Source organism: Trachypithecus francoisi, unplaced genomic scaffold (assembly GCF_009764315.1).
Source record: "Trachypithecus francoisi isolate TF-2019V2 unplaced genomic scaffold, Tfra_2.0 Lachesis_group0, whole genome shotgun sequence".
Classification (NCBI taxonomy): Eukaryota; Metazoa; Chordata; class Mammalia; order Primates; family Cercopithecidae; genus Trachypithecus; species Trachypithecus francoisi.
Genome location: NW_022681453.1, coordinates 12,966,818 through 13,032,881, shown reverse-complemented (window position 1 = coordinate 13,032,881; position 66,064 = coordinate 12,966,818). Strand labels below are relative to the sequence as shown.

The following is a 66,064-nucleotide window of genomic DNA, read 5'->3' as shown; positions in this document are numbered from 1 at the left end:
GGCCCTGGGAGGTAAAATATGGGGTTGGATAACACTAGATAATCTCTGGATAACTCCTTCGTGGCTTACCGTCTCTGACATTGGCTTAATTTGTCAATTCTACCTAACTCCACCCAGAATCTCTTGACTCTTAGAAGAGGCCAATGAGACCTCTTCTATTTATAGGCTGTTTGTGGTTTTCTAATGCTTTGTGTTCCCTCTCTGAACTTCAAATCATCCAATTTTCTATGGAACCAAGAAATTGCCTTAAGGGGCAGCAGAGTTCATTCTCGGGAATATAACCCTAGGAGTCAGAAGCATAGTCGTACTGACAAAGTCAAAAAGGGAGGCCAAATTAACAGATGCTCCGAGTGGAGTAATGAACAAGGTGCAGAAAGGTTTCTCATAATGACTGCCTCCATAGAGTATAAATAGGAATGCATGCCTTTCTTCCCTGTTTCCCCTCACACCATCTGTTATTTGTGTCAGGCAGTCAGTAATTGCTATATGTGACCCTTGTTGTTAGTAACAGGGACAACACTGTACATTGCAGCTTTCTTTGCTTTCTCCCATCTCCTGGCAGCTGTGGCTCTAGGGTCTGCGAGTATGCTAAGATGGCAGATTAGGATTTCCCTGGCTCTTGTAACTAAATATAATCAAATCACTCACCCTCCCTATTGGGAAATAAGTTATAAATAACAAGTCAGAGCAATCTTTCATCAGAGAGGCTGTGGTTACTAGGAAACGAACACTGCAGTCAGGCTCTCTATTGTCGTGATATGTCCATATGGCTTGGGGTTTAAGCTCAGGTTCTCTGTCTTTGGCCTTTCAAATGGTTCATGACTATATTGTTCTTGCTATTAAAGTATTCCTTTGTAAATTTTAAGGGATGAAGACTTGGGTTCTAACTTTGGCCTTGCTCATCAACTTGCTGTGTGACTTTGGGTGAATTAATTCACCTCTCTGGTCCTCAGTTTAATTCTCAGCAGCAGATGAGAAGGTTGGGTTACATCAAGGCAAATTGTGGCCCATAGGCTAAATTCGTTCTACTATCTATTTATGTATAGCTTGCAAGTTAAGAGTGGATTTTACATTTTTAAATAGTTGGAAATAAAATCAAAAGAATTCATAACATAAAATATTCTATTTTATAATATAACATATAATTATGTACTATATTTCATGAAACTTATATAAAATTCAAATTTGTGTCCATAAACAAAGATTTGTGAAAACACAGCCACACTCATTTATGTGTGGTCTGTGATTGCTTTCACACTCAACAGCGGAGCTGAATAGCTGGGACAGAGACTGTACAGCCTGCCAGGCCTAGAATATTTACTTTCTGGCCCTTTACAAAAAGTTTGCTGATCCCTGAGTTAGATCATCTCTTAGGTCCCTGTAACTTTATTTTAAAAATTGACTAATTCTCAGTACAGCTGCTTCTCAACCTGAGAAATTCCAGGCTGTAGGTGGACCAGGCCTGGGCTGCTCCTAGAGGGAATCTGGTAGCTCTGCCAAGTCTTGAAAAGGACTGGGAACTGTGTTGGCCAGAGACAGGATTGGATGTTGAACTCCAGCCCTCCTGTTCTTGCTCTGGGTCAACCTCATGAGCCATGAGCTTACCCTGAGAGCTGGAGGCTGTAGTGTTTGTGGGCTTAGGATGTTGCTGTTGTGACAGAGATATCCCAAGGAACAGTGACTTAAACAAGCTAGAAGCATATTTATCTTTCCAACAAAAGTCCTGGTGACTTACACACTAAAAAAGACATATCAATTGATTGCAATGTATGGAATTTATTTGGATCCTGCAAAAAAAAAAAAAAAAAAAAAAAAAAACTATGAGATAATTGGGGAAGCTTAAACACTGCATTTTGATAATAAATAATTATTTATTTATTTTTAGGTGTGATAATGTTATTGTCATCATGTTTTCAAAAGAGAGTCCTGAGAGACATACTACAATTTTATGGATGAAATGATGTGATGTCTGAGATTTGCCTCATGATAATCCAGATGAGATGGGTTGGAAGTTGGTGAGGCCACATGGATGAAACAAAATTGTCCAGGAGTTGGTAGTTGAATACGTGTAATGGGTACCTAGGATTCATTATACTACTTTAAATAATTGTGTATATATTTGAAATTTCCCATAGTAAAAAGTTTAAAATATTTAATGTTCATAACCAGTGATTAAAAATTTATACTTTAAAGAAATTTAGTCTATGAAAAAGCTCACATAAGTGCCAAAAATATACCATTACAATCATCATAGCTGGATTTACAAAATACCTGAGAACAAGTTTCCATATGAGAAAAATTTTCCTGAAGAAGAACAGTTGTATCAAAAGTTTCAAGCATTTAAAAATTTTAATTGATGGAATATACATTATTAATAATTATATTATTGATATATAGTCATTTATAGTTTTTACATAAAGAGCAGATAATTTGTTTTTTTTTTTGCTTGTTGACTTTTTTTTATTATTATACTTTAAGTTCTAGGGTACATGTGCACAACGTGCAAGTTTGTTACACATGTATACATGTGCCATGTTGGTATGCTGCACCCATTAACTCGTCATTTACATTAGGTATATCTTCTAATACTATCCCCCCGCCCACAATAGGACCCAATGTGTGATGTTCCCCTTCCTGTGTCCAAGTGATCTCATTGTTCAGTTCCTACCTATGAGTGAGAACACGCGGTATTTGGTTTTCTGTTCTTGCGATAGTTTGCTGAGAATGATGGTTTCCAGCTGCATCCATGTCCCTACAAAGGACACGAACTCATCCTTTTTTATGGCTGCATAGTATTCCATGGTATATATGTGCCACATTTTCTTAATGCAGTCTGTCACTGATGGACATTTGGGTTGATTCCAAGTCTTTGCTATTGTGAATAGTGCCGCAATAAACATACGTGTGCATGTGTCTTTATAGCAGCATGACTTATAATCCTTTGGGTGTATCCCCAGTAGTGGGATGGCTGGGCCAAATGGTATTTCTAGTTCTAGATCCTTGAGGAATCGCCACACTGTTTTCCACAATGGTTGAACTAGTTTACAGTCCCACCAACAGTGTAAAAGTGTTCCTATTTCTCCACATCCTCTCCAGCACCTATTGTTTCCTGATTTTTTAATGATTGCCATTCTAACTGGTGTGAGATGGTATCTCATTGAGGTTTTGATTTGCATTTCTCTGATGGTGAGTAATGAGCATTTTTTCATGTGTCTGTTGGCTGTATGAATGTCTTCTTTTGAGAAGTGTCTGTGCATATCCTTTGCCCACTTTTTGATGGGGTTGTTTGTTTTTTCTTGTAAATTTGTTTGAGTTCTTTATGGGTTCTGGATATTAGCCCTTTGTCAGATGAGTAGATTGCAAAAATTTTCTCCCATTCTGTAGGTTGCCTGTTCGCTCTGATGGTAGTTTCTTTTGCTGTGCAGAAGCTCTTTAGTTTAATGAGATCCCATTTGTCAATTTTGGCTTTTGTTGCCGTTGCTTTTGGAGTTTTAGACATGAAGTCCTTGCCCATGCCTATGTCCTGAATGGTATTCCCTAGGTTTTCTTCTAGGGTTTTTATGGTTTTGGGTCTAAATTTAAGTCTCTAATCCGTCTACATTAATTTTCATGTAAGGAGTAAGAAAAGGATCCAGTTTCAGCTTTCTACTTATGGCTAGCCAATTTTCCCAGCACCATTTATTAAATAGGGAATCCTTTCCCTATTTCTTGTTTTTGTCAGGTTTGTCAAAGATCAGATGGCTGTAAATGTGTGGTATTATTTCTGAGGGCTCTGTTCTGTTCCATTGGTCTGTATCTCTGTTTTGGTACCAGTACCATGCTGTTTTGGTTACTGTAGCCTTGTAGTATAGTTTGAAGTCAGGTAGCGTGATGCCTCCAGCTTTGTTCTTTTGGCTTAGGATTGTCTTGGCAATGTGGGGTCTTTATTGGTTCCATATGAACTTTAAAGCAGTTTTTCCTATTCTGTGAAGAAAGTCATTGGTAGCTTAATGGAGATGGCCTTGAATCTGTAAATTACCTTGGGCACTATGGCCATTTTCATGATATTGATTCTTCCTATCCATGAGCATGGTATGTTCTTCCATTTGTTTGTGTCCTCTTTGATTTCACTGAGCAGTGGTTTGTAGTTCTCCTTGAAGAGGTCCTTTACATCCCTTGTAAGTTGGATTCCTAGGTATTTTATTCTCTTTGAAGCTATTGTGAATGGGAGTTCATTCATGATTTGGCTCTCTGCTTGTCTGTTACTGGTGTATAAGAATGCTTGTGATTTTTGCACATTAATTTTGTATCCTGAGACTTTGCTGAAGTTGCTTATCAGCTTAAGATTTTGGGCTGAGACAATGGGGTTTTCTAATTATACAATCATGTCATCTGCAAACAGGGACAATTTGACTTCTTCTTCTCCTCACTGAATACCCTTGATTTCTTTCTCTTGCCTGATTGCCCTAGCCAGAACTTCCAACACTATGTTGAATAGGAGTGGTGAGAGAGGACATCCATGTCTTGTGCCAGTTTTCAAGGGGAGTGCTTCCAGTTTTTGCCCATTCAGTATGATATTGGCTGTGGGTTTGTCATAAATAGCTCTTATTATTTTGAGATACGTTCCATCAATACCAAATTTATTGAGAGTTTTTAGCATGAAGGGCTGTTGAATTTTGTCAAAGGCCTTTTCTGCATCTATTGAGATTATCATGTGGTTTTTTTGTCTTTGGTTCTGTTTGGTTCTGTTTATATGCTGGATTACGTTTATTGATTTGCATATGTTGTACCAGCCTTGTGTCCCAGGGATGAAGCCCACTTGATCATGGTGGATAAGCTTTTTGATGTGCTGCTGGATTCAATTTGCCAGTATTTTATTGAGGATCTTTCCATCGATGTTCATCAGGGATATTGGTCTAAAAATCTCTTTTTTTGTGTGGTATCTCTGTCAGGCTTTGGTATCAGGATGATGTTGGCCTCGTAAAATGAGTTAGGGAGGACTCCCTCTTTTTCTATTGATTGGAATAGTTTCAGAAGGAATGGTACTAGCTCCTCCTTGTACCTCTGGTAGAACTTGTCTGTGAATCCGTCTGGTCCTGGACTTTTTTTGGTTGGTAGGCTATTATTGCCTCAATTTCAGAGCCTGCTATTGGTCTATTCAGGGATTCAACTTCTTCCTGGTTTAGTCTTGGAAGAGGGTAAGTGTCCATTTCTTCTAGGTTTTCTAGCTTATTTGCGTAGAGGTGTTTATAGTATTCTCTGATGGTAGTTTGTATTTCTGTGGGGTCGGTGGTGAAATCCCCTTTATCATTTTTTATTGCATCTATTTGATTCTTCTCTCTTTTCTTCTTTATTAATCTTGCTAGCGGTCTATCAATTTTGTTGATCTTCTCAAAAAACCAGCTCCTGGATTCACTGATGTTTTTGGAGGGTTTTTCGTGACTCTATCTCCTTCAGTTCTGCTCTGATCTTAGTTATTTCTTGCCTTCTGCTAGATTTTGAATGTGTTTGCTCTTGCTTCTCTAGTTCTTTTAATTGTGATGTTAGGGTGTCAATTTTAGATCTTTCCTGCTTTCTCTTGTGGGCATTTAGTGCTATAAATTTCCCTCTACACACTGCTTTAAATGTGTCCCAGGGATTCTGGTATGTTGTATCTTTGTTCTCATTGGTTTCAAAGAACATCTTTATTTCTGCCTTCATTTCGTTATGTACCCAGTAGTCATTCAGGAGCAGGTTGTTCAGTTTCCATGTAGTTGAACGGTTTTGATTGAGTTTCTCAGTCCTGAGTTCTAGTTTGATTGCACTGTGGTCTGAGAGACAGTCTGTTATAATTTCTGCTCTTGTACATTTGCTGAGGAGTGCCTTACTTCCAACTATGTGGTCAATTTTGGAATAAGTGTGATGTGGTGCTGAGAAGAATGTATATTCTGTTGATTTGGGGTGGAGAGTTCTGTAGATGTCTCTTAGGTTTGCTTGGTGCAGAGTTGAGTTCAATTCCTGGATATCCTTGTTAACTTTCTGTCTCATTGATCTGTCTAATGTTGACAGTGGGGTGTTAAACTCTCCCATTATTATTGTATGGGGGTCTAGGTCTCTTTGTAAGTCTCTAAGGACTTGCTTTATGAATCTGGGTGCTCCTGTATTGGGTGCATATATATTTAGGAGAGTTAGCTCTTCCTGTTGAATTGATCCCTTTACCATTATGTAATGGCCTTTTTTGTCTCTTTTGATCTTTGATGGTTGAAAGTCTGTTTTATCAGAGACTAGGATTGCAACCTCTGTTTTTTTTTTTGTTTTCCATTTGCTTGGCAGATCTTCCTCCATCCCTTTATTTTGAGCCTATGTGTGTCTCTGTATGTGAGATGGGTTTCCTGAATACAGCAAACTGAGGGGTCTTGACTCTTGATCCAATTTGCCAGTCTGTGTCTTTTAATTGGACCATTTAGTCCATTTATATTTAAGGTTAGTATTGTTATGTGTGAACTTGATCCTGTCATTATGATCTTAGCTGGTTATTTTGCTCGCTAGTTGATGCAGTTTCGTCCTAGCATCGATGGGCTTTACATTTTGACATGTTTTTGCAGTGGCTGGTACCTGTTGTTCCTTTCCATGTTTAGTGCTTCCTTCAGGATCTCTTGTAGGGCTGGCCTGGTGGTGACAAAATCTCTAAGCATTTGCTTGTCTGTAAAGGCTTTTATTTCTCCTTCACTGATGAAACTTAGTTTGGCTGGATATGAAATTCTGGGTTGAAAATTCTTTTCTTTAAGAATGTTGAATATTGGCCCCCACTCTCTTCTGGCTTGGAGAGTTTCTGCTGAGAGATCTACTGTTCGTCTGATGGGCTTCCCTTTGTGTGTAACCCGACCTTTCTCTCTGGCTGCCCTTAACATTTTTTCCTTCATTTCAACTTTGGTGAATCTGACAATTATGTGTCTTGGAGTTGCTCTTCTCGAGGAGTATCTTTGTGGCATTCTCTGTATTTCCTGAATTTGAATGTTGGCCTGCCTTACTAGGTTGGGGAAGTTCTCCTGGATGATATCCTGCAGAGTGTTTTCCAACTTGGTTCCGTTTTCCCTGTCACTTTCAGGCACACCAATCAGACGTAGATTTGGTCTTTTCACATAATCCCATATTTTTGGAGGCTTTGTTCATTTATTTTTACTCTTTTTTCTCTACACTTCTCTTCTCACTTCATTTCATTCATTTGATCTTCAGTCGCTGATACTCTTTCTTCCAGTTGATCGAGTCAGTTCCTGAAGCTTGTGCATTTGTCACATAGTTCTCATGTTATGGTTTTCATCTCTATCAGTTCTTTTAAGGTCTTCTCTGCATTGATTATTCTAGTTATCCATTCATCCATTCTTTTTTCAGGGTTTTTAGTTTCTTTGCGCTGGTTACGTAGTTCCTCCTTTAGCTCTGAGAAGTTTGATCAACTGAAGCCTTCTCTCAACTCGTCAAAGTCATTCTCCATCCAGCTTTGTTCCATTGCTGGTGATGAGCTGCATTCATCTGGGGGGGAGATGTGCTCTGATTTTTTGAATTTCCAGCTTTTCTGCACTGCTTTTTCCCCATCTTTGTGGTATTATCTGCCTGTGGTCTTTGATGATGGTGACGTACTGATGGGGTTTTGGTGTGGGTGTCCTTTCTGTTTGTTAGTTTTCCTTCTAACAGTCAGGACCCTCAGCTGTAGGTCTGTTGGAGTTTGCTTGAGGTCCACTCCAGACCCTGTTTGCCTGGGTATCAGCAGCGGAGGCTGCAGAAGATAGAATATTGCTGAACAGCAAGTGTTGCTGTCTGATTCTTGCTCTGGAAGCTTCATCTCAGGGGTGTACCCCGCCGTGTGAGGTGCCAGTCTGCACCTAGTAGGGGATGTCTCCCAGTTAGGCTACTCAGGGGTCAGGGACCCACTTGAGCAGGCAGTCTGTCCATTCTCAGATCTCAACCTCCTTGCTGGGAGATCCACTGCTCTCTTCAAAGCTGTCAGACAGGGGCATTTACCTTTGGTGAGTTTTCTGCTGCTTTTTGTTTAGCTGTGCCCTGTCCCCAGAGGAGAAGTCTACAGAGGCAGGCAGGCCTCCTTGAGCTGTGGTGGGCTCCACCCAATTCGAGCTTCTGGGTGGCTTTGTTTACCTACTTAAGCCTCAGCAATGGCAGGCGCCCCTCCCCCAGCCTCGCTGTCACCTTGCAGTTAGATCTCAGACTGCTGTGCTGGCAATGAGGGAAGCTCCATGGGCATGGGACCCTCTGGGCCAGGTGTGGGATATAATCTCCTGGTGTGCCGTTTGCTAAGGCCCTTGGTAAAGCGCAGTATTAGGGTGAGAGTTACCCTATTTTCCAGGTGTTGTGTGTCTCAATTTCCTTTGGCTAGGAAAAGGAATTCCCTTCCCCCTTGTGCTTCCCAGGTGAGGTGATGCCTCGCTCTGCTTCAGCTCTGGCTGGTCGGGTTGCACCCACAGACCAGCGCCAACTGTCCAACACGCCCCAGTGAGATGAACCCGGTACTTCAGTTGAAAATGCAGAAATCACCCATCTTCTGTGTCGCTCACGCTGGGAGCTGGAGGCTGGAGCTGTTCCTGTTCGGCTATCTTGAAGAGCAGATACATTCTTATTCCCTAATCAATTACACCTACTTTTTTTTTTTTTTTTTTTTGAGATGGAGTCTCACTCTGTTGCCCAGGCTGGAGTGCAGTGGTGTGATCTCGGCTCACTGCAACCTCCGCCTCCTGGGTTTAAGCAATTCTCCTGCCTCAGCCTCCTGAGTAGCTGGGACTACAGGTGCATGCTGCCATGCCCGGCTAATGTTTGTATTTTTAGTAAGGACAGGGTTTCACCATGTTGGCCAGGATGGTCTCTATCTCTTGACATTGTGATCCACCTGCCTCGACCTCCGAAAGTGCTGGGATTACAGGCATAAGCCACCACACCCGGCCAATTATACCTATTTTTATTTTGTATTTCTAGCTGGTATATTAATCATATAAGCATTTAGCAATTATGGGATGTTTACTATGACAGCATGCTTGATTATTATTTCTTTACTATGACTGCTATGAAATTTCTTAGACTTGAAAGTAAGTCTGGGTTGACAGGATTGCTGTGATGGTTTCTCAGTTATGAGGCGTCCAGGCTCCTTACATTCTGTGGCCCTGCCATCCTCATACTTGGCTTGCATCTCGTGGTCCAGTATGGCTGCTTTGTTTCCTGCCATTAACTCTGCATTCCAGAATATAGAAAGGGGAAAGGGAGAAAGGACATGACCTATAAGGGCATGACACAGAATTTGTACTTGTTACTTTTGCTCATATCCCTTAGGCCAGAATCATGTGACTGCTGGTTGCAAGGGAGGTTGGAAATGTAGCCTTAGGTTGGACAGCCATCCATTCTACTAAGAACACTGTTACTGCATAGGAAAGGGAAGATAACCGGTGGGGGGCTATGAATAGTCTCTGCCTTGGATGCCTTACAGAAGTGCTTATGTGTGGACTCCAGAAACCTTCCTCTTGATCTGAGCCTATTTCTTGCCTTTCCCTTTCTTCCATCTGTATTCTTGTCCTTCCTCCCCTTCTCCCTGCCTTCTCGTCCACAGCTTGGTTTGGGGGCCCAAGTAAGCACATTCATTCACTCCTGGTGTTTCTGATACAGACACCCATTCACCTATTGCTCATGTATTTCTACTGGTTCAGTCACCACTTGTCCCCCATACCCACATTCACATAATTGGTTTTGCAGCCTAGGAGATGTGGATGAGTCCTACCTCCCTTATTTAGTCTACCTGCGACCTTGGGTAAGTTGACTAACCTTTGTAAGCCTCATCTTCCTCCCTCTGAAGAAGGCATCATTACATCACAGCAGAGTCCCTCCTTAGCCTACCTTATGTGACCATTGTGAGGATTCAAAGAGAGTCATGGAGACTTGGGGTTTGCAAAGGGTGAGGCGCCACGTGGCTGGGAAATAGGGTGGGGAGGGTGCTCCAGTGTGCTGTGTACTTTTCCCCAATCTGACCAGCTCCTTTCTCACAGAGGGAGCAGATTCTCACAGGAATCTGCACAGGACCCCAACCCTGACCACAGTTCATTGGTTCAGGCATGGAATCTTATTCTTCACAAGCTTGATTATTTCTTTTGGAGATATAGCATTTTGACTCACGGGTCATATAATGATGACAGAGTCCTACTAGTGGCTGAGGTCTGTAGAGAAACCACTGACATACCTGGGGTACTAGAGTCTTCCTTCCCGACTCCTGGAGGCCAAAAGTCCTCATACTCTGAGAAATGCCTTATTCCTTCAGTACATTCATTTCTTTGCTTAAATTTGTTAGAGTAATTTCTCTTTCTTACAAGAGCCTTAAGTAAGCAATTTTATTATTGGCAACATTGACAAAGTTTAATATTTGGTGCTTTAGTCTTATAAATCTGTGCCCTTTTCACCCCCTCAGGGTGAAAGGTAAATTGGTTTCTTCCTCATTTCCATTCTCTTTCTCCAATCAAAATTAGTCATCCAAAAAGATTCCAACAGCAATCATTGACACTGTAAAAAAAAATTGTGAATTTGTAGATCTCTACCTCTCCCAGAGTGACTGTGTAGCCTTAATTCTATTACATAATAAAATATATGTTTCCCTGATAAAGAAATTATATATATTGGGAAAGAGAGGAGGAAGTGAAGTTTCTGAAGAAAGTGAAGAGCTTTCAACCCCCTATACCTCTGCTTAACATCGTGTGATGCAGGGGGCTACCTAGTTTGCTTGTGTGCTTGTCCACATAGGGGCATCCTCACAAGTGTAAGTAACCACATCACACTGCAGTACCAAGCAAGCTTAGCTACACTGGGTGTGAAGGCAGAAGACCTGGCTCCTTGACCCCACTCTACTGCATTGCTCCTAGCCCTTTGAGGCACCACCCAAGCATTTTGAACTCTTGCATGAAATCTCCGATTGCCTCACTTAACTTTGGGTCCCACTTCTGATGCTTCAGTTCTACCTTTGGTATTCTCACCCATCATCCACTTGTAACATTTGGGGGGCTTGTCTGTGTGTAATAGAATTTTTTTTTTCATTGAACACTCATTAAAAACAGCAAGACAGATTTTATTAGGTTGCTGCAAAAGTAATTGCAGGTTTTGGCATTGAATGTAATAGCAGAAAACACAATTAACTTTTGCACCAACTTAATATTTGAGCTACTGCAGTAGGAGAGACTTCAATTTAGAACAGAGCTTGACTTCAAATAGAGAATCTGTTCCTCACTCTTTACATTTGCTCCATCAGCAAATCTCGACTGCACATTTCCATGATACACATTTCTGTGTCCATCTACTGTCTGAGTCCGACTCTCGTAATCTTTTGGGTGAGTTTCTGTAAAATGTTCTCATTGGTTGATCGGGTTCTCTTCCTATCCCTCCTTGACAGGCCCCAGCATGTTGTTCTGTAACGCAAATCGGACTATGTCATTTCACTTCAGTGATCTGCTGGATAAACTCTGACACACAGAAGGCCCCCCTTTCCAGGATGTGTGCTTGCATCCTCTGTGCTGCTGCCAGAGAGTTGGCCTCCATCAGAACACCGAGCACCTCTCCATGGTTGGATAGATTTAAATCAGCATTGCCTGTGCCTTCCTCGTCTCTATCAGCTTGCTAAATCAACACGGTCCTCTCTAGGTGTCAGGATGATACTTCAGCTGAAGGCAGTGATTAATTTGACTTAGAATCTGGAGTATTTGCAACTCATGAGGTACTGAAGATATAGCTTTGAACTTCTGAGCAGGGAGCAGATTTGGAAAGCCCTCAAGATGCCCTACAGAGAAACTTCCAATTTCTCAAGCAAGACGTTTTAAAAATATGATATAAACCTTTTACTGCTTAAAGAAAAAAAGGGAAGTCATGCTAATATAAAAGAAGAAGAAAAAAGGGAGAAAGAAAGCTTAACAATGAGTAGGACATAATGAGGCTTAAAATACTGACTGCTCATCTTCTTGTCTTCTTGGTCTGCATAGTGGGACCATGTACAAAACGGAGTTGCAAATGTCCACCTGGTTATGGTGGGCCCTGGACCCCTCTGCTCACCACAGCACAGCAGAAATAAATGCTCCTATGATGCGCTGTACTGTCTGGTGGTTCAGTGCTCCCAAGGAAGCACAGGATTCCTTGGAATCATTGGCCCTGTAGAGATCTTTTGGGTGGATCCTCTTTCATGTAGTGGATAATCCAATTGTGGACTGAATCTTGACTCTACACAATGTGGGCTGGTAAGATTGATAAGATATTAAAGAGAGCTGATGGTCATGAGGCTTCTCCTTTTTGGTCACACAAGGAAAAGTTGTAGCTAGGTACCTGGAGAGGAGAAAAGAGGGACTTGTGACAAGAGAGAATGCAAGCAGACATGTAGCATCTCAGACAGAAACAAGCTGGTTAGGGACACAGAAGACTGGGAGTGCCACAACTGTGGGAGGAGCTGTTCTCTACCATGACCCCACTCTACCGCAGGCCCCAGCATATTCTAGAACCCTGGGTTGCAGAGCATCCCTCAGTGAACAAATCCTTTGCTTCTGACAAGCAATCTTCTCACAGGAACCTCAGGAGCAGGTCAGCTGTGAGCTGCCTTGGTGTGGAAACTGGGATGACAGACTTGTTCCTGGGGACACAGGAGGATTTAGAAACTCCCAGAATGGAAGGGGAGGCACTTGGGGAGTGGACAGGGCTGGGGAGCAATGCTTTGGTTCTCTACTTGGAGGGGCTTGTAAGAGCCATCAAAAATTGGAAATTAAGGCTAGTGTGATGGCTATTTATGTGCATATATGGGGGCATCTTGGACACATTTAAATTAGTTTCTGATAGGTAAACAAAGTTTAGGAAAAGTTCAGTGACACTCCAGACTCAGAACTGCTGAGAGGAAGAGTTTGGGCTTAAACCTAGTGGCCTTTCCACTTCATCAAGCTGGTTTAACTTGAATTTGCTTACTGAGAAAACAATCTGTACTTTAGTAGCAGTATAGTTTCTGTGATTTTTGGAAACTGATTTGATTTCTAAGAGCAGGGTCTGTGCCCTGTATTTTTCTTTCATGCAGGACACATGGTTGAAGCTTAATCAATATCTTATGAGTCATTTGATTCATTCATTAGAACAAGCATCAGCATCTTCTCTTGAGTGCTGTGGGCAGTTACTGGCAAAGGATCAGGAAGATATGGCAGGACAATAGATCTTATGACTCAAAATAGTTGCCTGCTTCAAAATGAAGGTGTGAAAGCTTCATCAGATTTAGAGTTAGATGGAAATTAAGGAAAATGGCAATGGCAGGAAGCTGACTGTGTATGGGAACCTCAGCTGCGGTTGGAAACAGTCAGTTCTCTGCAACAGAAAGGAGGATTGAAATTGACCCATAGTCATTCAGGTTTGTAAGTGCTCAGCACATGTGAGGCATTGTTCAAGGGAAGAGGATTTAGCAGTGGACAAAACAATTTATGTGATGTAAAAGCATTTTGAGAAATGGGTTATAATTTACTTACATTTCTTCTTATTCTCATGTAGCTTTAGTACTGTATGATGGTAAGATTTGGATTTGTAAAATTTGTATCCCTTGCTCTAAAAAACTTAAAGCAACTTACAAAGGTGTATGTGATTCTTGGAAAGATTATAAATTAGGAGTTGAAAAGATAGATGAGTAAGAAAAAAAAAAAAAACGGAATAAAAAGCAGCAGAACCCAACTGAGCCAGGAATAAAGCTAGTTCCCAGTACACAAAATACACCCGTGAAATTCTAGATACTGCCACAGGTGAGCCACAGACGTCACCTCAGGCTTTGCAGTGACTAATCCACAGTGAGTGATGCTATGATCCATTAAGACAAACACATAACAACAAAAACAAAACCTTTCTTTGGCAGAAGAACAGCTAATACCTGATACTGAGACCAGAAGGCAGTATTTCTAAGTATCCTTCAGAATCAGGATGCTCTGTGGCGGTGCTACAGGACTACGTCATGAGAAAAATGCCACTCATGAGGCTGGAAGAGGTGTCACTTTGAGTTCAGCAATTGAATCTCTGTGAATTGATATTGAGTCTCCAGAAAATAATGAGGGACAAGTATGCCATGGTATAAGTGAGTCTCTAGATTTCTGTGGCAAAGACATTGCACATGTCTCCTGAGCAAAAGAATGTATTGTGATTCACAGAACAGCTGGGGGTAAGGTGAGAGGGGAGAAGGTGGCTTGATGTCTGTGTCTTACAGAGAAATGTGAGTTGTAAATTTGATCAGAATAATCTCAGCTCAGCCTAATTTGTTTGCCTGTTCCTTACATATGTGGGGTTTGGCCATAGGTCTGCTCTAATGTGGGTGAGGGAAGACCAGGGAAAGGATGAAAACCCCTGTTAGAATAGAAGAGACATCTAGAAATATTAATAAAACTGCTTTGTCTACTCACTAGAAACCATCTAGAGGGTTTTTGTTTTAAATTAAGGAAGTATCAGTCACTCAACTGATATGTGGAAGAATGAGATACACAGAAAAAATTTAAACCCTATGGAAAAATCTCAATGTCTTTCTCTGATTTTATAAAACAATAAATTGGGTTAGAAATTGGGAAGACAACTTGGTCAGTCATGATAAGGCGTGAAACTGTTATGTCAAGACTCCTATAAATGTTAATGTATAGTATGCAGAATCACATTTTTATTTTACCAATCATGGACAGTTTTGGGGTATCTGCCAAGCTTCACATCCTCTTCTGTGAGACCCCCCCCCAACAAACACACACATGCACACACGTGCACACACACCTGCATGTGCTCGCACACACATACTGTGCACCGAGGCCCTGCAGACATGACTCATCCCCCCTTCACTTCAGTTGTGTGGAGCAAGGGTGGGCACCTGATCAAGGAGAACCGATCTAGAGCTGGGCAGGACCATTCTGATTCTCCCTCCCCACCCGGAATTTGGAAATGGGCAACAGAGAGATTGAAGGATTGGAAGCTGGTGCTGAATCTAGGGGATTAATGTAGGCCTCAAGCTGAAGAGGTTTTTTTCCCCTTATGCTTTGAAAACGCACAGAAATCTGGTATGCAGAGAGAAAAGTGAATTGTTCAGAGGCACAAAGAAAAACGGGCCAGAACCATGTGGTCTTACACACACACACACACACACTCGTACATTCACACCCGCATGCATACCATGCCAACACAGTGGTAAGGGGAGGAGTGGGAGGGAAGGGAAATTACTTTCTACTGACTTTCCAGCTCCTGGATCTACCCCTTCGTGAGGCCTGAACGCACTTACTCCCCTAGTATCCTAGTGCCAAGGGAGATGCTGCTGTATCTTTCCATTGGATCTCTAATTCTCATTCTCTTGCTCTTTGCTTAGGATGGTTTAGGTGGATATTTTCTCTCAAGTTAAATGCTTCCTGACCGAAACGTTAAGTAAAATAGGAAGACTTTTCGTTGTGGTAAAGGATAGAGAGGTAATTGACAGGACATGCGTGCATTTTCTATTTTTTTTATATTTACGTATTTTTCAAAGGACATAAGCATATTGTGTGGGGTGGAGGACATCTATGAAGTTTGCTAACTGCTTACAAAAGAATCAGAAGGAGTTTCCAGTTGAGAGTTACTGCGCACGGTGGAAGGATATTTCACTGGTTCTTTTGGATATACTCTCATGCTGCCCTGTGTTTGTTTTGCTTCCTTATACTCCAGAAACCTCCGCTCAGTCCAGGTAACTGCTCATCAGCTTTGTGGAGAAGTGAGTGACTCTGGATCCAGGGAACAAAAGTGATTTTTAAGTTCAATAGTCATGAGTTTAGGTTTAAAACTGTGACATTCTTGCAGGATAAGTTTGTTTTTGTCTCCAGACTAGCTAGAAAATACCAAGGGCTGGAGATGGGCAGAAATTTAAGAGGAGGTACCCCTAGAATAAACCTAGAATCTCTGCTAGAACAAGTACCATTGTTTTCCAGCAGGAGAGGACGTTGGGGAAACTGAGTCAGCGACCAATGCCTCCTCATTTCTGCCCAGGAGAGGACCAAGTTGACAGCACAGAGTAGGTCTTCTGTCCACCAACCTGCAGGAGAAGCGTTTCTCTGGGCCTCAACGTGTAGCCTGACGCAGGACTGCGGCAAATTCCTCATCTGAATGCCCCGCCCCTTCGGGAGGAGGGAGCAGCCACGCCTCCTAGAGGGAACCCTCCAAGATTCAGATGGTGATGGAAGCCTCCCTATCTCCCAGCTGCTCTTCTTGATATATTCTTTTTAAGTTTTTTTCCCCCCGTATTATTTAATTAAGTAACAGAGTTCTTTCAGCATTTTGTGAAAATTGAAACTCTAGGATAATTTTTATTTTTTTTTAATGATTTCCTTTGTTACAAAATTTCATCAGATTTTCCTGTTATGGGTAAACTTAAAAAGCCTTTTCTTAATACTATACTGAAGTTTTAAACAGAAACTAAAGATAGAAAGTCTTAGAGGATATTATTCTCTGTTCTCAACCAAAAATCAAGAAAAAAATATATTCTTACCCTTTTTACATTAGCTGTCCCAATATTTGGTGCCTTACACACAGCTACATCTGTAGGAGATGCAAGATAAATCCTTTCTGAATAATGAAAAAGGGTTTATTAACCCACATTTGTAAAGAATCTTGAAGGACAGCAGCATGAACAAAAGTGTTTATTTAGTCTTTACTTATTTATGTAGACAATTCACTCTCCGGTCTTCATTTCAGTGGGTGATGGGTAATGTGACCAGAGGGCCACAAAGGACAGAGGCCCAGAGAGGAGCAAGTGGAGATGCTGCAAGGTGCACTGGAATAGACTATGCCTTGGGAGCCTTAGAGAAGCATCTCCCTGGCAGACAGCAGAAGAACTTTCTTGGAGAATGGGGTCTTGTTGGCTAGGCTGGGCTAAATTAGGCTAAGCTATAGTCCAATCACCAAAAATCAGTGGCTTTACAGAGAAAGTTTATTTACCACTCTTGTACTCTAGTGCAGCCCGCCCCTGCTTTAGATTCCAAGGCTGCATGCAGCACCAGAAGAAGAGAGAGCTGGAGGATTGCATGGGATGTTTTTCAGGGCCAGGCCTGAAAGTGGCACAGGTCACTTCAACCAACATGTCATTGGTACAGCCGTACTCACATGGCCCCAACTCAAAAGGAGATGGAAATGTATGTTTGTGCGCCACAGAAGAGGAAATTGGTGAAGAGCATGCAGAATTTCCGCAGGGAAAAGGGTGACTGCAGAGGAGAAGGGCAAAGGGGGCAGATATATGGCAGCTGTATGAAAGTCTATACAGCTGATTCTCTTGGAGCCTTTGGCCTGGGATGTGCAGCAGACACCGTCCTTCCCTATATTAAGGCATACTTTTCATTACACTTGGCTAAATAGAAAGATGACAAATTTAAGTGCAAATCAGACAGCCATGGCATCCTGGAATCCACACCTCTGGATTAGCTATGCTACACATTTTTGCACAGGCAAAATTCATGATAAGTTGGAACCTGAGGAGAGTGCAACAACAGGGTGGCAGATGCCATACCCTGAAATTGCATGTTTCTGGTAGGGCACTGGCTTGAATTACTTGAGGGGCCCAAGCCTCCTGCTCCGTGCACTCTCTTACAAACTATACCAGAGGAGAGAGAGAACACTGCTAGCAGGAACTCCCAAGTTTCTCACTCTTCTCTGCAATCAGGTTCGTGGCTCATAGTGGGAAGAGTGGACTTTTGCTGAGTGAGGGGCGCACCTACTTGTAACTCATTCTGTCTACTGCTTTCAGAGTGGGTCAAAATCCCTCAGACCAAGATTCAAGCAAAGAAACAATTTCTTAAGACACTTGCCTTTTTTTTTTTTTTTAAGACGGAGTCTGGCTCTGTCGCCCAGGCTGGAGTGCGGTGGCCGGATCTCACTGCAAGCTCCGCCTCCCAGGTTCACGCCATTCTCCTGCCTCCGCCTCCCAAGTAGCTGGGACTACAGGCGCCCGCCTCGTCGCCCGGCTAGTTTTTTTTTTTTTTTTTTTTTTTGTATTCTTTAGGAGCGACGGGGTTTCACCGTATTAGCCAGGATGGTCTCGATCTCCTGACCTTGTGATCCGCCCGTCTCGGCCTCCCAAAGTGCTGGGATTACAGGCTTGAGCCACCGCGCCCGGCCGACACTCGCCTTTTAACTGCATCATAGTTATCCCTCATCTCACTTCCACCCTGGGGTCTCTATAAGCATTGCCTGATACTTTCCAGTAGGACTGGCAGGGGAGAGGCTAGAGATTTCTGACTTGGGTCTTCGGACTTTCCAAATAGGCTAATAAATCCCAGCTCTGAGCTGTCACACCCATGGGTGTGTCTGGTTGCCTAAGTGAATTTATCACTAAGTCTGTAAATAAAAATATAATTTAATTTGGTTTACATCATTATTTACGGGAGCAAGAGGGCTTTTTCCAAGGGCGGATTTTGGCCCAGAAGCAGAGACCCCAGTGCTGCCCAGTCTTTCTGTCTACCCTTTACTCTAAACTGACCGGCATTGCTGTGTCCCTTGTCACTGATGGAGGTGGCCCATCAGCCCTGAGCTGGGACCAACTGCCATGTTAAAGGGGCTTGAGAATGGGCACATCTCTAGAGCAGATACCAAGCACTGAACTAGTATAGACCCCAGGATATCTAAATAAAAGGGACGAGGGGCAGCAAGGCAGTTAGAGAAACATGGCCGGACTTGGGACTGGTCTTGAAGCAGCATTTCTATTATAACAGCTGCACTGTTTTAACTACACAGGATCTTACTGGAAGGGGAGAGGGGGAGGAAAATTGAGAGGGAGGTTCATCTTTCCTCCACCTCTGCCCCACTTTCCACCCTCTGGAGTCTACCCCTCGGTTCTCATTCAGGTTTCTCTAGGTAAATGGTTGGGACAAATATCCATTCTAGTAGCAAGCCACGCTTACCTTGCAGCTCGTGCACCCTACCGCTGCCAGTGTGCACCCTCTGTCTCCACCAGGGTTAAGAAGGGGTGGTGGTCTCCTTCTCCTAGCCTCTTACCAGGTAAAGGGGCAGAGGGAGAGGAGAATAATAGCGCTGTCTCTTGCCTTGATTGTGTAAATGTTTGAGACTCTGGCCACGTTGAGAGGCCCTGAACACCTGGAATGTGACATGGAAGCAGCTTCCCTGGAGGAACAGATGGGACCACAAGAGCAAAAGACCTCTGCAAACTGTAAGAGCCCAGATGTAAGCAGTGCCCCTCCTCTTCATTCTAATGCACCATCTGCACTGTTTCTGCTTCATTCTGAAGCTTGCTCCTATTCCGGTGAACACATCTTGTCTTGGCTGGGTCCACCTGGACGAACCTAGGACAGTGTTCATACATTCTTCTTACCATTCTTTCTGGCAGCATCATCAGCACTGATGTTCTCACTGATGACATGAGGGTGTCTGAGACAATGAAACAGGCTCCCTACCTGGCATGGTGTTCGCCTCCCCAGGGCCAGCAGGGGGCCCCGCGACCTTGTGAGAAGGCTCCCTGGCACCTTGGGAGGGAGGGCCGGTCCCAGCAAAATGAATGTCATTCCCGGGGCCTTTGATTCCGAGCGTCCTGGTCAGACCCCTCTTCTAAGAGTTCCCCATAGGCCTGGGGACTAGGCGTTTCATCTACGAGAAGAGAGGGAGACGGGTGCGCTGCTGGTGCCAGGTTGTTACCTGCTTTATTTTGTATGCTGTGTGCTCTGCAGGGACCTTTTGAGCGTCTGTCACAGTCCTGCTTCTCCTTTCCAGCCAGGGAACATGGTGGGTTTTCCTCTTAGGTTCTCATTAGATTTTTCAGCAGCTGCTCCAGGTTTTCTTTCTCTTTTTACAGAATAGAGAACAACTGGAGACTTGCTTTCTAAAGAAAAAAGGCTGGTGTTCGAAGGAGTTTTTCAAAACTCCAAGAAGACAGAGAGGGATCCCATGAGAGTGCAGAGGGTACCTGGTCTTGGGCACCTCCAGCCAACTCCTCATGCAGGAGATGGTCCTTGTCCTCCCAGCCCACTCCTCATTTCCAGTGCTTTTGTACTGGACCATTTCAGCTGAAGACTTACAGAACTGGGCTCTAGCCTGTTACCAAAATCCCCTTTGCGGCTAGACTGAATTGTAGTGTTCTAGAAATTCTCCAGGTGTATTTCCTGATTTAAGGGGAAAAACCAGCATCTGGAAACTCGGTGTGTTCTAATGTCTGCTGGCAAAGAGCAAATTGACACCAGAGTAAGTTATTTCTCAGGTATACAGTTGTTTCATCCTTGTAAATAGTTCCAAAGGGAAAAGGTGTTTTATTTTAAGGAGCACTTTCAAACCTATTATATGAGGGCTGCTGAGCACCCAGCATCTGTGGTCAGAGGCCTGGTGATCTGTTTGCTGTCATTCTCTGCTTTTTCGTTGGTGCTTTCTGGAGGACAGCAGGTTGAGGATGAAGGAAGGGTCAGTTCCAGGCTCAGCTGTGGACTTTAGTCAGCTGCAGATCACTTTGATGGGTAATTCAGGGGAAAAAAAAGTTGACCTGGGTCATGCTTGGTGACAGCCAGACCACGAGCAAGATGACACAGTGATATCATCATAATCCCAGATTTAATATAATTTTCATAATTGCATATTAGTACTCAAGACACTATAGCTAGAAAAACAGCCCCCAGTGAGTCATTTTGCATCAAGTGTACTAGTAGAGATCATTTTTCATGATTCCTCAGTGGTCCCAGCAATTATGTTCATTGAAAGTACTGTCGTGAATGTAATTGGGACTCAGGCACAGGAGGAAAAATACCCTAAGCTTGGTTCTTTCTTCTTTTCTTCTTTTAGAGTTTGCAAATTTTGACCAACAGACATGGTTAATAAGACTATGCTTTTTAAAAACCTATATTTTATATTTTTTATTTTTTAATTTTGTTAATGACAGGGTCTCACTATATTGCCCAGGCTGGTCTCGAACCCCTGAGCTCAAATGTTCTTCCGACCTTGGCCTCCCAAAGTGCTGGGATTACACGTGTGAGTCACCATGCATGGCCTAAGACTATACTTTAAACAAACTTTTTAAAAAAGTGTGTTGATACATTTTATAGATGTTCATTTAATACACAACTGTTTTAGGAAAGCGATTCCAGCTCAGTTTTCTGGAATCTGTGGCAACAAATGTTTGGATATATCAGAAATAGTATTTGTTTTTATTAAAATATATTCCATGTACCTTTTGATTCCTCTTTGATGGAAAGGCATCTTACACTTTTATCTGTGTATATATGTATATATGTGTGTGTGTGTATATATATGTATGTATATGTGTGTGTATATTATATGTGTGTATATATATATGTGTGTGTATATATGTGTGTGTGTATATATGTGTGTGTATATATATGTGTGTGTATATATATGTGGAGTAACAATTTGTCGATTCTAGTCAACTGCCTTTGACTACCTAGGTCAAGCAATTTTCCACCAGATAAAATAACTTTTCAAAGCCTTCCTTCTGCTTCCCTTACTTTCCAGCCTGTATCCTTAGTACATAATTTGTAAACATTGTCATGGAGGGTCCTGATGCTTTAATGTATGCAGACTAAAAGGATATACAAAATTAACCACATCTAAAAGTGACCAAAGCAAGCCTATTCCCTTGTAAAATTATAGAAAGGTTTGCCTTTCAGTACATTAGATCTGCAGCTACATTAGTTGTTTCTGTGTCTTTAGATTTTGCGAAAGGGAACTGAAATCCAGCAAGTCGTATTAGGAGCCCATTCAGAAAATGAACAAAAAAGCAAATGAAAACGACCCAGAATGAGGTGGTATATTTTTCACTTTGCGTTTTGTAGACATAAGTCCCTTCTTTATAATTTGCAATTTTTTCTGAGAGGTGGTGGATTTTCACTTCAGAGGCAAACAATATCATGACAAGACAGCCACAGGAGCCTGCAACAGAAGAAACAACATGTTGGGACAAATATTTCCTGACTGTAAGGGATAGGGAAGAGGGTCAATGTGTAAACCAAGGAAATCTCTTACCATCATCCCTATTTACATTATCCACAAAAAAAAAAATACTGTGTATTTGTAATCATGAGCCTGATTCTTTAATCTATAGGTGGTAGTGCTTGGGTTATGGTTCTGCTCTGAGTGAAGAAGATTTGTGTGTGTGTGTGTAGGAGTGTAGTGGGGGGTAAGGAGGTGGTTAGAATTATGCTGATCTTACAAAGACTGGGAGATATTCCTCTTCATATGATGTGAAGGCTGGATTGCTAGGTACTTTAAAGGCATAATGGTGGAATCAGGCTACAAAGCAACCACTGCTATGATGTGGCTTCAAGAGAAAATATTTCTCTGTACTTCACAGCCATGCAGGATAAAGGCCAATCATGTGACCTCTTGTGAAAGGCCCCAGGCCTCCCTTCAGAAGGGTTACCACGGCTCCTTCGGCTTTCACTTGGCCACAGCGGCACAAAGGAAAACCTGAACAAAGGTAGCTATGGATAAGATGTTGAGGTGGCACACATCTCTATCCTGCTTGTTTGTAACAGAATTTAGATTTTTAGCTAGACATATGAGTGTCTTGAATTAAGACGGCGTTGTTCAACTAAGGGTGGTTGGGATGTATGGGTGGGAAAGTCTTCTTGAACTATACAGGTATTATGGGCCTGTCCTTTCTTCTCTACTTCCTCCTTGCTGTGGCTGAAATATGGATGCAATGGCTGGAGCTCCAGCATACATTTTGGACCAATGTGGCCCCAGAAATGGAAGCAATATGCTGTGGAAAAACAAGAAAGAAGGAGTCTAAATCCCAGATCTTGGAGTCTCTGGACCAGCCCTGGACTTCAACCTCTAGATTTTTATGTGTGAGAAAAAAAAAAAAAATTTGTTTTATGTAGTACACTATTATTATTTTTCCCCCTCATCTCTCACTCATTGGTAGCCTAATCTTAATAGATGTAGCTGTGATTTGGGTGAGATTGCTGTGGGACAGGGGCACTCCATACTGGCTGGAAGCTGGAAACTCTGGTGAGTGTCTTCCCCTGAAGATGGACAATGGGAGACTTCCAGATGGGTGGATGGCACAGGGAGCAGAAGCAGGTGGCAGGAGGGACCAGATCAGGAGCACATGGGATGGCCAGGACTTCTCAGCACTTTCACAGCCACTGTTATACCCCAGGCCACCACAATAGGGTTCCAGTTAATAGGAGACTTGCTGGGATGGTTTTCTGCCTTAGGTGAAACCAATTTGGGTTCAAACCCTGATTCCTTTACTTACTATGTAAAAGTAGGCAATTTTAATATTCAGGTCTCAATTTCTTCATCTATAAAAGGTGGTTAATATAAATAAAGCATGATTTGCATTTGGCATTGTAATTGACACATATAAATGCTTACTAATTGGTAGCTATTTGTATGGTTTTTATGGATTCCTTTTTTCTTGCAAGTCCTTATCATAATAGCTTGATTTAGGTCAAACCAATTTGGTTTCAAATCCTGATTCCTCCACTTACAATGTCAAATTAGGCAATTTGATTTCAAATCCTCAGCCCACCCCATATCAGGAACACCTGACTACATCAGGGTAGGCAATATAAAAGAACGTATCACGGTGTCTTTTTTTCCTCCGAATACTCTTCCACTGATTTTATGTCTCCTTTAGGACAGGTAAATGCTTTGTACTCTTCAGTTAAAGTTAATCCAAATATCCTAGGAGTGGCAATATAATGGCTTGAGTTTCTATTCGTTAATTCACTCATTCATTTATTCATTAGACTTATATAGGGGACAGTTTTGGAGATTTAAACATTAAAGAAAATACACATGATTTCTGCTTCCATGGAGTATAATTGGGCAGAGGACATAAAATCAATTACTAACCAATTACAGTGCATGTAATCAATGGGTAGTAGGGGGGCTGTTATTGAGAGGGTGGGCAGCATCATGGAAGTGTCCTTAGAAGCAGCCAGAAGGAGCTGTAGGAAAAGTTAGCTGAGCAGAGGGAGGCTGGACTGTGTGGGGAGAGCACTGCAGGCAGGAGGAGCTATCATGCAAGTGACAGCCCCCATTCCTTTCCCAAAGGTCAAGCTGGGTTTGGGGTAGAGGTAGAGATTGGGGGGGGGGTAGGAATGAGGGGAGAGGTGAACAGAAAAGACGACATCACATTTCTTCTACTTTAGAATTTCACATAGGACTGACCCATCAGTTTAATCATCATCAAATAATTGCATAATGTAATTTTCTTGAAATTTCACTTTCTACTATCCTCAGAGTGGTAGCTGAGAATATTCCTTTGTAAAATTTTGTCAGCCTATTTTTGTATTCTAAGCTTAAAACCAGTGCTCTCCCCTGGCAAAACCGTATTATTGCTTTATTGTTAGATCTTAACAAAAAGGCTGCAGTGCTGTTTTCTCTTTATCTTTTATTCGAAAATTGTGGAGAAAATGCCACTGCTTTTACCATAAGAGCCTTCTTTGTCTGAGGAGATGGTGAATTTCAGACAGAAGTGAAACACTATTTCCTGAGCACCTGAAAGGAAAATTCAAGCTTGGTTTCCTTTTCAAGTTGTTAAATATTTTAAAGGTAGTACTTTGTTAAGGAGACAGCATTACAGCAAGGCTGTACTTCAAATTCCTAAAGTAAAAGTTACTTGGGGTGTCATAAGACTCAGAGCCTTTTGCCATAGCTAATATTTCAAGCACACAGCCCCCAAAACAAAGTGTGCTGTCTAGTAGTAGAGAGGACAGTCTGAGATCTTGCTCTGGATTCTAGGGTTGATCGCGAGGTCAGCATTGTCGTTTCAGGGCCAGAGGACAGAAACCCAGCCTGAGTCTCATAACCTTTCAGTGACTGCTAAGAGATAAGAGATATGAAGGGAGACAACTCAGTGTGAACTTGGGATATTTTTGCTTCTTTCTGTCCATGGCTCTAAAAAAGACATGGGATCAAGGATAACTATTTATGACTTATGGACCAAAAGATACGCATGAAGAATTTCTCTTTGTGGCATGGCTGCTAAGGCTATAAAAGAAGTGTGTAAGAGATACGAGTGATGTGAGAATAGGACTAAACCTACCCACTTCCAGTACGACCCTTTGAATCCAGCAAGAGGGGCTCCTGCTTTGTGCTCCACATTTAAAGGGTTCTGCTCTGTCTCTCTTCTGGAGAGGTTCCTTCCCATAGCACGAAGAATCCTTGAAGTCAATAGAACATACCCATCTGGCGTGCCCGACTCACATTTTAGTCCATACTCCTGGGACCCTGGAATTTACTTCATAAATAGCCCGGAGCCCATTTTCAAGGCCTATGTGGTCATTTCTCCTGGGTCAGTCCTCTCAGGGTCAAAGGGTGGCTGAGGAATAGCTGTTTCAAGAGGCATGGTCAGAGCTTGGATACATGGTGCAATGTCCACACACGTATGCTTGAGGTTCTTTACCATGTGCAGTGGAGCCAGGCAGGGGAAGAGAAGTGGGTTTTCATTCATACTGTTGCCCAAGACTTCACAAATGGTAGGATCAGTCCTACATGTCTCTCTCCTCTTTTTCCCAGTTATCCATGTACACCAAGAGCCCAAATTCACGTGGTGCCATTTGGACAGATTCCTTAATGTGTCTGTCCATCTGACCAACACTGCTCCTGCTCCCAAGAAAGGTTAGAATAAACCAGGACTTTGGAAAGCCTGCCAAACCTTGCTGGAGCTATAATTTGGAGTATAACCAGGCACAAGGCCCAGGTTTTGCTGCCCAGTGTCTTACTCAATGACCTACAGCCATTTTTCCTTTCATCTGTCTGATTTCCCCACCATCTGGCTGGTGCTGTAGGTTTTTTTTTTCTTCCTTTTAATGACTTTGATTACTGAGTTAATTTCTGACTGAATAGGATAGCTGAGTTATAGGGCTGTCACACCATGAATGATCAGTCAATTAACAAATGTTTGTAATGTGCTAGACACTGCACATTCATGACTCTCCTCTGACAGCTGTCTGAGACTGCAGAATTGAGCACCGGTCTCCCCCAGTCCTTACTATATGTGAACACAGGACACAACCATTGAGAGTTGCTTCTTCATCCCTGTGTGACCCCGAGGGTATCTATGCTTTTAAGAGTGGGAACACCCTGCCAGGATCTGTGAGAGTCCAGAAGTACTATGGGTTTGGGTCCTCAAAGGGGAAGAAATCTCTGAAATGTTATCCTATTATCAGTAAGATCATATTTTAGGAAATAATAAATTGGAATTTCAATTCCATTTAGAGTAATGATCAACATTTTCAGAAAGCTTTCAACACATCATCTTCAATTGTCTTATAGGTGACAGATATTAGGGGCATTTCATTGCCAATATAGAATGATAAATTGATAATTTCCTTTTCAAGGAATATTGAGAGATGATAAATGGGTGTGGGAAAGCCACAACTTTATAAGTGTAGGTGTTAATTTTCTCTAAAATTATGCAAATGTCACTTGAAAGTTGGTAATTGAAAGTTAAGGTCACCAGCAATGATTTCTTCCCCCAATAGAAGTTGTTCTGAGTCTATACTGCTCCAGAGACCGATGGCTACTATCTAGAAAGGGACAGAGAGACAAGTGAAGAGAGTTAATACCAAAGAGTAGATTTTGAGATTTTGATGACAAGCAATTTGGTCATGTGTTTCCAAAGGATAGATGTATATGAAGGAATAACACCACTGGGTCTAGCCTTTTCACTTTATCTTCTGTAATGGAAAGTTGAAGAGCCCATATCTAACCTAAGTTTTACAAATGTTATGTTATTGAGAAGGATGATTAATGCAGAGAAGAAATGGTCTAAAAATACAATGTCTATCTAATTTGAATTTATTTTCAGAAATATGTCTGAAAATATGACATTTTCAGAAGAATGTCATTTGTTACCAGAAAATATTTAGCTACTTCTGTTTTATTCATTTATTCAACAACTATTTATTGAGTGCCTATTGCACTGTTGTGGGAACTAGGGGTACAGCACTAAATGAAACAGGTAAAAATCCCTTTCTTCACAGAGCTCTCAGTGATGGAAACAATGGAAAAAGAGGGAGAGGCAATACCTTGATAAGTACATTCAATAGTTTTTCAGAGTGTGATATTTATTAAGGAGAATAAAATAAAGCAGAGAAGGGGGATAGGAAGGCTGGGGAGGGATGGCCAGGGGAGGCCTCATAGGGAAGATAACATTTAAGTGCATCTTGAGAGAAGTGAGGGAGTGAGAAGGTAGATATTTGGAGGAAGATTATTTCAGGCTGAAGGAAGAGCGAATGCAAAGCAAGTAGGTGGTTTGGGTGAAGAGGGGAGGAAGGTAAGGGATAGAAACAGGTGAGCTGTCTGTGTGTATTTCTGAAGTAGATACATCAAGTGGTGCTTTGGAGGTCACAGCAAGGACTTGGGTTGTGACTCTAAATGAAACAGAAGGGAAGACATACATTCTGAGTAGGGCAAGAATCTCTTTGCAACTGTGATAGAAAATGATTAAGCATTTCCTTGCACAAGGTCATGGCTGGGCCATATACAAAATAGATGAAACACAGTCCTCCTACCGCACCGTGGACATGAATGACCTGGAATGTGATTCCTCACAACACTGCCCCTTCAGCCACTTCCCTGCATACGAAAATGAAATTCTTTGCCCACTGCCAACATCAGCTGTCTAACATTACTTCTTTTTTCCTTCTGTGGCCTCTTTTCTAAGTTCTATTCTGAGAAACTAGCAGAATATTTTCATTACTGGGTTTTCCTGCCACAAATCCTTTATCCTTCCTCAGGCTCTGTAGCTTTGATGACTGGACATCCCTGTATCTCTTTCTTGAACTCCTGAAAAAGTGCGCCTCCGTAAGGATTGGCGTAGAGATAAGATGCAGATTTTTTTTCACCACCATTTGCAGAATAATGTGCCCCAGACATATTTCAGAGTCCAGGTTATTATTAATATTGAAACTGATATATAATGTAAGTGTTCTATTTTTAAACTGTTCTTTGTTTTCCTGTCTTTGTGTATATGAATGTGCTTATGTTCCATGCCATAGCTGTAATTATCATAATTAGTTAGGCCCATACTAGGAGCATCCTCTTTTTAAAGAAAGGCAGCAATTTTGTTTGCCTTGCTTGGCATAACTCATAGCAGACGCTATATGTAAGAGAAGGCATAACTCCTGATGCTATGTGTAAGAGAAGCTATATGTAAGAAATGCTATATATAAGAGAATAATTATAATCATTGCAAATGGTAACAAATAACAATTTGTAATAAGTCCACATTTTGGTGGCTTTTATCACCTCCAAAAGGCCTGAACCAATACTTTTCATGTCATTCTCAGAGAGTATTCACAGAACTACTAGGATGTTCTACCACTGACCCATGTCAAGTCTGCCAGCTGGCCTACTCTCTTCTACATGCAAATCTAGGTAACGCTCTCTCTCGTCAACTGGGAAACATCTAGAATGGAATATATAAAAGGCCCCCACTCAAATATCAGTGCTGCAACTAAAAGCTGTGAATCTAATTGCTTCTATACTCAGCTCCCTCTTTTTTGGTTCTCTCTCTTCCTCTACCTCCTTAAGTTTTCTCTCTCTCTTTCTCTCTTTCTCCCACTGTATTATAAATCTTGAGGGAAGTTTTTTCACCCCCTTTTTCCTATTCTGCCTTCTCCTGCCCGCACCGCTATTACAGGTGGCCCACTTTACACAAAGCTCACTGCTGACTGGTACCCTTAAAACATTCCCTCTGGGACACCCATAATCTCCCAGTTTTCCTTTTTCCTCTTTCTCTTTGTATGTTGCTACTCAGTGTCTTTTGCTGGCTTCTCCTCCTCCTCAACCAGAAAATTAACTGTCAGTGTTCTTCAGGAATTGGTCCTAGGCCAGCTTTTATCTATGTACGTTCTCTCCCTAGGTGATCTCATCCAATGTTGTTGCTTTACATAATATCTATATCCTAATAATGCCCAAATGTATGTCTTTCTTCTAGACCTCTTCACTGAAGTCCAGATTCATGTAACTGACTATTTACTTGACACCTCCACTTGGTGGTCTCATAGCATCTCAGACTTGACATGCCCCAAATGGAACACATGATTTTTAGTGCTGAGCTCTTCTCCCCACCTTTTTCTTGCCCTAAACTGCAAGCCTGCTCCTCCCTTGTCTTACCCATAATGCCACCACTATTTATTAGTTGCATAAGCTACCTGAAAAACATTTTTAATGTACTTTCAGAATGTTTTTAGAATCCATTCATCTTTTTTCACCTCCAATGCGATAGTATTGTCTTTCACCAGACATTTCTTAAAGAGGTAAATCAGCTATCAGACATCTCTTTAAAATCTTTCAGAAGCTTTCCATTGCAATTAGAATCAGTTCTAAAAGACTTACCATGGTTAATGTTTAAGGTCCAACATTAACTAGTATCAACTGATCTCTCTAACCTCATTTTTTCCTTGTGCTACTTACCCCTCACTACCCAGCCCCTAGCCACGTTGGCCTTCTTTTGGTTCCTACAGCAAGCAGACCTCTTTCCCTAGAGTCTTCAGTGTGCTTTCTCTTCTACTTGGGATGTTCTGTGAAGTTCTCAGTTCCTTCTTAGCTTTAGAACTCAGCTATTGGAGCAGTCTTCCCTGACCACCATACCAAAGCCAGACCTCTGCTGTCATTCTCTTTCATAGCAACTTGTTTATCACCCTCATTGTAATTATTGCAAACTGTAATAACTTAATTATTTATGTACACTTTTGAAATTAGATGAGATTTTAAAAGGTGTCCGATAGATGATTTACCTCTTTAAGAAATGTCTGGTGAAAGGCCATACTATTGCATATTATAGCAACATGTTTATCACCGTTATTGTAATTATTACAATCTGTAATCACTTAATTATTGATATACACTTTTGTTTGACTCTCCCACTAGACTACAAGCTCCATGAAGACAGCACTGTGTGCCTGATTCACTGTGGGATCACCAGTGCCTATTATAATGATTGACACATAGTGGGCACTCAGCCAATGTTTGACAAATATGTGAAATATATTCACCTATATTGCAACCCTGAGCACTGGCTACAAATTAGAATGACTCCAGAGAGCTTAAGGTAAAATAGCAGTGCCCAAGCCCTACCCCCAGAGACTATAATTTAGTGAGTGTTGTGTGAGACCCGAGATCAGTCATCTTAGAAAGTTCTTCAGATGATTCTAATGTATAGTCAAAGAAGAGAATCACTGCCCAAAATGAACTATGGGGGATGATGAAGCTCTTACTAAAATCCTACCTTGGGAAAAAGACTTCTCGGCATCAGTTTGTAAATGACAAGATGAGAAAGAGCAAACTGGCTGACTTGCATGGGTTTCATGCAACAATATTACATTGAGAATGCTGAGGAACATGAGCTAAACTGGAGGCTGTGAGAGTGGAAGAAATGTCTTGTTCAGGAGGCAACAGAATATGAAGCCGTAAGTATGAGCGAGCTGTGTGACTGAAGCCATTGCTGGCCTGGCCCAATGGGTTGCTTTCTTTCCTTTTCTACATGCTAGGTCTGGCATGCACCACATTGGGAGGCATAAGGAGATGCCCATAGCAGTACTCTGGGCAGTGTGGAAAGTTCCAGATAGACAATTGGGAGGACTTCTTTTCCCTTTCCTTCCCTTTTCCCCTTCTGCATGCCCCAGGATGCCAAGTCTTGGGTGCCCATCCAGCAGAGAAGTAGACAGTTGAAGAAATGACCGTAGAATGACTTCAGCACAAGGATGGGGGAAGCTTAGGGAACCTGGATGTGAGTGGGGAGGAGAAAAAGAGAAAAGAGGTCCAAGGAGGAAAGCATTTTTCTTCTCTGCTGACAGTGAGCACTGCCACCTGGGCAGCACACACTGGCAAGAGAAACAAGGGAGGAGAACAAGTCGGTGGAAGAGAGCTGACCTCTGGTGTCTCTTATTGGAATGTGACTCGTATGTGAAATAAAGGACCCCTAATGCAGTCTCTGGCCTCTGAGTATGTGATGCATTGGCTCACATTTAGAATGTTTGGGATAAGGGCTACAAAACCCTACCCTTACACAATTGGGGCTTAGAGCCAGAGTCTGCATGGACATTGCAACTGTGAATAAACATTTCCAAAGTTCCAAGGGCTTCTGGGTACCATATGGGATTTAAGGGGAATGAGGAAGTCTGTGATTCCAAAGTGACCTGTTTATCCCCAGAGGTCACAAACTGTCAGTCCATCTCACCCTCAAACATGTTTTTTTGTCGTAACAGTTTTTTTTTTTTGAGTTATTGAACATTTTGATATTTAAAAAATAAGTATTTGCAGCTTAAAAAAACACTGGGTGATCTAAAACCACTGGGCCTTTATCCTCTGCAAGACACAGATCTGGAGCTGGCTCCTTCCCTTCCTTTCTCCCCTTCTCTTCCTTCCATGATTCACAAAATTTTATTGAGCCCAAGCTTTTACAACAAATTTGAGGGTGGGTGGGACGGAACAGAATGCAGGCAGAGGTCCTGATCATTCCCGCATATATTTGTGTGCTCAGGTTCTCCTTGCATTAGGCTTGGCCAAAGGCAGAGATAAGATCGGGGATTTGGATTAAATTCTGTATTCTCTGAGTCATCTTGCTTTTCAAATGCTGTTAGTTTGGTCGTCTGTCAGAACTGTCAAATAACTTGTCTTCCAAATGGGCTGTTCTTTGGAATTTCATTCAGAAGCTGGAGCGCTAGACGGCTGTGCTGCTAATAAGTTGTTGCGTCTCACCTTCACTCCAGCTTTGCTTTTCTCTGCTTTATGATGCCACGTCAAGACTTCCCAAACTAGTTCTGCCTTTTCAGCTGTTTTCTGTCAAACATGAGCACCAGGGGGAGAGGGAAGACAAGAAAAGAAAAGAGAGAAAGGCCCACACCTTCCACTTCACTTGTAGTTCTCCCCGGTGGCAGCAACTGGGGAGTTTCCAACCTTTTCCACACTCACAGAAACCCCTCATGGTGTCCCAGAGCCAAGTCCTCAAGGTCTTAGACACAATGCTCTGGGGTCTCTCCTCAAGCTTCTAGGTTCTGACAATGCCAAACTCTTTTGTTGGTTCCCCCAAGCCCTAGGGGTGGAAGCTGCTTTCTGACATTATCATCTTGGAGTTATCTCGGGGTCTCCTTTTTGTTTGTCAGTCCGCCAACACCTGTTGAACCAACTCCCTGTAGCTCAAACTTGAGCCAGCCTCAGAATCTCCTGAAGGGCTTGTTAAAATACAGATGGCCATCCTTCCCCAGACCCCCAAGTTTCTGATTCAGTGGGTCTGGGGTAAGGCCTGAGAATTTGCTGCTTTATCAAGTTTCCAGATGATGCAGATGCTGCTCATCTGGGGACTCCAGTTTGAGAATCACTGCTTTACATTCCATTCCTTCTGTTAAAATCATGTGTAATGGTTATCAGTAAAACAGCACATCACCCAGATCCACCAGTTTGGTTTTGGATGTTTGGTGAGCAGAAGTAATTCCAACTCTCTCTTCTCATCTGGACCTTCACCTGTGACTGAATCACTTTCTCGTTCTATCTGCCCACACGCTGAGCCTGTGCTCTTGGCACTTCTGCCCCGATTGCAATGCCTTTGGCCTTTGTTTATGATATTCCATCCCACTCCTCACTGGCTCATGTTCTATTGCTTCAAAGTGCCTGTTCTGCCAGTTCCACCTCATCTGAATTCTGATTGCTGAAACTTGTTCTGTCTAGGTGACCAAGTTAATAGCTCTTTTCTAGGCTTGCTATTTCAAGTCAGCAAATTCATATTGAATTGTCCACTGTGTACAGAGCTTCATGCTGAATGCTTTTGTCAGAGATATAAAGATGTGAAAGACTTAGACTCTTCCCTTATAGGGTAATCATCTGTGCAATTTAAAACGGTATTATATACTTGTGACAAATATAAAGAAAATATTAGCAGAATCTCCACTGGAGGATATACTTTGGTTGGGTGAATAATGTGATTAGCAGGATGTGGATGGGGTGAGACCCCAAGCAGTGTGCACAAGTAACAATGAACAGAGGTTACACTGCGAGTGACCTGTTAACTACAGGGCTTTGTTTTATAGAGAAAGATCTATACACGCTTGTGGCAGGGGTTGAATTGTGTGAGAGAAGGGAGTAGTGTCAAGAGCAAGAAAGTACCTTGAGCCTGGTGCCTGGTGGCTGGCAGCCAAAGGGCAACTTTGAGAGAAAAAGAAACAGTCAAATAGAGATTTTCATTACATTGTTTGCTTTGTGTGAGTTGTTATCTTTCTGTATCTCTCTATGAAACCATCAATAAAATTACTTGCCTCCCAGGAATCTGACAAAGTGTTGGATTTTTTTGCAAATTTAGAATGGGGTGAAGTCAGAGATCTCCTACAGAACAGCTACATATAAATTATACACACATTTTTCATTTTCTCGTCTTTCTCCTTCTCCCACTTGCAGATAGTAAGCACCGTTTGGCACTGACTGGGTTTTATATTCTTTCCCATCAGCCCTGGCTATTGAGTAGCACATGTTTATTGATGAACTAACTTCTGGCTTTAGAGTTTATCCTTGCCCAGATACACTTAGCATTAGACAACACAAAGTATCTACAGACTTGAACATGGCTGCCCATATGTAGGTGGAACACTGGCCCTTTACTCTTTTTTGATGCCATTTATTTATTTTTATTATTATGTATACATAAAAGCACATTATTGAACACTGAGAAATATTGATAAGTATGAGCAAAAATAAAAGTACCCCATAGTGTCATGGGTCAGAGACAACCACAACCAACACACTGGAGTCTCTATTGTTTGTTTGTCTATCTATCTATCTATCTATCTATCTATCTATCTGTCTGTCTGTCTATCTATCATCTACCTATTTCATATATATATAGTCCACATATATACATATATGTATTTTATATGTATATTCTCTATATTTTATATATAATCAAATTAAGTTCACAATGTTTATATAAGTTTACATACTGCTTTTTCCATGTAACTTTTTGAGACAAGCATTTATCCTCTTGATTACATCTTCAAAAATATAATTTAATGTCAGCATCATAGTTATTCATACAGACACCCATAAAGTATTTATTGAATTCCCTACTGTTGAACAAGTGTGGTATTTCCACACTTTTTGTTATTATATATGATACTACAGTGTGCATCCATGTATATATGTTAAGATTATAACTTTATATTTAGGTAGATCATCTTTTTGACATATTGAAAAGCACATTTGTCTTCAGAGGTAGAGTTCTGTACTTACCTGAAATGAAGCTCAAAAGGTACAACCCTAGGGGACCGTGCAGAGTTTCAAAGGGTTTTCCAAAAGCATTGTACATAAAGAAGGCTGTCCCCACCATGGTTAACACAATAAGGATGGCAGAGAAGAGAATGACATTGACGTGGATGCTTACTGGGATCGCTTTGAGCAAATCTGGAAAAACTGAAGATAAGACAAAACTAGGGTTAGAAGAAGTTTCATTAGCAGTAGTCTGCAAGTATAATTTTAAAAATTCAATTTCTCTTTTTAAATTTCAAACATCACTACAATCTTTCTGATGAATACATTCTCACTTACTAATTCATAAGGGGTTTACACAAAGGTTTAAAGATAGGATCATTTTATAGAGTGCACCAGTAAAAATTAGCAAAGAGGAGATTTGAGGTAATTTATTTTCTGAGCTTGGTCGTATGTAATGATTTAAACAAATAAGTTCTGGCTTTATAACCCAATCTGTACATTTTAATAACCAAGCTTTTAATAACCTTTCTCAGTCGTCATTTAAAAAAATCTATCTTAACTTGCAATGATATTTTAAGTTTGGAGATATCTGGGGCGTTCAAACATCAGGAAGTTTTCATATTTACTTTGTTACAAAAAAATTGTTTCTAGTCTACACCAAGATTAAAGAATGGAGATATTTTCAGTCAACTTCAATATTTTAATGTAGCACAAAGCTGTGGGAAAGTAATTTCTGTTACTATGGGAAATATTTCCACGTAGAAAACAAGCCAAATCTATTTCTAGATTTTGTGTTCAGGGCAAGTTTTTCTTGTTTGCAGAGAAAGCAAAACCCTACATTTTAGGGTTTCTTTTATCCGGTGAGGCATCAGCATGCTTAGCCTCAGCAAATCTGGCAGGACCAATCTGGAGAAGTTTAATTCAGTTTATTTTAGTTCTCCAAACATGTATCAAGTGCTTAAGTTATTTACTGAGCACCTACTGTGCGTCAGGCATTATTCTAGGTGTTGGAAGTAGAGCCATAAAACAAGATGGACAAAGTTCCTGTTGTCTCACAGAGCTTATAACCTAATGGGAGAAGACAGACCATTAGAAAGTAAACAAACAAATAAACGTGATAGCTTATCTCCAAAGATGGCCGCAATCAATGCTTTTCCCCCTTTTATACATGTGTTGCTTCTCATTTAAGAGGTAGAATTTTTTCCCCAATGCCTTTGAACTTGGATTGGCCTTTGATTGCTTTGACCTCCTGAATATGGCAGCAGAAGTACATTGTGCCAGTTCCAGGCCAGTTTGATAAGAGAACCGGCAGTCTCTGCTTTTTTTTTTCTTTTGGAAGCTTGAGTTGCCAAGAAGTCGAGGCTACTCTTCTGGAGAGGAAGGCTGCCTGGAGGAGCACTGAGGCACCAGGCACACAAGGGAAGAAGCTGTCCTGGATGGCAAGCCCAGAAAAGATGACTCCAACCCAGCTGCTATGTAACTGCAACAGTTAGGAGAGGCCCTATCAATAACTGTCCAAGTGAATAAGTAAATTTTTGTTTTAAGTCCCTGAACTTTATAGGAGAGCTGTTATCCAGCGGTAACAATGATAGAGGTGTAGAAATTTTAGGCAGATGGGCAGGTCCCTGGAAAAACCTCACTTTTGAGCTGAAAAGCCTGAAACCCGCAGCCCAAAGTGAAAACTTCCATCCTTGTGTGCCCATTGTTTCCCAGTTGGTTCTTTCTGAATAATGTCTTTTTACTAATAGAGTGTTGCCTTTTCCAAAACTGTGTATGGCCTGCCCCATCTCCTATCCTCTTCCTATAAACACCCCAGACTCAGCCAGTAGAGAGGAGAAGTGGCTGGACATCAGAGAGAGGCAACTTGACTTCAGAGATGGTGGCTGGACATTGGAGAGATGTGACTTGACTTCAGGAGAGAGTGACCTGCCCTTCCCATTCCCTTTTCAGCTTCCTTCTCTGCTGAGAGCCACTTTCATTGCTCAATAAAATTCTCTGCATTCAAAATCCTTCAGTTCATCCGTGTGACCTCATTCCTCGTGGGCAGCAAACAAGAATTCAGGATGCACAAATTGTGGGTACCCCAAAAGACTGTCACCCTGGCCCTTTGCCCTCAGTGGCAGAGGGCAGCCACCCCAAGTGATGAAGCAAAAGGCCCCCTGAGCTGACAACACACTGCTGTCCGCAGATGGCGGAGCTAAGAGAGCATTGTAACACACACACCCTCTGGGGCCCTGGGGTCGCAGGCACCCCCACCTGGATGCTGCTGCAGGGCCTGCATGGAGTTTGCCCCTGACAGCATTAAAGCAGCCAGCTGGTTCCTGCACTCATTCACTCGTGTGCTCCATCCTGCAAGAGGTTGAGCAGGGCAGGCTGAGTAAATGGAGCACCCCTGTTGTGAGTCCCGTGAAGGGGTCAAGAAAATAGCCTGCATCAACAACAAGATAGTTTCAGATAGTGAAACATATGATAGAGAAATAAAATAGGGTAATGGGATTTTGAGTGATCTCTGAGTGGATGGGGGTGGTCAGGAAAGTGACACGAGCTGACACCTGAATGTTGAGAAGGAAATCACCCCTTGAAGATCTAGGGGAAGAGCTTTCCAGGGAAAAGAAGCACAACTGAGGCAGGAATGAGCCAGTGCAGTGGAGCCTGGTGAATGGTGAGGAGGTGGAAGTGGGATTGTTGTGCTGGGATCAGATTGTTGTACCCACTGGATCCTGGCCTATTGACCATGCCAAGGAGTCAGCTTTTTATTCTAAATTTATTAGGAAGCCACTTGAGAGTTTTAAGTAGGAGAGGGACACAGTCTCCTTCATGATATTAAAAAATATTTCTGAATGCTGACTAGTGATCACAAGGGGGTGGGGAAGGACAAATATCCAGAGATCTAAGGGAGCCTATTTACAGAGGTGAGAGTTGGGGGTTCGCCTGCGGTGGGAGAGGTTGTCAGATTTGGGATACATTTTAGAGATGGAAGATAGGAGTTGTTTAAAAAAAAAAAAAAAAAACAAAAGGAATCCAGGCTGGGCACGGTGGCTCACGCCTGTAATCCCAGCACTTTGAGAGGCCGCAGTGAGCGGATCACAAAGCCAGAAGGCTGAGGCAGGAGAATTGCTTGAACCCGGGAGGCAGAGGTTGCGGTGAGCCAAGGTCCCACCACTGCACTCCAGCCTGGGTTACAGAGTGAGAATCAGTCTCAAAAAAAAGAAGAGTCAAGGATTACTCCAAAATTTTTGTCCTGAGCAACTGAATAAATGGGGATGCTGTTAACTGAGATAGACTAGTAGAAGAGACAGGCTTGGGCACCAGGATGGGAAGTGATGCAAGAGTTCTGTCTTAGATGTTTTACATTTGAGTTTCCTTAAAACCTCCAAGTAGAAATGTCAAATAGGATTTATGTTTCTGGAGGTCCAGGGAGAAGACTGGGGTGTTTAAGAGGACTGGGACTAGGGCAAGGCAAACAAGGTGCCTAGGGTGGAAAAGGTAAGGTGGTAGTCACTCTCCAGGGCCAGTCCTGTACTTGCATGGGCCTGATAAAGAATGTTTCCTTAAACTTTATGTGCTAGGTGCCTCCATGATCTCTCCGTAGTCCTAGCCCTGGTATTTAACCGCATTGGAATAGACATCCCAAGGAGATGAACCCAGGGAGAAGCTGCAGTTCAAGAGAGAAGCCCTGAAGCTCCCCCATGTCTACAAGCACAGAAAAGGAGAAAAGCCAACCGAGAAGACTGGGAAAAGAGTAATTTGTGAGTTAGGAGCAGACCCAGGAGTGAGACAGCAGGGAAGCAAATGGAAAAAAAATGTTTTAAGGAGGAGTAAATAGTCATCTGTAGAAATGCATGTTTCATGGCCACAACACTCTACTCCTGACCACATGCTGGAAGGGGGCCAGGAGAGAAAGTTTGATTGGTTCAGAACAAGCCCTTCACCACTGCTGGATGTAACTAACTAACTACACATACATACATGAAATAAGCTTAGTGCTATCCAATAGGGAGCATTCTCTTTGTAAATACAGAGGTGTCTGGATCCTGATGGTGCTTACCAGTGTCCTCACTCAGGAGTCATGGGCCGGTCATTTGACTGCTGAGTTTTAGTTGCACTACATTTCCTTTATCTTCTCACAATCAGAGAAATGCACATTAAAATTATGAGATACCATTTTCAACATATCATGTTTACAAAGATGAAAACGTTTAGCAATATCCTGTGTTAGCTAGGGTACAGGGAAATGGGGACCCTTGTGCATTTTTCTTGGGAGTGTAAATTGGTATAACCTCCTTTGAGACAGCTGGGCAATATCTGTAAAGCATTAAAATGCACATATCCTTTAGCGAAGCAATTTAACTTTCAGGAGTTTATCCCATGAATATTTTTGCACATGAATCCAATATCCAATAAAGTATTACAAGGATATTCATTGCAGCATTTTTTGATAATAAGAATAGGTTGGAAATAACGTACATGTTTAGCAGTAGCATACTCATACAATGGAATATTAGTCAATGATTACAAAGAATGAAGCAAATCTATAATAACATGTATGGAATTATTCATCAAAATGTGATGTGAGGTGAAAAAACAAGCCAAATAAATGAAGACATGTGGGCACCATTCTGCTATTTGGGAAAAAAGCCAAAAGGGAATGTGAATAATAATAAATATTAATAATTATTTAAGCACTTATCTGATTTAATTCTCTCAACAGCCCTATGAGATAGGTACCATTATTAAAAACCGAAGCACAAAGGCCATGTACCATGCCCAAGATTTATACTTACTGGCATAATAGGAATTTGAATTCATGTTCTCACTTTTAACCACCTTGTTACAGCAGCCCTAGGGACTGGCATGTGTGTCTAGGCAGAGACTACTTCTACAAAAGTGGTAACATTGCTTCTGGGAAGGAAGACTGAGGAACAGTTCATCATGTACCTTTTTGTACTAAAATGGTTTTTTTTTTTTTTTCACTTTTCTGCAAGCATTGTCTATTCAATGAATACATAAATACTTTTTTTTTAATAATTGGAAGGATAAATGAAGACATAAAAATTCCTGACTGTTATAGATTAAAAGAAATTTAAGAGACATATTAATAAAATATAATGTATGGCTATTGTTTCTGAATCTGGTTTGTGATTTGAACAGACCAATTCTAAGAAGATGATTTTGAGATAGCGAGGGAAAATTGGACATGGACTGGGTATTAGATGATATTTTGTCATTGTTATAGATTTTATTGGTTATGTTAATGGTGTTGTGGTTGCACTTTTAAAAGTCCTTATTGGTTAAAAATGATACAGATGAATGGATGGCTGGATGACTGGATGAAAAGATAAAGATAAAATATGTAAAGACACCCACAGGCCTGAAATAAAGGGATGGAGGAAAATCTACCAAGCAAACAGAAAACAGAAAAAAGCAGGGGTTGCAATCCTAATTCCAGACAAAAAAGACTTCAAACCAACAAAGATTTTTAAAAAAGACAAAGAAGGGCATTACGTAATGGTAAAGGGTTCAATTCAACAAGATCTAACTATCCTAAATATATATGCATCCAACACAGAAGCACCCAGATTCATAAAGCAAGTTCTTAGAGACCTATAAAGAGATATAGACTCCCACACAATAGTAGTAGGAGACTTCAGCACTTCATTGACAGTATTAGATCACTGAGGCAGAAAATTAGCAAAGATATTCGGGATCTGAACTCAACATTGGACCAAATGGATCTGATAGACCTCTACAGAACTTTCTACCCAAAACCAACAGAATATACATTCTTCTCATCACCACATGGGACATACTCTAAAATCAACCACATAATTGAACATAAAACAATCCTCAGCAAATGCAAAAGAACCAAAATCATATCGAACATCCTCAGACCACAGTACAATAAAAATAGAAGTCAAGACTAAGAAAATTGCTCAAAACCATGCAATTACATGGAAATTAAACAACATGTTCTTGAATGACTTTGGATACATAAGGAAATTAAGGCAGAAATCAAGAAGTTTTTTGGAACTAATGAGAACAAAGATACAACATACTAGACTCTCTGGGACACAGGTAAGGCAGTGCTAAGAGGTAAATTTAAAGCACTAAATGTCCACATCAAAAAGTTAGAAAGATCTCAGATTAACAACCTAACATCAGAATGGAAATAATTAGAGAAGCAAGAACAAGTCAACCCCAAAGCTAGTACAAGACAAGGAATAACCAAAATCAGAGCTGAACTGAAGGATTCAGACACGAAAAACCATTCAAAAGATCAAGAAATCCAGGAGCTGGTTTTTTGAAAAAATTAATAAGATAGATAGGCCACTAGCTAGCCTAATAAAGAAGAAAAGAGAGAGGATTCAAATAACACAATTAGAAATGATGAAGAGAATGTTACGACTGACCCCACGGAAATAAAAACAACCATCAGAAACTACTACAAACACCTCCATGCACACAAACTAGAAAACCTAGAAGAGCTAAATAAATTCCTGGATACAAACACCTTCCAAAGACTGAACCAAAAAATTGATTCCACTTCTAAAATTATTATTGGTCTATTTAGGGAATCAGTAATAAATACTCTACCAACTAAAAAATCCCAGCACCTGATGACTTCACAGCCAAATTCTACCAGATGTATAAAGAAGAGTTGGTACCATTCCTACAGAACCTATTCCAAAAAAAAAAAAAAAAAAAAATGAGGAGGAGGGACTCCTCCCCAACTCATTTTAGGAGGCTGGCATCATTCTGATACCAAAAATCTGGTAGAGACACAACAAAAAAAGAAACTTCGGGCCAATATCCGTGATGAATATCAGTGCAAAAATCCTCAACAAAATACTTGCAAACTGAATCCAGTAGCACATCAAAAAGCTAAACCACCACAATCAAGTAGGCTTCATCCCTAGGATGCAAGGTTGGTTCAACATAAGCAAATCAAAGAACGTGATTCATCACATAAACAGAACTAAAGACAAAAGCCACATGATTATCTCAATAGAGGCAGAAAAGACTTTTGATAAAATTCAACGCTGCTTCATGTTAAAAACTGTCAATAAACTAGGTATTAAAGGAACATACCTTAAAATAATAAGAGCCATATATGACAAACCACCACCAACATCATACTGAATGGGCAAAAGCTGGAAGCATTCTCCTTGAAAACTGGCACAAGACAAGAATGCCCTGTCTCACCACGCCTATTCAACATGGTACTGGAAGTCCAGGTCAGGGAAATCAGGCAAGAGAAAGAAATAAAGGGCATCCAAGTAGGAAGAGAGGAAGTCAAACTATATCTGTTTGCAGAGAACCTGATTCTATATCTAAAAATCCCCGGAGTCTTAACTCAAAATCTCCTTCAGGTGATAAACAACTTCAGCAAAGTCTCAGGATACAAAAAATCACTAGCATTCCTATACACCAACAACACCCACACTGAGAGCCAAATCAGAAAGGCAATCCCATTCACAATTACCACAGAAAGAATACAGTACCTAGGAATACAGCTAAGCAAGGAGGTGAACAATCTCTACAATAATACTTACAAAACACTGCTTGAAGAAATCAGAGAAGACACAAACAAATGGAAAAACATCCCATGCTCACGGAGAGGAAGAATCAATATCATTATATGTTATTCCTAACAAATTACCAATGACATTCTTCACATAACTAGAAAAAAAGCTATTTTAAACTTCATATGGAACAAAAAAAGAGCCCAAATCGCCAAGGTAATTCTAAGCAAAAAGAACAAAGCTGGAGGCATCATGTTACCCAAGTTTGAAATATGCTATAGGGCTACAGTAACCAAAACAGAATGATACTAGTACAAAAACAGGCACATAGACCAAATGAACAGGATAGAGAGCCCCAAAATAAGGCCACACACCTACAACCATCTGATCTTCAACAAACCTGACAAAAACAAGCAATGGAGAAAATATTCCCTACTCAATAAATAATGCTGGGATAACTGGCTAGCCATATGCAGAAGATTGAAACTGGACCCCTTCCTTACACCATATATAAAAATCAACTCAAGATGGATTAAAAATTTAAATGTAAAACCCAAAACTATAAAAACCCTAAAAGACAACCTAGGCAATACCATTCTGGACACAGGACCTGACAAAGATTTCATGACAAAGACACCAAAAGCAATTGCAACAAAAGCAAAAATTGACAAATGGAATCTGATTAAACTTAGGAGCTTCTGCATGGTAAAATAAACTATCAAAAGAGTAAGCAGATAACCTACAGAATGGGAGAAAATATTTGCAAGCTATGCATCTGACAAAGGTCTAATACCCAGCATCTATGACGAACTTAAACAAATTTACAAGAGAAAAACAAAAAACCCCACTAAAAAGTGGGCAAAGGACATGAGCAGACACTTTTCAAACAAAGATGTACATGTGGCCAACAAACAGATGAAAAAAAGCTCAACATCACTCATCATTAGAGAAATGCAAATCAAAACCACAATTAAATACCATCTCACTAATTAGAATGGCTTTTATTAAAAAGTCAAAAAATAACAGATGCTGGCAAGGTTGCAGAGAAAAGGGAACACTTATACACTGTTTGTGGGAATGTAAATTAGTTCAGCCACTGTGGAAAGCAGTATGGTGATTCTGCAAAGAGTTAATAGCAGAACGACCATTTCACCTAGCAATCCCATTACTGGGTACCTACCCAGAAGAATAGAAATCATTCTACTATAAAAACACATGCATGCAAATGTTCATTGCAGCACTATTTACAATTCTGAAGACACAGAATCAACCTAAATGCCCATCAATGACAGATTGGATAAAGAAAATGTGGCATATATACACCATGGAATACTATGCAACCATAAAAATGAATAAGATCATGTCTTTTGCAGGAAGATAGATGGAGCTGGAGGCTATCATCCTTAGCAAACTAACACAGGGACAGAAAACCAAATACTGCATGTTCTCACTTATAAGTGGGAGCAAAATGATGAGAACTTACGAACAGAAAGAAGGAAACAGCAGACACTGGGGTCTTCTTGAGGATGGAGGGTGGGAGGAGGGCAAGGAGCAGAAAAGAATCTGTACAACAAACCCTCATGACAGGAGTTTATCTATGTAACAAACTTTCACAGGTACCCCCAAATCTAAAATAAAAGTTTTATAAAAAATAAAATAAAATTCCTCAGCTCTATTAGTCCATTCTCTCATTACTATAAAGAAATACCTGAGACTAGGTTTTTGTTTTGTTTTGTTTTGTTTTGTTTTGTTTTTGAGACAGGATCTTACTGCATTGCCCAGGCTGGAGTACAGTGGCTCCATCTTGACTCTCTGCAACCTCCACCTCCCAGGTTCAAGTGATTCTCCTGCCTCAGCCTCCCGAGTAGCTGGGATTACAGGCACCTGCCACCATGCCTGCCTAATTTTTATATTTTTAATAGAGATGGGGTTTCACCATGTTGGCTAGGCTGGTCTCAAACTCCTGACCTCAAATGATCTGCCTGCCTCAGCCTCCCAAAGTGCTGAGATTACAGGTGTGAGTCACCACGCCCGGCCTGAGACTGGGTAATTTTAAAAGAGATGAGATTTAATTGGCTCACAGTTCTCCAGGCTGTACAGGAAACATGGCAGAGTCAGCTTCCAGGGAGGCCTCTGGGAATTTAACAATCATGGTGGAAGGCAAAGTCGGAGCCAGCACTTCACATGGCCAGAGTAGGAGAAAGAGAGAGGGGGGAGGTGCCACACACTTTTAAACAACCAGATCGCGTGAGAACTCACTCACTATACAATACCGAGGGGGAACAGTGCTAAACCATTTATAAGAACTCTGCCCCCATGATCCAATCACCTCCCACCAGGCCCCACCTCCAACAGTGGGGATTATAATTCGACTTGAGATTTGGGCAGGGACGACATCCAAACTCTATTATCAGCTCTGTTTGGAAGACTGCAGTGGTGGCAACGTGGATGTTAAAGGTCACAGATGCTGACCTCCTGTTGTCAGTACTTGCAGTTGTCCACTATGCCCCATCTTCTGGCAGCATAGCAGTCTCATACTTCCGGCAGCATAGTTCGTCTTACAGGATGGATCCCAACCTATGATGGCTTGATTTTTCAACCTTATGATGGTCTGAAATTTATAAGCATTCAGTAGAAACCGCACTTTGAATTTTGAATTTTGATCTTTTCCCAGGCCAGTGATATGCGATAGGAAACTCTCAATGCCAAGCAGTGGCACCAAGCGCAGCTCCCAGCCAGTCACAGCATCACGAGGGCCAGCAACCGGTACTCTACAGTATCCTATGTTGCCAGGTGATTTGGCTCAGCTGTAGGCAATGTGTGTCATGAGTACATTTAACGCAGGCTGAGCTAAGCTATGATGTTTGGTAGATTAGGTGTATTAAAAGCATTTTCAACTTCACGATATTTCAACTTATGACGGGTTTATTGGGAAGTAACATTATCATAAGTCGAGGCATATCTATACTACAATAACCCGCCTTCTGGAGCCTCCCTTACACTCAGTCAGCTATTGACTTGGTTTTTACTAGCAATTATTAAACAAACAAACAAACAAACAAACAAACCCTGATTCCATTCATCTCCCCACCTGTTAAAAAGATAGCTACTTCATCATCTGTGATAGGGTGGTTAGATTAAGCCTGTCCTAAAATTGAGGGTTGCTACCAAATTGAAACAAATACAGAAAGAAGTTGCACTGATTTGCCCCCTGGAAAAGCCAGAAGCTAAAATAAATTGTCATGTGGCGCAGTTTAATTTTTGTGAAATCTCTGAAATTCTCACTGTTGTGAGAACATGACCCAGCAGGACACTAATCCCTGCATGCTATAGTTACACTTCATCAGGTTTCTTCTTCTTCTTCTTGTTCTTTTAATCAAAAATCCCCGAGTCTGTAATGATCAGCCAGAACTCTGGTAACACCCTTCTGTTTTCTGACCAACACTAATATGACTTTTCCTTGGTTGAAGCTGAGAGCGGACCATTCAAATAAATATTGAGAGTTGTCACTTTAATGATGTTGGATATTGTGTATCTAGGAGGTAGATTTGCTTGGTCTTTCTGTTCTTTTAGATTTAGGATTACAACACAGAAAAAGGATTTGAACATTTTGATCTGTGGAGGAGTTGTCATTGATCCAGCAAGTCACTTCTGGTCTCCAGAAAGTATTTGATTAGCTATTGACAAGTGAAAGGGAGTTATTTATCAAAACACACAGCTGATGCCACATTAGTAACATAACTTTGTGCGTTCAGAATTACCCTCCCTCTCTTTCATTCTCTTATCTTTGATTTATTCACTCTATGAGTCAATGTTTCTAGGTGTCCTCATCCTTAAACCATCGCAGACCCCTAATTGCCCTTTTCTCTCCATTATCACCAAACTTCTTCAAAGAACAATATGCAAGTAATAACAATAAGGAAAAAAAGCCAACAATTATAAAACGTTTGCTATGTTTCAAGTACTTTTTTTTTTCTTTGAGATGGAGTCTCGCTCTGTCACCCAGGCAGTGGGTGGAGCCCACTGCAGCCTCCACCTCCGGAGTTCTATGATCCTCCCACCTCAGGCTCTCAAGTAGCTGGGATTACAAGCATGCACCACCAAGCTCAGCTGATTTTTGTATTTTTAGTAGAGACAGGGTTTCACCATGTTGACCAGGCTGGTCTTGAACTCCTGGCCTCAAGTGATCCACCCGCCGTGGCCTCCCACAGTGCTAGGATTACAGGTGTGAATCACCACACCCTTCCAAGTACTTTATATATATATAACATAAATTAGCACATTTAATTCTAACAATATGAGGAAAGTATTATTTTATCCTTAAAGTATAGATTTCAAAACACCAAGGCAAGAGAAGTTAACTAATTTGCCCAAAGTCACACAGTGGCATTGATTTTCTTTTTTCCTTGCTATTTTTAAGATTAAAGTAAATTTAGCAGAGCATAAATAATCCCTTTTTAGTGTACAGTTCTGTGAGTTTTGACAAATGCATACAGTTGTGTAACCACCACAATAATCAAGATATAGAACAATTTCACTATTCTAAAAACTCTCCCCACCCCTCCCAGGAAGTTTTGCCCCTTTGCAGTCAACCCTTCCTCTACCCCCAGGTCCATATGTGTAGCTACAAGAAGCTGCTGAGTGTTTTCCAAAGTGGCTCTGCCATTCACCTTCCCACTAGCAATGTACGAGAGTCCTACTTGTTCCACATTCTGGCTGGCACTTGGCAGGTTTTTTAAAGTGGTAGCCATTTAATAGATACGTAGTTTATCTCAGTGTTGTTTTAATTTGCATTTCCCAAGTGTCTAATGATGTTGAGCATTTTTTGGAGAGCTTATTTGCCTTTCACAGGTCATTTTTGATGATGTGTTCGTAGTATCTTCTGTGCATTTCTTACTGGATTGTTTATTACTGAGTTTTGAAAAGTCTTTATGCATGCTAGATACAAACCCTTTATCTGATAAGAAATTCACAAATATTTTCTCCGTCCAATGGCTTGTATTTTCATTCTCTTATCAGTGTCTTTTGAAGAGTAGTTCTTATCTTTATGAACTCCAATTTATCAAGATTTTTTACATATCAAGTTTCAAATGTTAAATCTAAGAAGTCTTTGCCTGATGCAAGGTCACAAATATTTTCTGCTGTGTTTCTCTCCTTGAAGTTTTTAGTTCTAGGTTTACATTTACATCTGTGATCTCTTTCAGGTTATTTTTTGTATATAGTACAAGTTTGAGTCAAGGTTAATTTTGTATTTTTGCATATAGATATCCAATTGTTTCAGAACTTAGAAAACTGAACATAGACTTAACATATAACCCAGCAATCCCATTGCTCGGTGTTTACCTAAGAGAATCGAAAACATGTGTCCACACAAAAATCTGTATGCAAATATTTACTTTATTCATATTTGCCAAACACTGGAAACAACTTAGTATCCATTGACAGGTGAACAGATAAACAAGCCGTGGCCCATCCATGTGATGAAATACTAGTCAGCAATGAAAAGATACTGCTACTCACAATAACTCGGACAGATCTGAAATAACTGTGCTAACTGGAAGAAGTCAGACTCGAGAGGCTGCATGCTGCATGATTCCTTACATATGACATTCTGGAAAAAGCAAAATGATAAGGACAGAAAACAGATCAGTGGTTGCCAAGGGGTTGGGGGTAGGAGAGGAGATGGACCAAAAAAGGGACAGAGGGAACCCGGGAGTGGTGGGTGTATTCTATATCTTGCTTGTGGTGGTCATTATAAGCCAATATACATTAGTGAAAATGCATTAGTCTAATGCATACGTTAGTCAAAATGCATCCTAAGAAAGATGAATTTTGGCCGGGCGCGGTGGCTCAAGCCTGTAATCCCAGCACTTTGGGAGGCCGAGACGGGCGGATCACAAGGTCAGGAGATCGAGACCATCCTGGCTAATACGGTGAAACCCCGTCTCTACTAAAGAATACAAAACACTAGCCGGCAACGAGGCGGGCGCCTGTAGTCCCAGCTACTTGGGAGGCGGAGGCAGGAGAATGGCGTGAACCTGGGAGGCGGAGCTTGCAGTGAGCTGAGATCCGGCCACCGCACTCCAGCCTGGGCGACAGAGCCAGACTCTGTCTCAAAAAAAAAAAAAAAAAAAAAAAAGATGAATTTTACTGTATGTAAATTATGCCTCAATAAACCCGACTGAAAACAAATCAAAGCTGGGTGGAAAGAGGTTTGGGAGGAATTCAGGGCAATGGAGGTAAAATAGCAGTAGCAAGAGAGGGTGATAGGACCCAGTGTGTTTTTGTTTTGTTTTACTTTGTTTTTGGAAGTTGAAAGATGCAGGTTGGCAATTGAAATGGAATTTCAAGTCCCCTTATTAAAAAAAATTAATCCAACATACTTGGGGATTGTCAACATGTTACATGGAAACTGACTCCCGTTTAAGAGTAGGTTTAAAGTTCCAGATTTGGAAAAAGAATTCATTGCACACCTGAACATGACAAAGCTCTTTTTTTTTTTAAAGCAGAGAAAGGGGATTGAAGGAAGATGGATTTTCTTCGAACCCTGTTTCTGTTAGTTTGTCCCAAAGCCCCACTGTCTATGGAGGACCTTTTTTTATGAACAGCATTGTAACAATAAAATTAAAATTAAAATTGGAGTTTCACCCGTACTCCTAACTAACATAAAAAGCAAAATTTTTCTTTATTTTTGTTCCTTTGAAATCTTTGTTCATCTTACTATTTCCTATATTACTATTATCTCAATGCAGTTTTGAAATCACCTTCTGTCGGCCGGGCGCGGTGGCTCAAGCCTGTAATCCCAGCACTTTGGGAGGCCGAGACGGGCGGATCACGAGGTCAGGAGATCGAGACCATCCTGGCTAATACGATGAAACCCCGTCTCTACTTAAAAAAAATACAAAAAAAAACTAGCCGGGCGATGAGGCGGGCGCCTGTAGTCCCAGCTACTCGGGAGGCTGAGGCAGGAGAATGGCATAAACCCGGGAGGCGGAGCTTGCAGTGAGCTGAGATCCGGCCACTGCACTCCAGGCTGGGTGGCAGAGCAACACTCCGTCTCAAAAAAAAAAAAAAAAAGAAATCACCTTCTGTCTTTTCACTCAGAATAGAAGCATTTTCTGTGTTATGCATATTGTCTTCATAACTATCATTTAGATAACACATACGTTTTTAACCAAACGGATGCCCTGCAATCTGTTAGGTCGTCTTCTATTGGTTCAGCATTACAGCTCATGCTTCCAGGAACATCTCTAAGCACATACCTTTTTCTTTTTTATTTTGGAGATGGGGGATATATGGGAATAACCTTTTTGGGTGAATTCCCAGGAAAGGGATTACTTGGGTACTGGTGCTTTCTAAAAGAATGCTAGTTGTGGTATAGATCCCAGGTAACCTCAAGAACATAAGTGGCATTTTGTAATATATATATATTAAACTCTACTTTTTCAACCATGATTCAAAGCTTGATTCCCTCTCCGTGAAGTCTGGAAAGCAGAAATTTCTGACAAGATACCTAGTCAGAACAGACAGCTAGAAGAAACTAGTCACTGGGTTCTCTATCCTAGTAGCAGAACAGAAGGCACCTAAGCCACAGGAGAGAGAAAGCAAAAAAGGAAATCCACGCTACATACCTTGGCATGCAGAGAGAGGCTGTCATACCCTCATTACTCAAGTCTGCTATTACGAAACAGAGCTGAGTAAGTCATAAGTTAATGACTTGGAGTGAAAACAGTGATAGGGATGCTCTCGTAGGAAAGCTGCCCTCCCGCAGTCATTTGGTGGGGGCTCTAATTTTTAGGCTGTGACCCTTGCCTCCCTGCCTTTACTCTCCTGCTCAAATGAGAACCCCTGAGGCTCTGATCTGTGGACCCCCATTCTGCAAAGCCTTTTCTAGTTTTTTCCTCTCTGTCCCTTGTCAGATATTCCAAACCTCCCCTATTCTTAAGGACCTATCACACTCCACCTCCATTTCTTTCAGCCTATGAACCTGGCTTGTGAAGTGCTCAAACATATTTTGTAAACTAAACTCTCTCATTTCACAGAGAAAGGTGAAGCTATCATGGAATGCCCTCAACTTGACAGAACTCCATTGCCACCCATCTACACCTTCTTCGTGGTGTATACCAAACCTTCCCTTTATTCTTAGTGAAATAAATGTTTTCTCCTGTCCAAGCCAAGGGTGGCCCTTCTCCCTGTGCTTTCAGACTCATCCTTTCTCATCTTGCAGGGACCTTTCTAATTCACTATTTACCCTCCCATCTGTCTTCAGTCTTTTCCTCCCTACTGCTCTATCTTCTTAGTACAGAATTATACTCAAGGTCTTCCCATTGTATACACACACACCACCCACAGCCTGGCCTTAGGGTTCCTCTGTCTATTTCCTGACCTCAGTCTTTCCCTTTTATACCTGCAACCCTTATCTCTGGGTCATGATCTCCCAGTCCCTCCTTAGCTCCTTCAAGGACCTCCCTTCCCCACCACTTCATCAAGACTGCTTTGGAAAAGGTCCCCTGTGATGTTCTGGCTGTAACATTCAAATAGCCATTTCCAATGTCTCTCATTTGACATCTCTGTGGCATCTAGGCCTGTTGACTGTTACTTCCTTGGTGAAGGTTTGTCCTCCCAAGGTTTCACCTCACTAACTCTCCCCACAATTTCCTTGGAAAGTCTCCCCTCTCTACCCATTCATATTAGTGTTTTCTAGGACATATCTTTGTCTACCTTCTTTTTTTTTTTTTTGGTGGGGGGAGAGACAGAGTCTTGCTCTGTCGCCCAGGCTGGAGTGCAATGGCATGATCTCGGCTCACTGCAACCTCTGCCTCCCGGGTTCAAGCAATTCTCCTGCCTCAGCCTCCAGAGGCTGGGATTACAAGTGTGCACCACCACATCCAGCTAATTTTTGTGTTTTTTAGTAGAGACGGGGTTTCACCATGTTGGACAGTCTGGTCTTGAACTCCTGACCTTGTGATCCACCCACCTCAGCCTCCTAAAGTGCTGGGATTACAGGCATGAGCCACTGTACCTGGCCTTTGTCTACCTTCCTGTTCAACTCCCCTCCCTGGGAAATCTCATCTTCAGTCATGGTTCCAACTACTGCCTCTAATCTGCTGATTCCCGCTTCTCTGCTTCTACCCCAGGCCTCTCTCAAAACCTGCAAATTGGTGTAACTCATGGACATCTCTGGTTGATGTTCTGCAAGTGATCAAATTAAACATGACTAAAAATAATTTCATATTCCCTCTCAACTTTTTCCTTCTGTATTCCTTATCTCAGAGAATGTAACAACTGTCTATCCAGCAGAAACCTGGGCTCATCTTCTGTCATCAAGTTCTGTTGGTTTCTGTTTTGAATATTTTGGAAATATTTCCCTTCCTTTCTATTTATTTGCCAATGCTCTGGTTTGGATCCCCAAATATTGGAGGAGCCTTATGACTGGTCCTCACTTCTCTTTTGATTTTCTTCCAGTCCATCTTCTGTCCCGTCACATAGCTGCTTGCCTTCCTTAAAAGCCTTCCTGTTGCCTACAAGATAAACTTCACTGCCTGACAGCAAACACAGTCTGTCCTGTTCTGGTTCCTGCCTTCCTCTCCAGTCTTACCTTTTCCCTCCTTTACGCTCTCACGCATCGTCAGTACTAGGGCCACAATAAGTTCTTCATGCATTTGCTTATGCTGTTCATTTACTTAGAATGTTTCTTCAATGCCATCTAGTGAAATCTATCTCATCTTTAAGAACTTTCCTCTGGTTTTCCTATGCCTATTCCTCACAGAGAGTACCTATTCTTCTTGGAGTTTTTATAACTCCAAGAAGTGATAAAATTGTGATAATAATGAGTGCTACTCGACCATCTATAGCTCATGGTAGGATTTGCTCATCTTGACCTCTCTGCAGTTAGATGTGGCTGTGTAACAAGCCTTGGCCAATAAAATGTAAGTGGAGGTGGCATGTGTCAGTTCCAGGTCAGAGAATTTAATTGCCAGTGTGAGAGCCTCCACAACTCTTTCTCTGTTACAGTAACTGTCAACATTCCAGATGGTGGCCATATCCTGGAATGAAGCTCTAGCCAGTCTCCAAAAAATATGAACCGTGAGCAAGAAACTCATCTTTGTTGTTTCAAACCTATGAAGTTCAAACTTACTCTTTATTAAAACATAACCCAGCCCATCCTGAATGATATGCTAGTATAGCTCTCCCAAGTGGCTGATCATTTCAGAACACTTCTGCTTAGATTCTGGGTTGTTGAACAAGTATCGTCTAATTCCTTTCACATTCTCAGAGTCTACTAGAAGGCTTAGGCACATCATAGGCACTCAATAATCTTTTTAGGGGAGGGAGGGGTGAGAGCATTGAAGGCACATAAACTCTTTAACTTACAAATAATTTGTCTCACATGTCAAGAAATGCTATTTTCAATAGGTTACAGCTGGGCGTGGTGGCTCACACCTATAATCCCAGCACTTTGGGAGGCTGAGGCAGGTGGATCACCTGAGGTCAGGAGTTCAAGAGCAGCCTGGCCAACATGGCGAAACCCCGTTTCTACTAAAAATACAAAAATTAGCCGGGTGTGGTGATGGGCGCCTATAGTCTCAGCTACTCGGGAGGCTGGAGCAGAAGAATCTCTAGAGCCCAGGAGGTGGAAGTTGCAGTGAGCTGAGATTGCATCACTGCACTCCAGCCTGGATGACAGAGCGAGACTTTGTCTCAAAAAAAAAAAAAAAAGTTTACTGGAGGGTAATAAGAATAAGATAAAAAGTGTTTTTAGTAACTGCTAAGTGTGTTCCTTTATTATCTGCCATTAATCTGAGTTTCATTTGATATTGCTAAATGTATGTCTTTCATTTCAGTTGCCTTAACATTCATTTTACTTCTATCTGCTGGGGTTTTCTATTATATTTTATTCTGAAACTTTGTTATCCCTTTATCTATTACTGATTCCAGTCTAACAGTCATATCTGTTATCCTACAAATCTTAAAAATCCTAGTAAATTCAACCTAAGTCTATACGTAATGGCATTAACCAGGAGTCTCAGGCAGTTGGAATACAATGTACCACCAAAAGCACAATGGGTAGAGGGGCCAGTGGGGAGCCAGGCATTAACGCGCGGCAGCATGGCGGGTTGGGCAGAACATGGCTTTTGGAGTCAGGGAAGTTTGAAATTCATCTGGTTTTGCCATTTAGTATGCATGTTAGTCTCTATATCTCAGTTTCCTTAACTATCAGCATAGATAATAATAGAAATAAATCACGGAGCTTACAAGAAACACAAGCGTGGCCGGGCGCGGTGGCTCAAGCCTGTAATCCCAGCACTTTGGGAGGCCGAGACGGGCGGATCACGAGGTCAGGAGATCGAGACCATCCTGGCTAACATGGTGAAACCCCGTCTCTACTAAAAATACAAAAAACTAGCCGGGCGAGGTGGCGGGCGCCTGTAGTCCCAGCTACTCGGGAGGCTGAGGCAGGAGAATGGCGTGAACCCGGGAGGCGGAGCTTGCAGTGAGCCGAGATTGCGCCACTGCACTCCAGTCTGGGCGACAGAGCGAGACTCTGCCTCAAAAAAAAAAAAAAAAAAAAAAAAGAAACACAAGCGAGATCATTTATGTGGAAGATTGCTGTTAATTTTAAGTAATTGTCTAAATATTTTTAACATCGTGAGAAGAGCAAAAGGGTTGTATTTCCCCTGAAAAGAGTGAGGAATGTAGGAACTCGATGTGGTGAGGGTCCCAGGAGGAATCATTGAAGGTGGGTAAGAGGGATTTGGCCCACGGGTGGTCAGAGTACAGGTCTCTGCATTGGGACTGAGGAATACTCCACAGGAGTCCTTGGAGTACATGGAATTCAGGCAAACTTTCTATCTTGCAGCTCAGTCTTTTACTTTTTTCCTGACCAGGTAGGCGACTATTGCTATAAATAATGCTGGAACTTTGGATTTATGGTTAATTACTTATTTGAAACCAGTCACATTCTTTCCTCACTGTCTGATATATTGCTCTCATTCTTGCTTCTATTTCCCTTGTGCAATTTCTTGGACATCCTCTGTAATGGCTGGTCTAAAATGATCTTTGGACTGATAACACACCTCTAAGGAGAACCCCTGAGAGTCTCTTTGGAAGGAGCAGAGCCCTTCGACAGGAGACAGACAGATGGAGGTCAAAAGTTAACTTTATTTCTGATAAAACTGTTAGAGAACATAGCTTAGATCTTCCATCAAGTTCCCCAAATTAGGCAGCTTCACCCAAGCAATCACAGACAGGGCCAGACAGCTGAAGGCCTCCCTGTCAAGGACAGAGCTGACTCCTTTAACCCAACTAGTTGGTGAGCAGGCTCCTGTAACTGGTGGGCAGATTTGGAAACAGGGGAAGCCACTGGAGCTGACAGCAAAGTATGCTCAGTTTCTTACTGCAGATTCACCAATCAGATTGCTCATTGACCGGAGGCCGGGTGGCTATGGACAAAGCAAAAGACCTTCATGAAAATGGAAGCGAAAGATCCCGGCTTAATTTTGATCAGAAAAGCCCCCAACTGTGTGGTAGAAATGCTAAATACTGCTCCTTCCCCCTCCCCTCCTCCTTGTGGCTTCCCCCTTCCCTAACAGTAAGGGCTTTTAACTCTTGGCCTCACCTGTCTTGGCCACCATCCACCTCAGTCGTTCTCAGCCTTGGCTGCACATTAGAGTCCTCTGAGGAACTTTTAAAGCATTCCAATGCTCAGATCCCACCCCCAGAGATCCTGATTCAATTGGTCTAGGATGGAGCCTCAGGATCAGTAGTTTTAAGGACTCCCCAGATGATTCTCAAGTGCAGCCAGAGTTATGGACCACTGATCTAATAATTTTGGTTTCATCAACCTTTTTGCCTTCATGTGGCCAGATGTAAAACGCAGAAAAGGCCATCTGTGAAGCTCTCAGAACTAAGGCAGCCTCTGATAATGATGTCAGCAATGGTGCAGCAATTTCTTCCTAGATTAAAGCTCTAAAGGCAGTTTCAGAGGTCCTGTTTTTCGTCTCAGCTTGTCCTTCTCTACATAAAAGGATGTGTTTTTTATAAAAGTATTTGGCCTCTTGGTGCTCAGCTATTCATTTTCTTGAAAGAGAATAAGAGGGAAGATTTCTTTCTTCTTACAGAAATGCTCTTGATCTGACTTTCCCCTCAGCCCATCTGCAGCCAGTCATTATGAAAATCCAGTAAAAGACATTCTCTGACATCAGCTCAATGCATTCATCTCCTTTAATATCACCCATAATCTCACACTTAGGTATTGAGCCAAGCTTCCAAAGGCTATGTGGTCAGCTTGAATGAAATCCATGACCCCAGCACTTAAAAGAAGGAGACCTGATGGTATGATAAAACCATTCAAAATCTGATTTTCTCAGCCCCTTACCTGAATTTCTCTCAGCTGAAGTGTATCCACCTCACTCCAGCCTATTCAGAGGCAGCCCCATCAGTGAGTCTTAATCACCCGTGGTGGCTCAGGGACGACATCTGCTGTGGCACATATGTGTCTCTGATAACAGAACCCATTTAACTGCTCCGAATCCACAGGGGTATGATTATGTTGGGGTAATAACTTCTGAGAATGGCTTTGCCACAGTTATAACATGCTGAGAGGGAGCGAAATATGAACGCTGCATAAATTAGTCTACCAGGTACAAAGTTTGCTATTAGTCAGTTCTATCATACCTCTAATAAGAGTGTATATCACCATAGACAGTTGTGTTTAGCTGCATGATGAGATGGGAGGCAAATTTGTCAGTTTAATGTATATCAGTTTTTTAAAAATATACCTGTAACTTTATGAAACCCTTAATATATTTCAGAGATAAAAATGAACTTTTGTTTTTATTTTATTTTTTTTCAAACAAGATTTTAATTGATGCTACAATTCTGTTCCCTTGGCTCTTAATACAATACTAGTTTTTGAAATGAATCAAATGCTATGTGCCTGCTTTTCTTTTAGTCCTTGCCTCTGTTTTAAAACTGTTCATTCCACCTCAGGAAAGAGCCTGCCATTTTGGAAATTTCTGTGGTGAAATCATTGCTGTGGTCAGAGTAGCTAACTTTGAAGATCATACCATGAAGATTTTAGTGGGCAGTGATCTTAAATTAGCTAACCACACATGTGATCAGATATCTCTGCCTTACACCTAAACTGCCAACATGAAGGTAATATAATTACAAAACCCAAAGATTGATCATAAGCATGTGACTTCCTCAACCAATATTATTAAACAGTCCTGACTTGGCTATTTTACCTTGCGAGGATCAAAGATTAAGATTTAGACATCAGGATCACTAAAATGTGAAATAAAAAGGCAATGAATGAATTCAAGTCATCAGGCCAAATACTCTCAGATAGTTACATGAGAACCAGCTTTTGTGAGACTTCAATACTATTCTTAAAATAGATGGTGATCACTCCTATTCAACACAGTATTGGAAGTTCTGGCCAGGGCAATCAGGCAAGAGGAAGAAATAAAGGTATTCAAATAGGAAGACAGGAAGTCAAATTGTCTGTGTTTGCAGATGACATGATTGTATATTTAGAAAACCCCATCTCAGCCCAATATCTCCTTAAGCTGATAAGCAACTTCAGCAAAGTCTCGGGATACAAAATCAATGTGCAAAAATCACAAGCATTCCTATACACCAATAACAGACAAACAGAGAGCCAAATCATGAGTGAACTTCCATTCACAATTGCTACAAAGAGAATAAAATAACTAGGAATCCAACTTACAAGGGATGTGAAGGACCTCTTCAAGGAGAACTACAAACCACTGCTCAAGTAAATAAGAGAGGATACAAACAAATAGAAAAACATCCCATGCTCATGGATAGGAAGAATTAATATCATGAAAATGGCCATATTCCCCAAAGTAACTTATAGATTCAATGCTTTCCCATCAAGCTACCATTGACTTTCTTCACAGAATTAGAAAAAACTACTTTAAATTGCGTATGGAACCAAAAAAGAGCCCACATAGCCAAGACAATCCTAAGCAAAAAGAACAAAACTGGAGGCATTACACTCCCTGACTTTAAACTATACTACAAGTCTACAGTAACCAAAACAGCATGGTACTGGTACCAAAACAGATATAGAGACCAATGAAACAGAATAGAGGCCTCAGAAATAATGCCATACATCTACAACCATCTGATCTTTGACAAACCTGACAAAAACAAGCAATGGGGAAAGGATTCCCTATTTAATAAATGGTGTTGGGAAAACTGGCTAGCCATATGCGGAAAACTAAACTGAACCCCTTCCTTACACCTTTTACAAAGTTAACTCAAGATGGATTAAAGATTTAAACATAAGACCTAAAACCATAAAAACCGTAGAAGAAAACCTAGGCAATACCATTCAGGACATAGGCATGGGCAAAGACTTCATGACTAAAACACAAAAAGCAATGGCAACAAAAGCCAATATTGATAAATAGGAACTAATTAAACTAAAAAACTTCTGCACAGCAAAAGAAACTATTATCAGAGTGAACAGGCAACCTGCAGAACGGAAGAACATTTTTGCAATCTACCCAGCTGACAAAGGGCTAATATCCAGAATTTACAAGAAACTTAAACAAACTTATATGAAAAAAAAAAAAACCCCATCAAAAAGTGGGAGAAGGATATGAACAGACACTTCTCAAAATAAGACATTTATGCGACCAACAAACATATGAAAAAAAGCTCATCATCACTGGTCATTAGAGAAATGCAAATCAAAACCACAGTGAGATACTATCTCACGCCAGTTAGAATGGCGATCATTAAAAAGTCCAGGAAACAGCAGATGCTGGAGAGGATGTGGAGAAATAGGAACGCTTTTACGCTGTTGGTGGGGGTGTAAATTAGTTCAGCTATTGTGCAAGGCAGTGTGGCGTTTCCTCAAGGACCTAGAACCAGAAATACCATTTGACCGAGCAATCTCATTACTGGGTATATACCCAAAGGATTATAAATCATTCTACTATAAAGACACATGCACACATATGCCTATTGCAGCACTGTTCACAATAGCAAAGACTTGGAACCAATCTAAATGCCCATCAATGGTAGACTGGATTAGAAATTGTGGCACATGTACGCCATGGAATGGTATGCAGCCATAAAAAGGATGAGTTCATGTCCTTTGCATCTAAGTGACTGAAGTTGGAAACCATCACTCTCAGCAAACTAACAGGAACAGAAAATCAGACACCACATGTCCTCACTCATAAGTGGGAGTTGAACAATGAGAACACAAGGACACAGGGAGGGGAACATCACACACCGGAGCTTGTCAGGGGTTGGAGGGCTAGTGGAAGGACAGCATTAGAAAAATACCTAATGTAGATGACAGGTTGATGGGTGCAGCAAACCACCATGGTACGTGTATACCTATGTAACAAACTTGCACGTTCTGCACATGTATTTCAGAATTTAAAGTATAATTTTAAAAACTTTATAAGAATAGATGGTGAAACTGAAGAATAATCTTACATATTTTCTTCATCACTTTGTATCCTTTTTTCATATTCTAAGGGGGCAAAATGTAGCAGAGGAAGAGCATGATCTATCATATGCTTCTGAATTTGAATCCCAACTCTGCTGCCTACTAGCTATGTGACTCTGGAAAATTGTTGTGACCTCTCTGTTTCCAGTGTCCATATTTCTTCAACAGAAATAGCATCATAACATCTCCCATGTAAGGGTTGTAGATAATACATACAAAATACCCGGCTCCTATGAGGCACAAATAGTATTCATTATTGAACATTGCTTTTATCAATATCATAATATTAATTAAAGTAATTCAATATTAATGAGTATAATCTGATATACTTTTATCATTCTCAAAGTCTAATCTTTTGTGACTAGCAGAGACCCACCTAATATTTTTTTCTTCTGAGAAGTCTGAGAGTCCTTGGGGAAGACAAGTCACCTTCAGAAATTAGAAAAGAAAGCAGAGCAGCAAATTGTGAGAACAGTTGTGGAGTCATCCTGCAATAGGTAAAGTGTGTACACCAGGGTAAAGTTTCAGAAGTGCCACTTAGGACTTGCCCCAGTCAGACTCCTCTTCCTCTCCCAGGTATGCTCAAGTCAGTGATTTTACTACTATTAGGGTATGGGATGATTTAAAGGGAGAGAAGGTATATGTGCATATATGCAAAATTATAATTCTTGAACAATGTTGATTCTGTACTTTTTTATATGAATATGGGAAGATAGTTACTAGGGGAAGGGAGAAGTAAAACTTCTTTTTCTGGATTAGGTAGGCAGAACCAGAAGTTCCTTTCCTCAAAGTCATTTTCTCCATATTCCTCACCAATTGGAGGATAATTTCTGCCAAGTTCCTCTTCTGGGTAAAGAAAGCCCATGGAGAGGCCAGGCATAGTGGCTTATGCCCATAATCCTAGCACTTTGGGAGGCCAATGCAGGGGGATTGCTTGAGCCCAGCAGTTTGAGATCTGCCTGGGCAACCCCACCTCTACCAAAAAAAAAAAAAATTCTTTTAAGTTAGCCAGGTGTGGTGGCACATGCCTGTGGTCCCATCTACTCAGGAGGCTGAGGTGGGAGGACCCCTCAGGAAGGGGAGGTCAAGGCTGCAGTGAGCTGCGATCGCACCACTGCACTCCATGCTGGACGACAGAGTGAGACCCAGTCTCAAAACGAAACAAAACAAATACTCTTGGAGTGTTAAACATACTGTTCATTCCTAGCTTCTTGCCATTATCAGTTTAAGAAATTAGATTTAGGAAAGTGGAGTTTTTCAGCGAGGCTGGAAGAGGAGTTTCTTGGAAAAACAGAGAAAGCAAAAATGGAAGGAAGTAGGATGTCAGCTTCTTCTTGCTTTTGACCTTCTTCCATTTGTGCTTTCTCAATAATACCATCTCATTTTTTTCAGTATTTGTGGCTGCTCCCACTTTCTGGAACCCACTAATCCATCTTACCAGAATTCCAAAGCATCCCATTCTTCAATTTCCCTTTCTTTAACATGCAATTTCCCACACAAAAAGTAAAAGATTGTAATGGGAGAGAAAAGAAACATCCACTTTAGTCATGAAATCCATCTGGATCCTGATAAATGGTAGACATTTCAGAATACTTTAAAAATCATGAGTTTTGAGGATCAGAGCAAAGGCACACGTAACTCAGCATGTCTAATGATGGTGGCTAAAAATCTGTCAGTGGAGTCATCATGTGACTAAGATTAGAAGGGTTATGCAACTATAAAGCCGTAAGGAACTTGTCTAGAACAGCCAGTCCCTCATTATATAGATCACAGAGCGTTTAAATGGTAAGAGATGTCAGAAATCACCTAGTATCATCTCCCATATACAGATGCAAGAACTGAAAGTCAATGAAGTGATGGAATTTTCTAAGTGTAATCTCTTGCGAGTGGCAGAGACCCACCTCAAATTCAGGTTTCTTAATTTCAATAGTGTCAGTTTACCAAATATTTATTGGTACCTATTTGGGCCATGCACTGTCTGAGACCCTGGTGTGAAGGAGCAGTGGGATGAATAATACACAGCTCCCGCCTTCTTGGGGATGAAGATCTCCTTGCAGAGAAATACACATTCTCAAATATTTATAATATAGTTGTTTTGAAATAATAGAGCAAACATCAAGGTCTGGGAAGGACAAAGGAGGAAACAATTATTTGGCTGAGAGAAGCTGAAGGTTTTTCTTTCACAGTAGTGCTTCTCATACATTATTATCTTCTATTCCATTAATTGCTTCTTTTTTTAATAGGAGGCAAACAAAACCTCTATTTGCTGGACTGTTTTAATAGGTGAGTGAGACTAGACAACAGGACCCCTAAGCTAAAAAGCAGAAGAGCCCATGCTTGCTGGTGAAATGGTGCATATGGCTTCTTTCCCTCTTCCCCTAACCAAGTAGTCTTTGCAGATGGACTTCATAGGCTTCCCCTCTGCACACCCCCATACCTGCTTCCACACAGACCATAGGAGGAAACACAGGATATCAGACAGAGCTACATCAAAGACCTTTGTAGTTTTGCCATAGGCAGGGTGATAGGAGAGATGCAAGATGTGCAGAGTCATGATCAGTGAGACACCTGGGGCAGGTCAGGTCAGCAAAAGACAAGAGTCACACTTGGAGGAGACCGTGGAGATAGAGAGTACCAACTGTCAGTGACAGGCACTGAGTCCCTGAGCCCCAACCATTTCATTCCAACACGTGTTTGAGAAGCCACCTGCTTGCTCATAGAAGTAGTTTCAACATTTTCTCTCCAATCTGGGTCAAATGCCTCATTTAGTAAAGAAATGCTGCTTTTCTAAAATATGAAGTGAACTAATTTCTGTTCAGCTTTTTATAAATTTTCTATCATGAGGTCCAAATTAAAATGCTTTTCAAAGTATGACTAAAGTTGCAAGCTGTGATACATGATTGGTTAAATTTTATTTTTCACATTTTAAGAAAATAATTCCATATGTTTTTACCAGCTCATGAACTATCTTGGCAATGAATAGATCAGTATATCTAGGAATGATTGATACCATATGATTCTTGGGTATCATATTTTGATGATATTCTGCAATGTTTCAAATTACCAAAACAGAAACCCACCCACACACACTGAGCTCAAAATTGGCAGTTTTTGTCTTGATGGCTACATTTAGAGTTTAAACATCATCATTAAAATTTTACAGGTGACATATCAAGAAAAATTAAGCCCACCAGTTGTGCCTCTTTGAAAGGAAAACATTCCTTCATTATAATAAATGAAATTGTGTGCTAGGTATGAATGCTGGTGACCTCTAGAAAATGAACCACTGACCCATAAGTGGTTGAGAATCAGCCAGAGTAAATGAGGCAGAAGTTTTCCCAGCATAACTGTGCATGCTGGCAGGGCAGATTCATGTTATAATTAAAAGAGATGGAGTGGTCAACAGGGAACATTTAATAGGAACAAACATGACTACATTGCCAAACTATTTTTCTGGTCCATTTTTCATTCTCATGTTATGCCATATATCTGGGTTTTAAAAATGATGCAAGCATTGCACATGAAAATAACACACATGGACTTATACGGCAGAACCCAGGAAAAATTCAATCAGAATATGAACACCATCAAAGACCAACTTATTCAGAGCAAATCCCCATCTAAATCTGTACTGACTAATACAGTAGCCATAAAAATGAGCGTGTGACCCTATGCAAATGAGACATCACCTCCTCCAGACTCTGCATATATACCTGGCTGGTGTCCACCGCACTTAGGGACCTCCTCTTTTGGCTTTGGAATCCCCGCCAACCTCTGTCTCTGTATGGGGGAACCTCTTCCTTCTGCCTTCTCTTTTCTTTCTTACCTATTAAACTCTCTTCTCCTTAAAATCACACACAAAAAAATGAGCATGTGAAATGTGGCTAGACTGAATTAGATGTAATATAAATGTAAAATACACTCTAGATTTCCAAGACAGCATCAAGAAAAAAAGAATGTAAAACATCTCAATAAATTTTTGATTATATGTTAAAATGATAAGATTTTTGATATCTTGGGTTAAAAAAATCATTAAAATTAATTTCATCTGTTCCTTTTTACTTTTGTTTTCTAGTGTGGCTACTAGGACATTTAAAAGTACATATATGGCTTGCATTTGTGGCTGGTAGTATATTTTTATTGGGCAATGCTGATATAAATGAAAAGTTTAGGTATGCAAAATAGTGTTTATCCACCTAACAGAACTGAAATATAAATTCCTATTAATTGATGATAACATGACAACACAAAGAAAACTGGCCATGAGACCAGCCTGGCCCACATGGTGAAACCCTGTCTCTACTAAAAACACAAAAAATATTAGCTGGGCGTAGTGGCTCACGCCTGTGGTCCCAGCTACTTGGGAGGCTGAGGCAGGAGAATCGCTTGAACCCAGGAGGGGGAGGTTGCAGTGAGCCAAGAAAACTGGCCACGAAGTGATTTTTACCTTGATAAGTTACCTTTTCCATTCCTCCTACACTGGTAAGATTCTGTGAATTCAAATGTTTGCTTAACAACTTTCTAAAGGCAAAATAAGAAGACATTCTGGGAAATGAATTGTGCACTAATTAGAAGCTGGGCTCTGGAAGAAACAGAAAAGAGTGATTCACCTGAGCTCTCTGGAGGTCCCTGATTTTTGCTCCAAGGAAGCCACTACTGAGAAAATAAGGCTAGATCTTTTATTCATTTATATGAACAGGGCTTATACATTTCTATCAGGAAGAGTATCAGAGGATTCTCATCCAAGCAAACGTTGATGAAACATCATTGACGGGGTAATGACATTTTGAATGGAAAAAATGTGAACCATGAAGCTGCATTGCAATGGGAGTGTAAACTTTAAGGGTGCAATGTGTCCCAAAGGCATGTTGATTAGGAAGTTTTAACACTGAGAGGGGTGTTTATTTAAATGAATATTATGCTCTTTGGGGAGTCCATTGGATCTGTTTATTTTCATTTTCCCAACTCTCTCTCATGCTGCATTGAAAAAGATACTTTTATGCTTAGGAAAAAAAAAAAAAAAAAGCTATACTGTTAGTATTCTTTGCTGGGCCTCACCAAAATGAATGAGGTTTTAACATGTATAGTATATACAGTACACTTAATATGTATAGTCTATTGTATAGAGATGGAGCTGTCACTGCAGAACAAACAAGTAAATGGAAGAATGTCTTCACTAGGCTAGGGGGAGAATGTTAGGGGTATCTGGGAACTAATGCAATTCTGTGAGATAAGTGAGAGGACTGTTTAAACCCCACCAGTTCTGTGAGTCCTCACAGAAAGCAAAGGGAGGGGTATCCAATTAGAATAACTTCATCCTAGACAGGACCAGCATAGTACACAACCACAAAAATCACTCACTGAACCCCAGAAGAATGTGGCTGTGTAAGGATTAAATGAGACAAAGCATATAAAGTGCTTAGCATGTAGTAAGTGTTCAGAAAACATCTTATTATTGTTTTGAAATATGTCATATGGCATGAGTAAAGTTTATCTCCATTTCACTGTAGAAAATGTAAAGGCTCCAGAAAATTCACCAGTATTTTTGCTTTTGTCTAGATTCATTTGTGAGAAGTTTTACTCACGCCTTGGCTGCCGGTGACTCATGGTTAAATCATCGCTCTCATCTTTTTTCCTTTTCGGTTTTTTAATACAGTTGCATATCACGTGACATTCTGCTTTGTTTTCTTCCTCCCCCTTCCCGAGGAAAACTAAGCAACTCTAACAGCCCCATTATCTTAATGAATAAAAGCCATTCAATGAAAAGACCTGGTATCCACTTCATCGATTAAAAAGTTGATGACTAACTCTTGGAAATTTTCTGGAGCCCTGTGAAAATTCATATCACTTAGTAACCTATGTGAGCTTAAGGTTGGTGTCCAATGACTGCTAAGAAGATATAAGGAATGTCGCAGAAATATAAATAGACCAGCACTGAAATTTAATTAGGCACTGCATATGTTAATAATAAATTCAATTAATTTAGCCTTCTACCTATACTAGAAGAAAAAAAAAAACCTGGGCAAAACAATAATTCATTTTAAATGCTTCAATTGGTAACCTCCTTTCCTGAAGAGTGATTTATGCAGTAATTTACTGACGGTGTCTTCATAAGATTGTTCCAAACCAGCCCTTCTGAAATAATAACAACTTCTGAATGTGTGTTGTGAGAGATATAACAAATGACTTCTTATTAATTTTCATTTAATGAGTTGCCTATTCACATGGTAATTTTTAAAAATTATCTTCTTAAGATAAACAGGTTATAAATACTGTGGATAACACTTCCATTTCACAAAAATCAAGACAAGAAAATCTCATATTCTTTACATGATTTGCAGGTCAATCAGTTTAAAATTTTCTGTACTAAATAGGCATCCATTTCTTTCCCATTTAGCACAGCAGATCATTTTAAATTTCTACAGCCAAATGATTCCAGATTAGTTAAAAATGAAAACTGAATATTTAGCAGCAGCAAAGGTCTTAGCAGAAATAATGGGAGGGAGTGGGGAGCAGGAAACAAAATCATGAAAAAGGTGGCAAAGCAGGTAGGGTTAAGTAGGGAGCCCATGACCTTGGTTCTTTTTATAAAGAACAAAAAGCATAAAGATAATTCTTTACAGCTTTCCTATTTCCCCAAGTTTACTTTTTAAAAAAGACTCCATAATTTCTTACGTAAATATTAATACTTACGAATCTTAACTGCTAATATTTCCAAAAACCTTAATTATGTAACAATGAATTAACTCTATATTATAATAAAAAGAGCAAGTATAAAATAATAAAAACTAGGAAGAAGAAATTGCTCAGAGTCATAGGTTTTTCATATGGTTCACACCAGTTTAAAAAGTCCTGCAATAAACAGGGCAAAACTGTCAAATATAATTCCTTACAAAACTGGGAAGAGCCTGCCTAAAGTATTAAATAATTCAAATGCAATTGCTACTTACATGAGAACCGAAAGGGCCTTGCTCCTAACCCACACTGCCTCACGCCCTCTCCGTGGAAAAGCCCGTACTGGATTTCACCCATAAACTTGTCCAGCTCCTGCCCTGAGGCATTGACGAGCAGAGCTCCCGTTTTGCAGAGGATAGTGGCTTTGATCCACAACGGTGTCCCCAAGGCTGTCACAACTCCGAGGGCACATGCAGTGCTTAACACTCCAGCCATGCAAAAAATGATTTTCTTCTGTTGACTTGGCATGATGAGAAATGGCCTCTGTGAGGGCGAGGTTCAAAAACAAGACCTTTGTGAGCAATGGGAAGGGACTGCCCCTTTGACTGCATTTATTACAGAAGCTGAACGGACAGATCCCAGCTGAAAAGGCAACTTCACCATTGATGGTTCTCGTCAGGTTAAATGTCAGTAGATGAAGGCATCTTCATCACTCATACTTGACTTTTCTCCTTTTCTGCTGCTTCTTCTCCCTACTTGGAAATCTTAGGATGAAGAATCTGTAAAATAAAAGTCTTTCAAACTGCCTTCAAGTATCTCCTCTGTGTCACTTGGTAACAAAGGTCTAAGATAACAGATGGAGTCCCCCGTGTAACTTGATAAATGTTTCCCTTCCTCAGCCTCTTGTCTGATTGGGTGAGTTGAAACTTTCAGAAACAGGCTTGAATCTGATGGTAAATTTTCAGCAACTTGAGAAGTTCATTTATCGATGTTTTCATTTTTGTTTTTATTTGTTATTGTTTTTGGTGGTGGGGGAAGGAGCTTTAGCAGATGTAGGGAGAACATATGTACATGTATTGATAATTGATGTCAAAATTTTTTAATTACAGCAGCATAAAAATATTAAACAGAATTGGGTTCTACATGAATATTAAGGGCTCTAGACCAACCGTGGGTTCTAGTCCTTCCAACTTAATTTCTCCCAGATCCA

General features: G+C 41.0%; 1 protein-coding gene across 3 annotated transcripts; it reads right to left on the bottom strand.

Annotated features, from left to right (window-relative positions):
- Positions 1 to 19,717: 19,717 nt before the first annotated feature.
- Positions 19,718 to 65,424, bottom strand: CLRN1 (clarin 1). Of its 3 annotated transcripts, none has more exons than XM_033204447.1 (4): positions 36,415 to 36,829; positions 34,180 to 34,359; positions 21,731 to 21,867; positions 19,718 to 20,422 (listed from the first exon to the last, which is right to left on the bottom strand). In XM_033204447.1, the coding sequence occupies exons 1-4, from the start codon at positions 36,590 to 36,592 to the stop codon at positions 20,402 to 20,404; spliced, it is 516 nt and encodes a 171-aa protein (XP_033060338.1). In that variant the 5' UTR covers positions 36,593 to 36,829; the 3' UTR covers positions 19,718 to 20,401. The 3 variants fall into 3 exon arrangements, with proteins under 3 accessions (XP_033060338.1, XP_033060327.1, XP_033060317.1); XM_033204426.1 differs by lacking the exons at positions 19,718 to 20,422; positions 36,415 to 36,829 and adding exons at positions 33,064 to 33,102; positions 65,130 to 65,391 and having other exon boundaries at positions 21,602 to 21,867; XM_033204436.1 differs by lacking the exons at positions 19,718 to 20,422; positions 36,415 to 36,829 and adding an exon at positions 65,130 to 65,424 and having other exon boundaries at positions 21,553 to 21,867.
- Positions 65,425 to 66,064: the final 640 nt, after the last annotated feature.

Coding starts and splice junctions, on each gene's coding strand:
- CLRN1 (XM_033204426.1), bottom strand. CDS start 65,382: ATGCCAAGTCAACAGAAGAAAATCATTTTTTGCATGGCTGGAGTGTTA. Junction 33,103..34,179: donor CCTTTTGAGCTTCATTTCAG/GTAAGTACAGAA, acceptor TTTCTCTCAAAG/TTGCCCTTTGGCTGCCAGCC. Junction 21,868..33,063: donor CACCAGGCACCAGGCTCAAG/GTACTTTCTTGC, acceptor CTTCTGTTGCAG/GCTCCTGTGGCTGTCTTGTC.